Genomic DNA, 71,619 nt, shown 5'->3' with positions numbered 1-71,619 from the left:
GGAGCGACACTGGGATTTTGGAGAGTGTGTTTTTCTGAAATGGTTTTTGGGGGGCACGTCACATTTAGGAAGCCCCTACGGTGCCAGAACAGCAAAAAAGGGAAAAAACCCTAATGGCATACTATTTTGGAAACTACACCCTTCAAGGAATGTAACAAGGGGTACAGTGAGCCTTAACACCACACAGGTGTTTGACGACTTTTTGTTAAAGTTGTATGTGTAAAAAAAAATTTTCACTAAACTGCTGGTTTTCCCCAAAATGTTACATTTTTAGAAGGGGTAATAGGAGAACATGCCTCCCAAAATTTCTAACCCCATCTCTTCTGAGTATGGAAATACCCCATGTTAGGACGTAAAATGCTCTGCGGGCGAACTACAATACACATTTGGCTTTTGGAAAGCAAATTTTTGCTGGCTGCTTTTTGGGGGCATGTCCTATTTAGGAAGCCCCTATGGTGCCAGAACAGAAAAAAAAAAGAAAAATACCCACATGGCATACAATTTTGGAAGCTTCACCCCTCAAGGAACTTAACAAGGGGTACAGTGAGCCTTAACAACCCACAGGTGTTTGACGACTTTTCATTAAATTCAGATGTGTAAATGACATTTTTTTTTACTGAAATGCTGGTTTTTAATTTTTACAAGGACTAATTGGAGAAAATGCACCCAAAAGTTTTAACCCCATTTCTTCTGAGTATGGAAATACCCCATGAGTGGACGTCAAGTGCTCTGCTGGTGCACTACAATGCTCAGAAGAGGAGGAGCGCCATTGGGCTTTTGGAGAGTGAATTTGTTTGGAATGGTAGTCAGGGGCCATGTGCGTTTACAAAGCCCCTCGTGGTGCCAGAACAGTGGACCCCTCCACATGTGACCCCATTTTGGAAACTACACCCCTCATAGAATTTAATAAGGGGTGCCGTGAGCATTTACACCCCACTGGCCTTTGACAGATCTTTAGAACAGTTGGCTGAGCAAATAAAAAAATAAATTTTTCATTTTCACTGAGTACTGTTCCAAAAATCTGTCAGACACCTGTGGGGTGTAAATGCTCACTGCAGTCCCTTAATACACTACGTGAGGGGTGTAGTTTCCAAAATGGGGTCACATGTAGGGGGGTCCATTGTTCTGGCACTATGCAGAACAGCCCAGGTGTGAACCTGAATTATCAGAAAACACAGTAATTATTGGAACCTGTGGTGCACCAAAGCAGGTGGAGGTACATCATCAGGGGTCAAGTCCTGGGAAAAAAAAGTGTGGGAACTCAACCAAGATTTCCAATCAAGGTCTTACTAATGGGAACAGTGTTTGTGCTGTGGAAAAAGTGCTCAGTTCCCACACGTTTCTGCCAGACTTGAGCCCTGTAAATCATCCAGTTGGGCTAAAATAGTGTTCATGACCGGCAGCAGGACATTGTGGAGGTCACTTTGTCACTCTCACTTTTAGTCTAAATCCTTTTGAAGAACTCTCCAATTTTGCTTCTGTGATATCCTACTACTAACAGTGACTCAATCGCTTTACCTGAACGCACCGTTTATAGCCACCCACATATACACATTTTCCATCAGCCCAAGTATTTTCATTTTAGGTATTAACCTTATATATAGCACAGTATCAGATGCTTTTAAAATATCCAGACATATGACATCTAGAGACGGTCTCTTGATCTTGCCTCCCCTGTAAAAGCCGATCAGGTTAGTTTCACAACACTAATCGCTTACAATTACATTATAAAGAGATGGAATAATTCAGTCTTTATACCCACAACAGGAGTTAACAGTCCTATAAACTTAAGCATAACTTTTTGAATTAAAGACTCTGTGGAACAGATCTTCTTATTACAGAATCTTTGAATTTTAGAAATAAGGGTGTGTCTATAATGTTACGTATGTCCTACTTTACGTTGTGGAACTCCTTAATGGTGCTCCATTACAATGACTGATGGAGGTTGGGACACCAAAAACCAACGAAATCTGACAGGTCCCATTCACGGAGCTTCGAACGCTGATGTGAACATAGCCTTAAAGGAGTACTCCGCCCCTAGACATATTATCCCCTATCCAAAGGATAGGGGATAAAATGTCTGATCTCGGCTGCGGCATTCCATTCATCCAGTGCACGGAGTGAACTTCGCTCCATGCCGGATGACTGTCAATGTGGGGCGGAGGCTCGTGACTTCACGGTCATGCCCCGCTTGTGACCTCACAGCCACGCCCCTCAATGCAAGTCACGCCCCCTCCCATAGACTTGCATTGAGGGAGCGTGGCCATGACGTCACCAGCGGGGCATGACAGTGACATCACCAGCCTTCACTGCTGCACCCGATGCTCTAAACAAACGCTGGTGCGCAGCAGGGAGGTTGCGGAGGTCCCCAATTCTGTCTAATTCTGCATTTCTTGCTTAGTTGACAGGTGATATTTTATATAATTAAATTCAAATTTGGTTCATATTTTTATTAAAATGTTATATGCTACAATGAGGTGAATGACAATAAAGTAGCAAAATAAAGACACAAACAACTATAATAAAGTAGATGTTTAGTTGGCGGCAACGGTGCTGGAGATCCAGGAGTTGTAGTTGCAGACCTTGGTGTAGACACCAGGATAGTTCCTGAGGGCACAGCCATATCCCCAGGAGACAACACCCTGGAGCTGTCCATTGCAGACCACGGGTCCACCAGAGTCACCCTGAGGAGACACAGAGAGATTTTGTATTAGATATTGATAATACTACTATTCTATATCCAACTGTGAGACTGAGTATCTACTTCTAAATCCCCTACTGTAGATGCAGCAGTAATTGCCTCACCTATGGGAGAGGTGTCCCCTGTTCTCCTGATAGGTGAGTGCCTCATATTTTTATTTTATTTTATGGATATATCATACAGTATATAATCTGGTCTTTATAAACTATGTATGTTTATTTATTTATTTAGTATATCCTTTCAACAGTCATTATTGTAGATGACCGAATCAATTCAGCAAAAATCAGATTCAGTCTGAATTTTACAATAAAAATGTTAACTTGTCAGAAACCAAACTTTTTCAGATTTGTTTTGTTAGTTCGGTGATGCTGTATGCATCTCAGCTTCAACTCAATATATTCACTAAATTGGGGTTCTTGCACCTGGCTCGGTCACCTAATATTCTGTTCATGAGCAGGGACTCCAGTCTTTGACAGAAGTCCCTGCTCCTGTACATATTTTTCTGAGGTATTCACAGTTTTGTTAATCTTTAATTATTAGTAATGTAAATTCATTGAAAAATTAATAAAATAACGACACTTTAAGAGTTATATAAATAAAAAAATATATACGTTTTGAATGAATATCTTTCCTTAATATAAAAATTAAAATGAAATGAATACGACTAAGAAGAAACATTACCTGGCAGGAATCCTTGCCTCCTTCCAGATATCCAACACAGATCATGTTGCCGGTGATCTCTCCGGGGTAGGCGTTGCTACACTGGGAGGCGGTCAGGATGGGGGCGTTCAGGCACTGCAGGAGGTTGGGCATGCTTGCTGCAAGTAAAAGAATATAAAATATTTGTATTTTATATGTTTACTGATCACTGGGATCTTTGCTTTTTAAACAGATACCAAGTTCCTGTACATTATCACTCTCATACACTACACTATAATAGTGTTGAGCGCGAATATTCAAAATGCAAATTCTTACCGCAAATATTGGCACTTTGTGATTTTGTGACCATTTTGAATATAACGCTATATTTTCGTAACAACGAATGTTAGTTTTTTTTTCTTCACGGTACACATCACAACAATGATATGAACTGTGTATAAAAAAAAGGGATCATCCCTCCCTTCTTCCAGCTTGTGGTCCAAAGCTTGTGTGTAACGCGAATATTTCGTATATGCGAATATGCAAATATTCAGGAATATCGGCACTTCCAGAGGACACTGATCCCTCCTTTATTTTACCTTTAAATAGGATAGGTTAGTTTAGCATATAGGTTCTTATGTTCTAGTTTAGGGTATAGTGTTGAAAGATATAATAGCGCATGCGCACAAAAATTTCATTACGATTTTTGCATGGAAAAAAAAGTAAACGAACATAGCAAATATGTGAATTTCGCGACCATAGGAGGAATATTCGTCCATATATTCACTAAATATTGTGATTTTGAATATGGCTCCTGCCGCTAATCACTACATTATACTATAACTCCATGACAAAACTTTTTGGCTTTCACACAGCTTTTTTTCTGCCATTGTTGGAAACCTGTCACTGCAGTTTTTGAGCTGAAGCCAGTATTTGATACAAAAAGAAAAGGAAATATAAAGGAAGGACTTATACTTCTCGTTCCACTTCTGACTTAGGCTCAAAAACTGCAGGGGCAGTTTTACAAAAAACACCAGAAAAAACACTATGTGGACACCTAGACTTTTCCAGACAATGCTAATACTTGCACAAGTGCAGATCATTCTCCATCTAAGCATTTCATAAGATGGAAAAACATGACAACATTTTAGTTTACATGATGCTTTATCGGAATGTGCTAAAATGTAGCACCTTCCCATCCTGATCATTGTTGGTGTTCTACATGGGGTCTCATCAATGTAACATTTGGCGATGGTTAAAGGTTCTGACAAGGTTTTGATTAGTGAGACAATTAAACAAGAAGCATAACCCTGTTCCCAAATAATACCACTTGTTTTCATTGAGAATCTTTTGGTGGATGACTTACTTCCACTGCTGAGGGTGTTGCCCCATCCGGAGATCAGACAACTGGTTCCGGCAGAAGCGCAGCCAGTGGGCAGACCAACAGCCTTGACGTAGGAGTTGAGGGTGGCAGCAGAGGCCAGCTTGATCAACAGGATGTCATTGTCCAGGGTTCTGGAGTTGTAGCTTCCATGTCTGATGACCTTGGCGGAGTTGATGAACTGTTCGGTGCCTTCACTGGTAGCGATGTTGTGTTCTCCCAGTCTGACCTGAAAGCTCCTAGATGAAAATAGAGAACAGTAAGAAGACTGAAAACTATAGCTCTTAAAGGGGTACTCCACTGCCCCAGCGTTCTGAACATTTAGTTCCAAAATCTGGGTGCGGGTTGCGGGGTCGTGACATCACAGCCACGCCCCTTCAATGTAAGTCCATAGGAGGGGGCGTACACTCCCTCCCATAGACTTGCATTGAGGGGGCGTGGCGTCACAAGGGGGAAGACTCACATTAGCAGTTTTTTTCTTTTTAAATTTATTTTCTTTCTGACAACAGTGCTCTCCACTGACACCTCTGTCTGTCTCAGGAACTGTCAAGAGCAAGAGAGGTTTGCTATTGGGATTTTCTCCTGCTCTGGACAGTGCCTGACATGGACAGAGGTGTCAGCAGAGAGCACTGTGGTCAGCCATTTAAGAGTTTTCTAATACCACAAAGGGCCTTTGAGACCCCTCAGACACACAGGGTGAGATTATATGTTTTCTTCACCATCTTACGGCTTCATTACAGATCATAGAGGCATCAATGGCTCCAACACAATAAAACATGCAACATTGTTCTGTGGTTCCACTTAGTTAATAGGTGACTTCAACTGAAAGGTTTAGTCTTAGGTTGAATAGAAGTAACTTACGCCTTGTAGCAGTGAGCAGCAGAGATCACCCAAAGGTTGTTGATCAGGGATCCACCACAGAAGTGGTAGCCGGAGTTCAGAGACACCACGTAGGGGACGGAGTTCTTGGTGCAGGTGTAACCTCCTACAATCTTATCATCATCCTCAAAAGCAGCTGAGAAGGATATAATGGACCATGTTATATACTCTTACTATTGGTTTCTCATGAATGTTACATTTTAGAGAAATTAAATGGATGATCAAGAAAAAGAACAGAACCTCAAACCTAGTAGAACAGAAAGATGTCGGAGGAACTGGAAGGAAGGACCCACAAGACTCACCAACTGCTCCGAGGAGCACACAGATCAGAAAAAACTTCATGGTGGATCCGAGATGAGTATGGAGTGTGAACGACTGATATTTATACCCAAAAACTTATCAGGAAATCACCCACTGTTACGCCGAGCGCTCCGGGTCCCCGCTCCTCCCCGGAGCGCTCGCTACACTCTCTCCGCTGCAGCGCTCCGGTCAGATCCACTGACCCTTTAAAAAAGGCCTATCCAGCAACATTAAAGATGTTCTGGCCGCACGAGAAATTCCTGCTAATCTACATGAACTTATTCACCTAGCCACTCGCATTGACATGCGTTTTTCCGAAAGGCGTCAGGAGCTCCGCCAAGATATGGACTCTGTTCGCACGAGGTGTTTCTTCTCCTCGGCTCCTCTCTCCTCTGGTCCCCTGCAATCTGTTCCTGTGCCTCCCGCCGTGGAGGCTATGCAGGTCGACCGGTCTCGCCTGACACCTCAAGAGAGGACACGACGCCGCATGGAGAACCTCTGCCTGTACTGTGCTAGTACCGAACACTTCCTGAGGGATTGTCCTATCCGTCCTCCCCGCCTGGAAAGACGTCCGCTGACTCCGCACAAAGGAGAGACAGTCCTTGATGTCTACTCTGCTTCTCCACGTCTTACTGTGCCTGTGCGGATGTCTGCCTCTGCCTTCTCCTTCTCTACCGTGGCCTTCTTGGACTCTGGATCTGCAGGAAATTTTATTTTGGCCTCTCTCGTCAACAGGTTCAACATCCCAGTGACCAGTCTCGCCAGACCCCTTTACATCAATTGTGTAAACAATGAAAGATTGGACTGTACCATACGCTTCCGCACGGAGCCCCTTCTAATGAGCATCGGATCTCATCACGAGAGGATTGAACTTTTGGTCCTCCCCAATTGCACCTCGGAAATTCTCCTTGGACTTCCCTGGCTTCAACTTCATTCCCCAACCCTGGATTGGTCCACTGGGGAGATCAAGAGTTGGGGGCCCTCTTGTTCCAAGGACTGTCTAAGACCGGTTCCCAGTAACCCTTGCCGTGACTCTGTGGTTCCCTCAGTAACCGGTCTCCCTAAGGCCTATATGGACTTCGCGGATGTTTTCTGCAAAAAACAAGCTGAGACTCTACCTCCTCACAGGCCTTATGATTGCCCTATCGACCTCCTCCCGGGTACTACTCCACCCCGGGGCAGAATTTATCCTCTCTCTGCCCCAGAGACTCTTGCCATGTCTGAGTATGTCCAGGAAAATTTAAAAAAGGGCTTTATCCGTAAATCCTCCTCTCCTGCCGGAGCTGGATTTTTCTTTGTGTCCAAAAAAGATGGCTCCCTACGTCCTTGCATTGACTACCGCGGTCTTAATAAAATCACGGTTAAGAACCGCTACCCCCTACCCCTCATCTCTGAACTCTTTGATCGCCTCCAAGGTGCCCACATCTTTACTAAATTGGACTTAAGAGGCGCCTATAACCTCATCCGCATCAGAGAGGGGGATGAGTGGAAAACGGCGTTTAACACCAGAGATGGACACTTTGAGTATCTGGTCATGCCCTTTGGCCTGTGCAACGCCCCTGCTGTCTTCCAAGACTTTGTCAATGAAATTTTTCGTGATCTGTTATACTCCTGTGTTGTTGTATATCTGGACGATATCCTAATTTTTTCTGCCAATCTAGAAGAACACCGCCAGCATGTCCGTATGGTTCTTCAGAGACTTCGTGACAATCAACTCTATGCCAAAATTGAGAAATGTCTGTTTGAATGCCAATCTCTTCCTTTTCTAGGATATTTGGTCTCTGGCCAGGGACTACAAATGGATCCAGACAAACTCTCTGCCGTCTTAGATTGGCCACGCCCCTCCGGACTCCGTGCTATCCAACGCTTTTTGGGGTTCGCCAATTATTACAGGCAATTTATTCCACATTTTTCTACCGTTGTGGCCCCTATCGTGGCTTTAACCAAAAAAAATGCCGATCCCAAGTCGTGGCCTCCTCAAGCGGAAGACGCCTTTAAACGACTCAAGTCTGCCTTTTCTTCGGCTCCCGTGCTCTCCAGACCTGACCCTTCCAAACCCTTCCTATTGGAGGTTGATGCCTCCTCAGTGGGAGCTGGAGCTGTTCTTTTACAAAAAAATTCTTCCGGGCATGCTGTCACTTGTGGTTTTTTTTCTAGGACCTTCTCTCCGGCGGAGAGGAACTACTCCATCGGGGATCGAGAGCTTCTAGCCATTAAATTAGCACTTGAGGAATGGAGGCATCTGCTGGAGGGATCAAGATGTCCAGTTATTATTTACACCGACCACAAGAACCTCTCCTACCTCCAGTCTGCCCAACGGCTGAATCCTCGCCAGGCCCGGTGGTCTCTGTTCTTTGCCCGATTTAATTTTGAGATTCACTTTCGTCCTGCCGATAAGAACATTAGGGCCGATGCTCTCTCTCGTTCCTCGGATGCCTCAGAAGTTGAACTCTCTCCGCAACACATCATTCCACCTGACTGCCTGATCTCCACTTCTCCAGCCTCCATCAGGCAAACTCCTCCAGGAAAGACCTTTGTTTCTCCACGCCAACGCCTCGGAATCCTCAAATGGGGTCACTCCTCCCATCTCGCTGGTCATGGGGGCATCAAGAAATCTGTGCAACTCATCTCCCGCTTCTATTGGTGGCCGACTCTGGAGACGGATGTTGTGGACTTTGTGCGAGCCTGCACTATCTGTGCCCGGGATAAGACTCCTCGCCAGAAGCCCGCTGGTTTTCTTCATCCCCTGCCTGTCCCCGAACAGCCTTGGTCTCTGATTGGTATGGATTTTATTACTGATTTACCCCCTTTCCGTGGCAACACTGTTATTTGGGTGGTCGTTGATCGATTCTCCAAAATGGCACATTTCATCCCTCTTCCTGGTCTTCCTTCAGCGCCTCAGCTGGCTAAACAATTTTTTGTACACATTTTTCGTCTTCACGGGTTGCCTACGCAGATCGTCTCGGATAGAGGCGTCCAATTCGTGTCTAAATTCTGGAGGGCTCTCTGTAAACAACTCAAGATTAAATTAAATTTTTCTTCTGCATATCATCCCCAGTCCAATGGACAAGTAGAAAGAATTAACCAAGTCTTGGGTGATTATTTGCGACATTTTGTTTCCTCCCGCCAGGATGACTGGGCAGATCTCCTTCCATGGGCCGAATTCTCGTATAACTTCAGAGTCTCTGAATCTTCCTCCAAATCCCCATTTTTCGTGGTGTACGGCCGTCACCCTCTTCCCCCCCTCCCTACCCCCTTGCCCTCTGGTCTGCCCGCTGTGGATGAAATTTCTCGTGACCTTTCCATTATATGGAGAGAGACCCAAAATTCTCTCTTACAGGCTTCTTCACGCATGAAGAGGTTCGCGGATAAGAAAAGAAGAGCTCCTCCCGTTTTTTCCCCTGGAGACAAGGTATGGCTCTCCGCTAAATATGTCCGCTTCCGTGTCCCTAGCTACAAGTTGGGACCACGCTATCTTGGTCCTTTCAAAATTTTGTGTCAAATTAATCCTGTCTCTTACAAACTTCTTCTTCCTCCTTCTCTTCGTATCCCTAATGCCTTTCACGTCTCTCTTCTTAAACCACTCATCCTCAACCGTTTTTCTCCCAAATCTATTCCTCCCACTCCTGTTTCCGGCTCCTCGGACATCTTCTCTGTCAAAGAGATCTTAGCCTCTAAAAAGGTCAGAGGGAAAACTTTTTTTTTAGTGGACTGGGAGGGTTGTGGTCCTGAAGAGAGATCCTGGGAACCTGAGGACAACATCCTAGATAAAAGTCTGCTCCTCAGGTTCTCAGGCCCTAAAAAGAGGGGGAGACCCAAGGGGGGGGGTACTGTTACGCCGAGCGCTCCGGGTCCCCGCTCCTCCCCGGAGCGCTCGCTACACTCTCTCCGCTGCAGCGCTCCGGTCAGATCCACTGACCCGGGGCGCTGCGATTCTGCTGCCAGCCGGGATGCGATTCGCGATGCGGGAAGCGCCCGCTCGCGATGCGCACCCCGGCTCCCGTACCTGACTCGCTCTCCCTCGGTCCTGTCCCGGCGCGCGCGGCCCCGCTCCCTAGGGCGCGCGCGCGCCGGGTCTTTGCGATTTAAAGGGCCACTGCGCCGCTGATTGGCGCAGTGATTCCAATTAGTGTCTTCACCTGTGCACTTCCCTATATCACCTCACTTCCCCTGCACTTCCCTGCCGGATCTTGTTGCCATTGTGCCAGTGAAAGCGTTCCTTGTATGTTCCTAGCCTGTGTTCCAGACCTCCTGCCGTTGCCCCTGACTACGATCCTTGCTGCCTGCCCCGACCTTCTGCTACGTCCGACCTTGCTTCTGTCTACTCCCTTGTACCGCGCCTATCTTCAGCAGCCAGAGAGGTTGAGCCGTTGCTAGTGGATACGACCTGGTCACTACCGCCGCAGCAAGACCATCCCGCTTTGCGGCGGGCTCTGGTGAAAACCAGTAGTGACTTAGAACCGATCCACTAGCACGGTCCACGCCAATCCCTCTCTGGCACAGAGGATCCACTACCTGCCAGCCGGCATCGTGACACCCACTACCCCATCATATCACAAGGTAAAGTTAATCAATATCCACATAACCTAAAATATACATGGAAAACTATGGATGAAGGTCACTTTGTTCTGAATGTTATTTTGACCTACTTTTTTGTAGCCTTGAGGGATAACCTATCATCAGTATACAATGTGTTTAGCGTTATTTGGATGTGTTTCTGTAATGGTTACATTTAGTTGTTTTGGTGCATGATCATAGCGTGCTTTGCATGGGAGTGATCACACATGTCTCAAATTCCTCTAAGACCTAAAGTGTGTTTTTTTTTTCCTCTTTTTAATGGAGCATTTGTTGAATTTGTTCATTGAGACCAATTTTCTTTTTTTCCAATAAGAGATATGTGTTACGCCGAGCGCTTCGGGTCCCTGCTCCTCCCCGGAGCGCTCGCGGCGTTCTCCTCTATGCAGCGCCCCGGTCGGACCCGCTGACCGGGAGCGCTGCGCTGAAATTCATGATGGGGATGCGATTCGCATAGCAGGACGCGCCCTCTCGCGAATCGCATCCCAAGCCACTTACCCGTCCCGGTCCCCGGCTATCATGTTCTGGCACATGCGGCTCCGCTCTCTAGGGCGCGCGCGCCAGCTCTTTAAGATTTAAAGGGCCAGTGCACCAGTGATTGGTGCCTGGCCCAATCAGTCTGATTAGCTTCCACCTGCTCCCTGTCCATATAACCTCACTTCCCCTGCACTTCCTGGCCGGATCTTGTTTCCTTAGTGCCTAGAGAAAGCTACTACTCTGTTTACCATTACTGTGTTCCTGACCTCCTGCTATTACTATTGACTACGAACCTTGCCGCCTGCCCCGACCTTCTGCTACGTCTGACCTTGCTTCTGCCTAGTCCTTCTGTTCCACGCCTTCTCAGCAGTCAGCGAGGTTGAGCCGTTGCCGGTGGATATGACCTGGTTGCTACCACCGCAGCAAGACCATCCCGCTTTGTGGCGGGCTCTGGTGAAAACCAGTAGCAACCCTAAAACCGGTCCACCGACACGGTCCACGCCAATCCCTCGCTGACACAGAGGATCCACATCCAGCTAGCCGAATCATAACAGTAGATCCGGCCATGGATTCCGCTGACGTGCCGCTGCCAAGTATCACTGACATATCCACGGTGGTCGCCCAGCAATCCCGACAGATCGCCCAACTAGGTCACCAGCTGTCGCACTTGACCACCATGTTACAGCAACTTCAGTCGCAGCTACAGCAGCTGCAACAGCAGCTACCATCTCCTCCGCCAGCTCCTGCACCTCCTCCGCAGCGAGTGGCCGCTCCTAACCTCCGCTTGTCCCTGCCGGACAAATTTGATGGGGACTCTAGACTCTGCCGTGGTTTCCTGTCACAATGTTCCCTACATTTGGAGATGTTGTCGGACCAATTTCCTACAGAACGGTCGAAGGTGGCTTTCGTGGTTAGTCTCCTGTATGGGAAGGCCCTGTCATGGGCCACACTGCTCTGGGACTGCGATGATCCTGTCACCGCCACTGTACAGTCCTTCTTCTCTGAGGTTCGCAGTGTCTTCGAGGAACCAGCCCGAGCTTCTTCTGCCGAAACTGCCTTGTTAAACCTGGTCCAGGGTAGTTCTTCTGTAGGCGAATACGCCATCCAATTTCGTACCCTCGCCTCTGAATTATCCTGGAACAACGAGGCTCTCTGCGCGACCTTTAAAAAAGGCCTATCCAGTAACATCAAAGATGTGCTGGCCGCACGAGAAATTCCTGCCAACCTGCATGAACTTATCCATTTAGCCACCCACATTGACATGCGTTTTTCTGAAAGATGCCAGGAACTCTGCCAGGAGAAAGACCTTAATCCCTGGGCACCTCTCTCACGGTATCCTTTGCAATCTACCCCTGTGCCTCCCGCCGAGGAGGCTATGCAAGTGGATTGATCTCGCCTGACTCTTGAAGAGAGGTCTCGCCGTAGGGATAAAAATCTATGTCTGTACTGCGCTAGTACCAAACATTTCTTGGTGGATTGCCCTATTTGTCCTCCACGTCTGGAAAACGCACGCACGCACCCAGCTCACGTGGGTGTGGCGTCTCTTGGTACGAAGTCTGCTTCTCCATATCTCACTGTGCCTGTGCGGATTTCTCCTTTTGCCAACTCCTCCTTCTCAGCCGTGGCCGTCTTGGACTCTGGTTCTTCTGGAAATTTTATTCTGGCCTCTTTGCTTGATAGGTACTGCATTCCGGTGACCCGTCTCCTCAAGCTGCTCTACATTTCTTCGGTCAACGGAGTGAAGTTGCACTGCACTGTGCGTTACCGCACAGAGCCCCTGCTTATGAACATTGGACTGCATCACGAGAAAATTGAATTTTTGGTCCTGTCCAACTGCACCTCTGAAGCCCTCCTCGGTCTGCCATGGCTCCAGCATCATTCTCCCACCCTTGACTGGACCACCGGGGAGATCAAGAATTGGGGTCCTGCTTGCCGCAAGAAATGCCTCTCGTCTGCTCCTAGCCCCGTCTATCGGGCCTCAGTGTTTCCTCCTGTGCCTGGTCTCCCCAAGGCCTATCAGGGCTGTGCCGTGCCTCCTCATAGCCCCGTCCTGGTGACACTCTGCCCTGTGACATTCTTCTCCCTCTGCCCCCCCTTCCCATTCCTTCTGAACTGCCTGCCGCTGGTGTAGCTACCCAGGACTTCTTTTTCCAGAAGGAGACTCAAGAGGGGTCCCGTATTTTCTCGTCTCTTTTGAAGGGACAAGGAGACAAAAAGAGGGGGAGACCTAAGGGGGGGTACTGTTACGCCGAGCGCTCCGGGTCCCTGCTCCTCCCTGGAGCGCTTGCGGCGTTCTCCTCTATGCAGCGCCCCGGTCGGACCCGATGACCGGGAGCGCTGCACTGACATTCATGATGGGGATGCGATTCGCATAGCGGGACGCGCCCGCTCGCGAATCGCATCCCAAGCCACTTACCCGTCCCGTTCCCCGGCTATCATGTTCTGGCGTGCGCGGCTCCGCTCTCTAGGGCGCCAGCTCTCTGAGATTTAAAGGGCCAGTGCACCAGTGATTGGTGCCTGGCCCAATCAGTCTGATTAGCTTCCACCTGCTCCCTGTCCATATAACCTCACTTCCCCTGCACTTCCTGGCCGGATCTTGTTTCCTTAGTGCCTAGAGAAAGCTACTACTCTGTTTACCATTACTGTGTTCCTGACCTCCTGCTATTACTATTGACTACGAACCTTGCCGCCTGCCCCGACCTTCTGCTACGTCTGACCTTGCTTCTGCCTAGTCCTTCTGTTCCACGCCTTCTCAGCAATCAACGAGGTTGAGCCGTTGCCGGTGGATACGACCTGGTTGCTACCGCCGCAGCAAGACCATCCCGCTTTGCGGCGGGCTCTGGTGAAAACCAGTAGCAACCCTAGAACCGGTCCACCGACACGGTCCACGCCAATCCCTCGCTGACACAGAGGACCCACATCCAGCTAGCCGAATCATAACAATATGATTGAATCTTCCATGATTTGTTTCAGATTCAATTTGGCGGATCTTACAGATTAGATTAGACAGATTCCTTTCAGATTCAGATCCCAATTTGAATTCAAAAGTACCCCGATTGAAATATGATTGCCCACTCTAAATATTATTAGCAGTGGTCCTCACTCCTGTACAGTACACTGCGCAGGTAGGGGTGAGGCTGGTGAAACAGGTCAGCAGCCTGGTGGTAATACTAGAAGACACAGCACAGCAACCTTAAAGGGGTTCTCCACCCCTAGACATCTTATCCCCTATCAAAAGGATAGGGGATAAGATGTTTGATTGTGGGGGTCCCACCACTGGGGACCCCTGTGATCTCGGCTGCGACACCCCAGACATTGGGAGCAAGCTTTGCTCTGTGCCAGATGACTGTTGATGCAGGGTGGAGGCTCATGACAAGAGATGAGCGAACTTTTGGAAATTTTGATTCGGCTGATTCGCCGAATTTTCCGAAAAAGTTTGTTTTGATCCAATTTTTTTTGCGGTGAATCTATATTAAAAAAGGCTATTTCTAGCCTACAGACAGCCTCAATAGGGGTATAGAACACTTTACTATGTTCTAAAATGCATATGGAGTGTGCTGGCGAAGTTTCCAAAATAGTATGTCATGTGTTGTTTTTTTTTTTGCTGTTTGGCACCATAGGGGCTTCCTAAATGTGACATACCCCCCAAAAACCATTTCAGAAAAACTCACTCTCCAAAATTCCACTGTCGCTCCTTCCCTTCTGAGCCCTCTAGTGCACCCGCCGAACACTTGACTGACACATATGAGGTATTTCCTTACTCGAGAGAAATTGGGTTACACATTTTAGGAAGATTTTTCTCCTTTTACCCCTTGTAAAAATTCAAAAACTGGGTCTACAAGAAAATGCGAGTGTAAAAAATGAAGATTTTGAATTTTCTCCTTCAATTTGCTGCTATTCCTGTAAAACACCTAAAGGGTTAACAAACCTTTTGAATGTCATTTTGAATATTTTGAGGGGTGCAGTTTTTATAATGGGGTCATTGTGGGGTATTTCTGATTTAAAAAAAAGCCCTTCAAACCCACTTCTAAACAGAACTGTTGTGAAAAATTGGAAAATTGCTGCTGAACTTTGAAGCCCTCTGATGTCTTCCAAAAGTAAAACATGTCAACTTTATGATGCAAACATAGAGTAGACATATTGTATATGTGAATCAATATATAATTTATTTGGAATATTCATTTTCCTTATAAGCAGAGAGCTTTAAAGTTAAAAATATTTTTCATCAAATTTTGGAATTTTTCACCAAGAAATGATGCAAGCATCAACAAAATTTTACCACTACCATAAAGTAGAATACGTCACGAAAAAAACAATCTCGGAATCAGAATGAAAGGTAAAAGCATCCCAGAGTTATTAATGCTTAAAGTGAAAGTGGTCAGATGTTCAAAAAATGGCCGGGTCCTACAGTGAAAATTGGCTGGGTCCTTAACCCCTTCAGGACGGAGCCCATTTTGGCCTTAAGGACCGGAGCGTTTTTTGCACATCTGACCACTGTCACTTTAAACATTAATAACTCTGGAATGCTTTTAGTTATCATTCTGATTCCGAGATTGTTTTTTCGTGACATATTCTACCTTAACATAGTGGTAAATTGTTGTCGATACTTGCATCCTTTCTTGGTGAAAAATCCGTAAATTTGATGAAAAATTGGAAAATTTTGCATTTTTCTAACTTTGAAGCTCTCTGCTTGTAAGGAAAATGGATATTACAAATACATTTTTTTTGGTTCACATATACAATATGTCTACTTTATGTTTGCATCATAAAATTGACGTGTTTTTACTTTTGGAAGACACCAGAGGGCTTCAACGATCAGCAGCAGTTTTCCGATTTTTCACAAAATTTTCAAACTCAGTATTTTTCAGGGACCAGTTCAGGTTTGAAGTGGATTTGAAGGGTCTTCATCTTAGAAATACCCCATAAATTACCCCATTATAAAAACTACACCCCCCAAAGTATTCAAAATGACATTCAGTCAGCATTTTAACCCTTTAGGTGTTTCACACGAATAGCAGCAAAGTGAAGGAGAAAATTCACAATCTTCATTTTTTACACTCACATGTTCTTGTAGACCCAATTTTTGAATTTTTACAAGGGGTAAAAGGACAAAATGTTTACTTGTATTTGTAGCCCAATTTCTCTCGAGTAAGGACATACCTCATATGTGTATGTAAAGTGTTCGGCGGGCGCAGTAGAGGGCTCAGAAGGGAAGGAGCGACAAGGGGATTTTGGAGAGTACATTTTTCTGAAATGGTTTTTGGGGGGCATGTTACCTTTAGGAAGCCCTTATGGTGCCAGAACAGCAAAAAAAAAACACATGGCATACCATTTTGGAAACTAGACCCCTCGGGGAATGTAACATGTGATAAAGTGAACCTTAATACCCCACAGGTGTTTCACGACTTTTGCAAATGTAAAAAAAAAAATAATAATTTTACCTAAAATGCTTGTTTTCCCAAAAAATTTTTATTTTTAAAAAGGGTAATAGCAGAAAATACCCCTAAAGATTTGAAGCCCAATTTCTCCCGATTCAGAAAACACCCCATATGGGGGTGAAAAGTGCTCTGCTGGCGCACTACAGGTCTCGGAAGAGAAGGAGTCACATTTGGCTTTTTGAACGCAAATTTTTCTCTGGGGGCATGCCGCATTTAGGAAGCCCCTATGGTGCCAGGAAAGCAAGAAAAAACCCACATGGCATACCATTTTGGAAACTAGACCCCTCGGGGAACGTAACAAGGGGTTAAGTGAACCTTTATACCCCACAGGTGTTTCACGACTTTTGCATATGTAAAAAACATTTTTTTTTTTACCTAAAATGCTTGTTTTCCCAAAAATTTTACATTTTTAAAAAGGGTAAAAGCAGAAAATACCCCCCAAAATTTGTAACACAATTTCTCCCGAGTACGGCGATACCCCATATGTGACCCTTAACTGTTGCCTTGAAATCCGACAGGGCTCCAAAGTGAGAGCGCCATGTGCATTTGAGGCCTAAATTAGGGATTGCATAGGGGTGGACATAGGGCAATTCTACGCCAGTGATTCCCAAACAGGGTGCCTCCAGCTGTTGCAAAACTCCCAGCATGCCTAGACAGTAAACGGCTATCTGGCAATACTGGGAGTTGTTTTGCAACAGCTGGAGGCTCCGTTCTGGAAACAGTGGCGTACCAGACGTTTTTCATTTTTATTGGGGAGGGGAGGGGGGCTGTGTAGGGGTATGTGTATATGTAGTGTTTTTTACTTTTTATTTTATTTTTTGTGGTAGTGTAGTGTAGTGTTTTTAGGGTACAGTCGCACGGGCGGGGGGTTCACAGTAGTTTCTCGCTGGCAATTTGAGCTGCAGCAGAAAGTTTGCGGCAGCTCAAATTTGCAGCCAGATACTTACTGTAATCCTCCGCCCATATGAGTGTACCCTGTACGTTCACATTGGGGGGGACATCCAGCTGTTGCATAACTACAACTCCCAGCATGCCCGTTGGCTGTCGGTGACTGCTGAGAGTTTTAGTTTTGCAACAGCTGTAGGCACACTGGTTATGTATCACTGAGTTTGTGACCTAACTCAGTGTTTCACAACCAGTGTGCCTCCAGCTGTTGCAAAACTACAACTCCCAGCATGTACGGTGCATGGTGTACGGTGACTGCTGAGAGTTGTAGTTTGCAACAGCTGGAGGCACACCGGTCGTGAAACACTGAGTTAGGTAAAAAAAAACTCTGAGTTTCACAACCAGTGTGCCTTCAGCTGTTGCAAAACTACAACTCTCAGCAGTCACCGACAGCCAACGGGCATGCTGGGAGTTGTAGTTATGCAACCAGCAGATGCACCACTACAACTCCCAGCATGCACTTTAGCTGTTTGTGCAAGCTGGGAGTTGTAGTTATACAACAGCTGAAGGTACACTTTTCCATAGAAAGAATGTGCCTCCAGCTGTTGCAAAACCATAAGTCCCAGCATGCCCATAAGGGAATGCTGGGAGTTGTGGTGGTCTGCCTCCTGCTGTTGCATAACTACAGCTCCCAGCATGCCCTTTTTGCATGCTGGGAGCTGTTGCTAAGCAACAGCAGGAGGCTGTCACTCACCTCCAACGATCCAGTCGCTGCAGGTCAGTCCCGCCGCCGCAGCTTCTCCTGGGGCCCCGATCCCAACAGGGGTGCCGGGGATCGGGGTCCCCAGCACCCGGGGTGCACGTCCCGCACCCGCTCACGTCCTCCAGAAGAGGGGCGGAGCGGGTGCGGGAGTGACACCCGCAGCAGGCGCCCTGATTGGTCGGCCGGTAATCCGGCCGACGAATCAGGGCAATCGTGAGGTGGCACCAGTGCCACCTCACCCCTGCAGGCTCTGGCTGTTCGGGGCCGCCTCTGACAGCCAGTAATTCACTGGAGACCCGATTGACCCGGAATCGCCGCAGATCGCTGGACTGAATTGTCCAGCGATCTGCGGCGATCGCCGACATGGGGGGGCATAATGACCCCCCTGGGCGATATGCCGGGATGCCTGCTGAACGATTTCAGCAGGCATCCGGCTCCGGTCCCCAACCGGCTAGCGGTGGGGGCCGGAATTCCCACGGGTGTATGGATACGCCCTCGGTCCTTAAGGACTCGGGATGCAGGGCGTATCCATACGCCCTATGTCCTGAAGAGGTTAAGGGGTTAACAAGGGGTACAGTGAGCCTTAACACCCACAGGTGTTTGACAACTTTTCGTCAAAGTCAGATGTGTAAATGAAAAAAAAATTTCTCACTAAAATGCAGTTTTTTCCCAAAATTTTTAATTTTTACCAGGGTTAATAGGAGAAAATGCCCCTCAAAATTTGAAACCCCATTTCTTCTGAGTATGGAAATACCCCATATGTGGATGTAAATTGCTCTGCTGGTGCCCTATAATGCTCAGAAGAGAAGGAGTGCCATTGAGCTTTTGGAGAGAGAATTTGGTTGGATTAGAAGTCGGGGGCCATGTGCGTTTACTAAGCCCCCATGGTGCCAGAACAGTGGCCCCACTTTTGACCCCATTTTGGAAACTACACCCCTCATAGAATTTAATAAGGCATGCAGTGAGCATTTACACCCCACTGGCCTTTGACAGATCTTTGGAACAGTGGGCTGTGCAAATGAAAAATTAAATTTCCAAAAATCTGTCAGACACCTGTGGGGTGTAAATGCTCACTGCACCCCTTAATACATTACGTGAGTGGTGTAGTTTCCAAAATGGGGTCACATGTGGGGTGGGGGTGGGGGGGTCCATTGTTCTGGCACTATGCAGAGCAACCGAGGTGTGAACATGAATTATCAGAAAACATAGGAGTTGTGGGAACCTGTGGTGCACCAAAGAAGGTGGAGTTATATCATCAGGGGTCAAGTCCTGGGAAAAGAAAGTGTTGAAACTCAACCAAGATTTCCAATTAAGGTCCTGCTAATGGGAACAGTGTTTGTGCTGTGGAAAAAGAGCAGGAACTCTGCCTGGGGCTTCTGTGATCATGATTTCCGGCGACACCCCCTCCACTCATGTCTATGGGAGGGGGCGTGATGGCTAGTACACAGCCGTCATGCCTCCTCCCATAGACATGAATGGAGGGGGTGTGGCACCTGTGTTCACCAGTTATATAGCACTGCACGGAGTTCGCTCTCTGCACCGGATAACTGAGGTGCCGCGGCAGAGATCACGGTGGTCCCCAGCGGCCGGACCCCCCTTTGGATAGGGGGGTAACATGTTGCTGATGTGTCACATCCAAGGAAGTGAGCAGTGCAGCCTTGATGCCAGCCCCAACCACTATTCCTACCTACTAGGACAACCTGCCCTCATGTGAGTGTAAGATTAGTAGGCAAATGGGAGCAGAAGGGGAGGGAGGCAGGGAAGCTCTGTATACCGGCTCCCGCCTTCATTAACAATGGTGTCTATAAAGCCTGACTCTTCAGAACTGGACCATGGATCTGGGTGAGCTATACCTCTTTATAGTCAGGATCACCCGCACTATAATCTTCTTAATTGGGTTTAGTGTGGGTGAACAAGCTGTCAGATTCACTTTAGGATATATTTCATATTTTCCTCATTGTGTGCATGTATCCAAGTCCTTTTCATTGTCAGTTTTACTCAAAATAGTTTTCCATTTAGTAAGTAATCTTGGCATTGATTTCCCTTTCCTGTGCTAATAAAGTTACATGTATCAATTTTGAACCTCATCTGTCATCAAACCTCAAACTTGTCTAGATCCCTTTGTAACAGTGCTCTGTCTATCCATTGGCAAACTTCAGATGGGCCTGTACATAAGCTTTTTTTTTTTTTTTTAGCAGGGGGACCTTGCAGTTGCTGCAGGATCTCAGTCTGCCTTCTCTGTATAATGTGTTAAAAATGTTTCTCTTGGTGACTATGGCCCCAGCTGCCTTGAGATCATTGACAAGATCCTCCCATGTAGTTCTGGGCTGATTGCTCACCGTTCTAATGGAGCCTACGATCAATGGAAATTGACAAATACTTTGGGGGAGATTTATCAAAGGATTTAGACTGGTTTTTCCAGACTAAATTTGTCGCACAGAAAGTCGCAGTCTGAATATGTGGGACTTTTTTGCATAGATCCCGAAGTTTGTGCACAGAATTTATCAAGAGCCGTTGGACTTTTGATAAATTAGGCGCACAATAGACTAGCCTAACCCTCTGTAGTTTGGTTTATATTAATGCGGGACATAGACAGCTTTGACAAATCTCCCCCTTTTTGTTTCTTCCATTTGTGAATAATCGCTCCAACTGTTGTAATCTTCTCACCAAGCTGCTTGACGATGGTCTGTAGCCCATTCCAGCCTTGTGTTGGGCTACAATCTTGTCCCTGACATTCTTGGACAGCACTTTGGTCTAACATCACAAGCTGGAAAAGGAGTGGTCCCTTTAAGAGCGTGTTCCTAATCTCACCTCATCAACTGTATAAGACAACTGAGAGCCAAAAATCTTACTGATTGATAGGGGTTATTTCACAAAATAAAATGAAAATGTATTTATTTATTGAAATACATTTTTCTTGATTTTGTTGTTTTTATTCCTTCTCTCCCACAACTGTCTTATTTCTGAACTTAAAATCCTAATTTTCATAATGTTTTGTGGTAACAGAAGTTCACCCATTCCCATAATTACTTTAGTTTCCCATCTTTGACTCTACTGTCTTTCTTGTACACTAGAGCCCAGTACTGTACACAGTATTCTATGTGAGGTCTCACTAGTGATTTGTACAGTGGTAGAACATATTCCTTATTGTGTGCATCTATGCATTTAAGTACTTTTCATTGCCAGTTTTACCCTAATATTTTCCATTTCGTAAGTAATCTTGCCCTTGATTTCCCTGTGTGAATATCCAGTGTTAAACCTCATCTGTCTCTTTACAGCCCAAGCCTCCAACCTATCTAGTTAATTGTCCTATATTGTGTTATCAACTATACACACTGCACTTTCCACTATTGAGTTATCTAATATACACAGAGAACTGCCCTCTATTGTGTTATCTACTAAAGACAGTGTACTGTCCTCTATTGTGTTATCTACTATACACAGTGCACTATCCTCTATTGTGTTATCTACTATACACAGTGTACTGTCCTCTATTGTGTTATCTATTATACACAGAGCACTGTCCTCTATTATGTTATCTACTATACACAGTGTGCTGTTCTCTATTGTATTAACTGTTATATTCAATGCATTGTCATCGATTATGTTATCTACTATACGCAGTGTACTGTCCTCTATTGTGTTATCTACTATAAACTGTACTGTCCTCTATTGTGTTATCTACTATACACAGTGCACTAGCCTCTATTGTGTTATCTACTATACACAGTGCACTATCCTCTATTGTGTTATCTAATATACATGGTGCACTATCTTCTATTGTGGTATCTACTATACACGGTTTACTATCCCCAATTGTGTTATCTACTTTACACAGTGCACTGTCCTCTATTGTATTATCTGCTATATACAATGCACTGTCCTCTATTGTGTTTACACAGTTTGGTATCATCTGCAAAGAAAGTATATTTTACTTTGCATTCCCCCTACTAGGTCATTGTGGTAAGTATTAAAGAGAACAGGGCCAAAAACTGTGGTACCTCACTAATAAGAGAGACCTCTCCAATATTGCTTCTGTGATATCCTACTACTAACAGTGACTCAATCACTTTACCTGAACGCACCACATATAGACTCCCACATATGCACATTTTCCATCAGCACAATTATTTTCATTTTAGGTATCAACCTTATCTATAGCACAGTATCAGATGCTTTGAAAAAATCCAAACATATGACATCTAGAGACGGTCCCTTGAGTTTACCTCCCCATTAAAGCCGATCAGGTTAGTTTCACAACACTAATCGCTTACAATTACATTATAAAGAGATGGAATAATTCAGACTTTATACCCACAACAGGAGTTAACAGTCCTATAAACTTCAGCATAACTTTTTGAATTAAAGTCCCTGTGGAACAGATCCTCTTATTACAGAATATTTGAATTTTAGAAATAAGGGTGTGTCTATAATGTTACGTATGTTCACATTAACGTTGTGAAACTCCTTAATGGTGCTCCATTACAACGGCTGATGGAGGTTGGGACACCATAAACCAACAAAATCTGACAGGTCCCATTCACGGAGCTTTGAACGCTGATGTGAACATAGCCTTAAAGGAGAACTCCCCCCCTAGACATCTTATCCCCTATCCAAAGGATAGGGGATAAGATGTCTGATCTCGGCTGCGGCACCCCATTCATCTGGTGCACGGAGCGAACTTCGTTCCATGACGGATGACTGGCAATGCGGGGCGGTGGCTCGAGACTTCACGGTCACACCCCACTCGTGCTGTCACGGCCACGCCCCTCAATGCAAGTCATGCCCCATCCCATAGACTTGCATTGAGGGAGCGTGGCCGTGACGTCACGAGTGGGGCGTGACGGTGACATCAATAGCCTTCACCGCTGCACCCGACGCTCTAAACAAACGCCGGTGCACAGTAGGGAGGTTGTGGAGGTCCCCAATTCTGTCTAATTCTGCACTTCTTGCTTAGTTGACAGGTGATATTTTATATAATTAAATTCAAATTTGGTTCACATTTTTATTAAAATGTTATATGCTACAATGAGGTGAAAGACAATAAAGTATCAAAAGAACGAAAGAAACAACTATAATAAAGTAGATTTTTAGTTGGCGGCAACGGTGCTGGAGATCCAGGAGTTGTAGTTGCAGACCTTGGTGTAGACACCAGGATAGTTCCTGAGGGCACAGCCATATCCCCAGGAGACAACACCCTGGAGCTGTCCATTGCAGACCACGGGTCCACCGGAGTCACCCTGAGGAGATACAGAGAGATTTTGTATTAGATATTGATAATATTACTATTCTATATCCAACTGTGGGACTGAATGTCTACTTCTAAATCACCTACTGTAGATGCAACAGTAATTTCCTCGCCTATGGGAGAGGTGTCCCCTGTTCTCCTGATAGGTGAGTGCCTCATATTTTTTTTTTATTTTATGGATATACCATACAGTATATCATCTGGTCTTTATAAACTATGTATGTTTATTTATTTATTTATTTAGTATATCCTTTCAACGGTCATTATTGTAGATGACCGAATCAATTCAGCAAAAATCAGATTCAGTCTGAATTTTACAATAAAAATGTTAACTTATCAGAAACCAAACTTTTTCAGATTTGTTTTGTTAGTTCGGTGATGTTGTATGCATCTCAGCTTGAACTCAATATATTCACTGAATTGGGGTCCTTGCACCTGGCTCGGTCACCTAATATTCTGTCCATGAGCAGGGACTCCAGTCTTTGACAGAAGTCCCTGCTCCTGTACATATTTTTCTGAGGTATTCACAGTTTTGTGAATCTTTAATCATTAGTAATGTAAATTCTTTGAAAAATGAAGAAAATAACGACACTTTAAGAGTTATATAAATAAAAAAAATATATACGTTTTGAATGAATATCTTTCCTTAAAATTAAAATTGAAATGAAATGAATATGACTAAGAAGAAACATTACCTGGCAGGAATCCTTGCCTCCTTCCAGATATCCAACACAGATCATGTTGCCGGTGATCTCTCCGGGGTAGGCGTTGCTACACTGGGAGGCGGTCAGGATGGGGGCGTTCAGGCACTGCAGGAGGTTGGGCATGCTTGCTGCAAGTAAAAGAATATAAAATATTAGAATATTATATGTTTACTGATCACTGGGAACTTTGCTTTTTAAACAGATACCAAGTTCCTGTACATGATCACTCTCATACACTATACTATAATAGTGTTGAGCGCGAATATTCGAAATGCGAATTCTTACCACAAATATTGCTTGAGTTGTCCTGTGGAAGCAGGAGAAAAGATCCTTGTAGTGGCGCTCACTCGGTGGGCGCCACTACACAGAGTGAGCGCCACTACGAGGATCTTTTCTTCTGCTTCCACGGGACAACTCAAGCTATCCAGCACCTGTCAGAGACAACCTCCGACACAGGATTACCTCTGGCAACTCCCGGTCTTCTACCCTGCAATTGGGTGACATACGCTACAAGGTGTTGTACTCTGCGTACAACACCATCAGGTGAGCACCGCTCTATTTGCATTACAGCATCGATTGCCATCAGAGTAATGGCACAGGTTGTGCCCCCCGTCTGTCTCTCCCTCTCCTTATTTCTATTACATGTGCTACCGCAAATATTGGCACTTTGCGATTTTGTGCAAATTTTGAATATAACGCTATATTTTCGTAACAACGAACAACAATAATGTGTACTGTGTATAAAAAAAAGTGATCATCCCTCCCTTCTTCCAGCTTGTAGTCCAAAGCTTGTGTGTAGCGTGAATATTTCGTATATGCGAATATGCAAATATTCAGGAATATCGGTACTTCCAGAGGACACTGATCCCTCCTTTATTTTACCTTTAAATAGGATAGGTTAGTTTAGCAGATAGGTTCTTAGATTCTAGTTTAGGGTATAGTGTTAGATAGTTGAAAGATATAATCGCACATGTGCACAAAAATTTCATTACGATTTTTGCATGGAAAAAAAAGTAAACGAACATAGCGAATATGTGAATTTCGCGACCATAGGACGAATATTCGTCCATATATTTGCTAAATATCGTGATTTGGAATATGGCCCCTGCCGCTAATCACTACACTATACTATAACTCCATGACAAAACTTTTTGGCTAGATTTTCACACAGCTTTTTTGCTGCCATTGTTGCAAACCTGTTACTGCAGTTTTTGAGCTGAAGCCAGTATCTGATACAAAAGGAATAGGAAATATAAAGGAAGGACTTATACTTCTCTTTCCTACTGGATCCACTTGTGACTTTGGCTCAAAAACTGCAGGGGCAGTTTTACGAAAAACACCCGAAAAAACACTTTGTGGACACCTAGACTTTTCCAGACAATGCTAATTCTTGCAGATAATTCTCCATCTAAGCTTTTCATAAGATGGAAAAACATGACAACATTTTAGTTTACATGATGCCTTATTGGAATGTGCTAAAATGTAGCACCTTCCCATCCTGATCATTGTTGGTGTTCTACATGGGTCTCATCAATGTATCATTTGGTGATGGTTAAAGGTTCTGACAAGGTTTTGATTAGTGAGACAATTAATCAAGAAGCATAACCCTGTTCCAAAATAATGCCACTTGTTTTCATTGAGAATCTTTTGGCGGATGACTTACTTCCACTGCTGAGGGTGTTGCCCCATCCGGAGATCAGACAGCTGGTTCCGGCAGAAGCGCAGCCAGTGGGCAGACCAACAGCCTTGACGTAGGAGTTGAGGGTGGCGGCAGAGGCCAGCTTGATCAACAGGATGTCATTGTCCAGGGTTCTGGAGTTGTAGCTTCCATGTCTGATGACCTTTGCGGAGTTGATGAACTGTTCGGTGCCTTCACTGGTAGCGATGTTGTGTTCTCCCAGTCTGACCTGAAAGCTCCTAAATGAAAATAGAGAACAGTAAGAAGACTGAAGACTATAACTCTTAAAGGGGTACTCCACTGTCCAAGCGTTCTGAACATTTAGTTCCGAAATCTGGGTGCGGGTTGCGGGGTCGTGACATCACAGCCATGCCCCTTCAATGTAAGTCCATAGGAGGGGGCATACCCCCCCTCCCATAGACTTGCATTGAGGGGGCAAGGCATCACAAGGGGGAAGACTCACATTAGCACACATTAATTTCAAATATAATATATAATGTCACTAAAAATATATTAGCTTGTCTTCTCATCTGTCTGCACTAAATACGGAGCTGGTATCTTTTGGGTAACAAGCAGCCGAAGAACTTCTTAAGAAAACTTGTCATTTTTCCATGACTATATTTAGCCAAATTGTCCTTTTGTTAGGGTTTTTATAATCAATAGTCATTGCCTCTTCAATTCTTTCAATTCTATGTGGTTCCTTCAACACTGAAGATCACCTCAGCTACTGCACTTTAAAGTCTTCTACTACTGTTCCCTTGGTTGGCGCCTATACTAGAAACAGCAGTCGGTTTTGCTCAGGTCATTTTTTAGTAACGATGGACCTTAAAGTTCAGTATTAAAATGGTATTTGTAAAATCAACTGGTGCCAGAATATTTAACAGATGTATATGACTTCTATTTAAAAACCTTCACTCTTCCAGTATTTATCAGGTGCTGTATGCTCCACAGGTTTTTTTCTTTTTAAATTAATTTTCTTTCTGACCACAATGCTCTCCACTGACACCTCTGTCTATCTCAGGAACTGTCAAGAGCAAGAGAGGTTTGCTATTGGGATTTTCTCCTGCTCTGGACAGTGCCTGACATGGACAGAGGTGTCAGCAGAGAGCACTGTGGTCAGCCATTTAATAGTTTTCTAATACCACAAAGGGCCTTCGAGACACCTCAGACACACAGGGTGAGATTACATGTTTTCTTCACCATCTTACGGCTTCCCTCCAGATCATAGAGGCATCAATGGCTTCAACACAATAAAACATGCAACATTGTTCTGTTGTTCCACTTAGTTAATAGGCGACTTTAACTGAAAGGTTTAGTCTTAGGTTGAATAGAAGTAACTTACGCCTTGTAGCAGTGAGCAGCAGAGATGACCCAAAGGTTGTTGATCAGGGATCCACCACAAAAGTGGTAGCCGGAGTTCAGAGACACCACGTAGGGGACGGAGTTCTTGGTGCAGGTGTAACCTCCTACAATCTTATCATCATCCTCAAAAGCAGCTGAGAAGGATATAATGGACCACGTTATATTCTCTTACTATTGGTTTCTTATGAATATTACATTTTAGAGAAATTAAATGGATGAGCAAGGAAAAGAACAGAACCTCAAACCTAGTAGAACAGAAAGATGTCGGAGGAACTGGAAGGAAGGACCAACAAGACTCACCAACTGCTCCGAGGAGCACACAGATCAGAAGAAACTTCATGGTGGATCCGAGATGAATATGGAGCGTGAATGACTGATATTTATACCCAAAAACTTATCAGGAAATCACCCCCTACCCCCTCATATCACAAGGGAAAGTTAATCAATATCCACATAACCTAAAATATACAAGGTAAACTATGGATGAAGGTCACTTTGTTCTGAATGTTATTTTGACCTACTTTTTTGTAGCCTTGAGGGATAACCTATCATCGGTATACAATGTGTTTAGCATTATTTGGATGTGTTTCTGTAATGGTTACATTTAGTTGTTTTGGTGCATGATCATGGCGTGCTTTGCATGGGAGTGATCACATATGTCTCAAATTCCTCTTAGACATAAAGGGTGTTTTTTTTTTTTTTTCTTTTAAATGGAGCATTTGTTGAATTTGTTCATTGAGACCACTTTTCTTTTTTTCCAATAAGAGATATGTGTTACGCCGAGCGCTCCGGGTCCCTGCTCCTCCCCGGAGCGCTCGCGGCGTTCTCCTCTATGCAGCGCCCCGGTCAGACCCGCTGACTGGGAGCGCTGCACTGACATTCATGATGGGGATGCGATTCGCATTGCGAGACGCACCCGCTCGCGAATCGCATCCCAAGCCACTTACCCGTCCCGGTCCCCGGCTATCATGTTCTGGCGCTCGCTAGGGTGCGCGCGCGCCAGCTCTCTAAGATTTAAAGGGCCAGTGCACCAGTGATTGGCGCCTGGCCCAATCAGTCTGATTAGCTTCCACCTGCTCCCTGTCCATATAATCTCACTTCCCCTGCACTTCCTGGCCCGATTTTGTTGCCTAGTGCCTAGAGAAAGCTACTATTGTGTTTACCATTACTGTGTTCCTGACCTCCTGCTATTACTATTGACTATGAACCTTGCCGCCTGCCCCGACCTTCTGCTACGTCTGACCTTGCTTCTGCCTAGTCCTTCTGTTCCACGCCTTCTCAGCAGTCAGCGAGGTTGAGCCGTTGCCGGTGGGTACGACCTGGTTGCTACTGCCGCAGCAAGACCATCCCGCTTTGCGGCGGGCTCTGGTTAAAACCAGTAGCAACCCTAAAACCGGTCCACCGACACGGTCCACGCCAATCCCTCGCTGACACAGAGGATCCACATCCAGCTAGCCGAATCATAACAGTAGATCCGGCCATGGATCCCGCCGACGTTCCGCTGCCAAGTATCGCTGACATATCCACGGTGGTCGCCCAGCAATCCCGACAGATCGCCCAACTAGGTCACCAGCTGTCGCACTTGACCACCATGTTACAGCAACTTCAGTCGCAGCTACAGCAGCTGCAACAGCAGCTACATCTCCTCCGCCAGCTCCAGCAACTCCTCCGCAGCGAATGGCCGCTCCTAACCTCCGCTTGTCCCTGCCGGACAAATTTGATGGGGACTCTAGACTCTGCCGTGGTTTCCTGTCACAATGTTCCCTACATTTGGAGATGTTGTCGGGCCAATTTCCTACAGAACGGTCGAAGGTGGCTTTCGTGGTTAGTCTCCTGTCTGGGAAGGCCCTGTCATGGCCCACACTGCTCTGGGACTGCGATGATCCTGTCACCGCCACTGTACAGTCCTTCTTCTCTGAGGTTCGCAGTGTCTTCGAGGAACCAGCCCGAGCTTCTTCTGCCGAAACTGCCTTGTTAAACCTGGTCCAGGGTAGTTCTTCTGTAGGAAAATACGCCATCCAATTTCGTACCCTCGCCTCTGAATTATCCTGGAACAAGGAGGCTCTCTGCGCAACCTTTAAAAAAGGCCTATCCAGTAACATCAAAGATGTGCTGGCCGCACGAGAAATTCCTGCCAACCTGCATGAACTTAACCATTTGGCCACCCGCATTGACATGCGTTTTTCTGAAAGACACCAGGAACTCCGCCAGGAAAAAGACCTTAATCCCTGGGCACCTCTCGCATGGTATCCTTTGCTATCTACCCCTGTGCCTTCCGCCGAGGAGGCTATGCAAGTGGATCGGTCTCGTCTGACTCTTGAAGAGAGGTCTCGCCGTAGGGATAAAAATCTATTTCTGTACTGCGCTAGTACCGAACATTTCTTGGTGGATTGCCCTATTCGTCCTCCACGTCTGGAAAACGCACGCACCCAGCTCACGTGGGTGTGGCGTCTCTTGGTACGAAGTCTGCTTCTCCATGTCTCACTGTGCCCGTGCGTATTTCTCCTTCTGCCAACTCCTCCTTCTCAGCCGTGGCCGTCTTGGACTCTGGTTCTTCTGGAAATTTTATTCTGGCCTCTTTGCTTGATAGGTACTGCATCCCGGTGACCCGTCTCCTCAAGCCGCTCTACATTTCTTCGGTCAACGGAGTGAAGTTGCACTGCACTGTGCGTTACCGCACAGAGCCCCTGCTTATGAACATTGGACTGCATCACGAGAAAATTTAATTTTTGGTCCTGCCCAACTGCACCTCTGAAGTCCTTCTCGGTCTGCCATGGCTCCAGCATCATTCTCCCACCCTTGACTGGACCACCGGGGAGATCAAGAATTGGGGTCCTGCTTGCCGCAAGAAATGCCTCTCGTCTGCTCCCAGCCCCGTCTGTCGGGCCTCAGTGTTTCCTCCTGTGCCTGGTCTCCCCAAGGCCTATCAGGACTGTGCCGTGCCTCCTCATAGCCCCCGTCCTGGTGACACTCTGCCCTGTGACATGCTTCTCCCTCTGCCCCCCCTTCCCATTCCTTCTGAACTGCCTGCCGCTGGTGTAGCTACCCAGGACTTCTTTTTCCAGAAGGAGACTCAAGAGGCGTCCCCTATTTTCTCGTCTCTTTTGAAGGGACAAGGAGGCAAAAAGAGGGGGAGACCTAAGGGGTGGGGGTACAGTTACGCCGAGCGCTCCTGGTCCCTGCTCCTCCCCGGAGCGCTTGCGGCGTTCTCCTCTATGCAGCGCCCCGGTCGGACCCGCTGACCGGGAGCGCTGCACTGACATTCATGATGGGGATGCGATTCGCATAGCGGGACGCGCCCGCTCCCGAATCGCATCCCAAGCCACTTACCCGTTCCGGTCCCCGGCTATCATGTTCTGGCGTGCGCGGCTCCGCTCTCTAGGGCGCGCGCGCGCCAGCTCTCTGATATTTAAAGGGCCAGTGCACCAGTGATTGGTGCCTGGCCCAATCAGTCTGATTAGCTTCCACCTGCTCCCTGTCCATATAACCTCACTTCCCCTGCACTTCCTGGCCGGAACTTGTTGCCTTAGTGCCTAGAGAAAGCTACTACTGTGTTTACCATTACTGTGTTCCTGACCTCCTGCTATTACTATTGACTACGAACCTTGCCGCCTGCCCCGACCTTCTGCTACGTCTGACCTTGCTTCTGCCTAGTCCTTCTGTTCCACACCTTCTCAGCAGTCAGCGAAGTTGAGCCGTTGCCGGTGGATACGACCTGGTTGCTACCGCCGCGGCAAGACCATCCCGCTTTGCGGCGGGCTCTGGTGAAAACCAGTAGCAACCCTACAACCGGTCCACTGACACGGTCCACGCCAATCCCTCGCTGACACAGAGGATCCACATCCAGCTAGCCGAATTATAACAATATGATTGAATCTTCCATGATTTGTTTCAGATTCAATTTGGCGGATCTTACAGATTAGATTAGTCGGATTCCTTTCAGATTCAGATCCCAATTTGAATTCAGAAGTACCCCGATTGAAATATGATTGCCCACTCTAAATATTACGGGCAGTGGTCCTCACTCCTGTACAGTACACTGCGCAGGTAGGGGTGAAACAGGTCAGCAGCCTGGTGGTAATACCAGAAGACACAGCACAGCAACCTTAAAGGGGTTCTCCACCCCTAGACATCTTATCCCCTATCAAAAGGATAGGGGATAAGATGTTTGATTGTGGGGGTCCCACAACTGGGGACCCCTGTGATCTCGGCTGCAACACCCCAGACATTGGGAGCGAGCTTTGCTCTGTGCCAGATGACTGCTGATGCAGGGTGGAGGCTCATGACTAGAGATGAGCGAACTTTTGGAAATTTTGATTTGGCTGATTCGCAGAATTTTCCGAAAAAGTTTGTTTTGATCCAATTTTTTTTGCGGTGAATCTATATTAAAAAAGGCTATTTCTAGCCTACAGACAGCCTCAATAGGGGTATAGAACACTTTGCTATGTTCTAAAACTCATATGGAGTGTGCTGGGGTAGTTTCCAAAATAGTATGTCATGTGTTTTTTTTTTTTTTTTTTTTGCTGTTTGGCACCATAGGGGCTTCCTAAATGTGACATGCCCCCCAAAAACCATTTCAGAAAAACTCACTCTCCAAAATTCCACTGTCGCTCCTTCCCTTCTGAGCCCTTTGGTGAACCCGCCAAACACTTGACTGACACATATGAGGTATTTCCTTACTCGAGAGAAATTGGGTTACACATTTTAGGAAGATTTTTCTCCTTTTACCCCTTGTAAAAATTCAAAAACTGGGTCTACAAGAAAATGCGAAAGTAAAAAATGAAGATTTTGAATTTTCTCCTTCAATTTGCTGCTATTCCTGTGAAACACCTAAAGGGTTAACAAACCTTTCGAATGTCATTTTGAATACTTTGAGGGGTGCAGTTTTTATAATGGGGTCATTTGTGGGGTATTTATAATAAAAAAAAGCCCTTCAAACCCACTTCTAAACAGAACTGGTCCCTGAAAAATTTCGATTTTGAAAATGTTGTGAAAAATTGGAAAATTGCTGCTGAACTTTGAAGCCCTCTGATGTCTTCCAAAAGTAAAACATGTCAACTTTATGATGCAAACATAAAGTGGACATATTCTATATGTGAATCAATATATAATTTATTTGGAATATTCATTTTCCTTATAAGCAGAGAGCTTTAAAGTAAAAAAAAATGCAAAATTTTCAAATTTTTCATCAAATTTTGGAATTTTTCACCAAGAAATGATGCAAGCATCAACAAAATTTTACCACTAACATAAAGTAGAATACGTCACGAAAAAACAGTCTCGGAATCAGAATGAAAGGTAAAAGCATCCCAGAGTTATTAATGCTTATAGGGTACCTCTCATCAAAAAAACTTTTAATATATTATAGATTAACTCCTTAACGACGCAGGACGTATATTTACGTCCTGCGCCGGCTCCCGCGATATGAAGCGGGATCGCGCTGCGATCCTGCATTATATCGCGTCGGTCCCGGCGCTCATCAATGGCCGGGACCCGCGGCTAATACCACACATCGCCGATCGCGGCGATGTGCGGTATTAACCCTTTAGAAGCGGCGGTCAAAGCTGACCGCCGCTTCTAATGTGAAACTGAAAGTGACGCGACTGCTCAGTCGGACTGTTCGGGACCGCCGCAGTGAAATTGCGCGTCCCGAACAGCTGACCGGACACCGGGAGGGCCCTTACCTGCCTCCTCGGTGTCCGATCGACGAATGACTGCTCCGTGCCTGAGATCCAGGCCGGAGCAGTCAAGCGCCGATAATGCTGATCTCAGGCGTGTTAATACACGCCAGTGATCAGCATAGGAGATCAGTGTGTGCAGTGTTATAGGTCCCTATGGGACCTTTAACACTGCAAAAAAATTGTTTAAAAAAAGTAAGGTAAGGTAATTTAACCCCTTCCCTAATAAAAGTTTGAATCACCCCCTTTTCCCATAAAAAAAATAAAACAGTGTAAAAAAAATAAAAATAAACATATGTGGTATCGCCGCGTGCGTAAATGTCCAAACTATAAAAATATATCATTAAATAAACCGCACGGTCAATGGCGTACGCGCAAAAAAGCGTATTTTGGTCACTTTTTATACCATTAAAAAATGAATAAAAAGTGATCAAAAAGTCCCATCAAAACAAAAATCATACCGATAAAAACTTCAGATCACTGCGCAAAAAAAGTGCCCTCATACCACCCTGTATGTGGAAAAATAAAAAAGTTATAGGGGTCAGAAGATGACATTTTTAAACGTATAAATTTTCCTGCATGTAGTTATGATTTTTTCCAGAAGTGCGACAAAATCAAGCCTATATAAGTAGGGTACCATTTTAACCGTATGGACCAACAGAATAATGATAAGGTGTAATTTTTACCGAAATATGCACTGCGTAGAAATGAAACCCCCCTAAAAATACAAAATGGCGTTTTTTTTTCGATTTAGTCGCACAATGATTTTTTTTTCCGTTTCGCCGTGCATTTTTGGGTAAAATGACTAATTTCACTGCAAAGTAGAATTGGCAACGCAAAAAATAAGCCATAATATGGATTTTTAGGTGGAAAATTGAAAGGGTTATGATTTTTAAAAGGTAAGAAGGAAAAAACGAAAGTGCAAAAACGGAAAAACCCTGAGTCCTTAAGGTTTTTATGTATGCAGAATAACATTACAATTGCATGTTATTAAAAAATATGCTTCTTTGTATTTAATTTTCCACTTTGAAGAAATGACCACTAGGGGTCTCCCTAACAGTCCACGCAGCAAGCATTTCAGACTCATGCTGGAGTCCTAAACACTACGAGCTGCCAGCCTGCTTTATTCACAAAGGAGAACACTCAGAGCTGCCAGCCTGCTTTGTTCACAGCCTGTTTGGCTATGAACAAAGCAGGCTGGCAGCTCTGAGTGTTTAGGACTTCAGCATGAGTCAGAAATGCTTGCTGACAGGACTGATCGGGAAACATGCAATAGAAAGAAGCATATTTTTCATTGACATGCTATCGAAAAGTTATTCAACATTCATTAATCTAAAATATATCAAAAGTTTATTTGATGAGAGGTACCCTTTAAAGTGAAAGTGGTCAGATGTTCAAAAAATGGCCGGGTCATACAGTGAAAATTGGCTGGGTCCTTAAGGGGTTAACAAGGGGTACAGTGAGCCTTAACACTCACAGGTGTTTGACAACTTTTCATTAAAGTCAGATGTGTAAATGAAATTATTTTTTTTCACTAAAATGCAGTTTTTTTTCCAAATGTTACATTTTTACCAGGGGTAATAGGAGAAAATGCCCCTCAAAATTTGAAAAACCCCATTTCTTCTGAGTATGGAAATACCCCATATGTGGATGTAAATTGCTCTGCTGGTGCACTATAATGCTCAGAAGAGAAGGAGTGCCATTGAGCTTTTGGAGAGAGAATTTGGTTGGATTAGAAGTCGGGGGCCATGTGCGTTTACAAAGCCCCCATGGTGCCAGAACAGTGGCCCCACATGTGACCCCATTTTGGAAATTACACCCCTCATATAATTTAATAAGGCATGCAGTGAGCATTTATACCCCACTGGCCTTTGACAGATCTTTGGAACAGTGGGCTGTGTAAATGAAAAATTACATTTCCAAAAATCTGTCAGACACCTGTGGGGTGTAAATGTTTACTGCACCCCTTAATACATTACGTGAGTGGTGTAGTTTCCAAAATGGGGTCACATGTGGGGGGGGGGGGGGTGGGGGTCCATTGTTCTGGCACTATGCAGAACAGCCCAGGTGTGAACATGAATTATCAGAAAACACCGGAGTTGTGGAAACCTGTGGTGCACCAATGCAGGTGGAAGTATATCATCAGGGGTCAAGTCCTGGGAAAAGAAAGTGTCGGAACTCAACCAAGATTTCCAATTAAGGTCCACTGGGAACAGTGTTTGTGCTGTGGAAAAAGAGCAGGAACTCTGCCTGGGGCTTCTGTGATCATGATTTCAGGCCACACCCCCTCCCCTCATGTCTATGGGAGGGGGCGTGATGGCTAGTACACAGCCGTCATGCCTCCTCCCATAGACATGAATGGAGGGGGTGTGGCAGCTGTGTTCACCAGTCATATAGCACTGTGCGGAGTTCGCTCTCTGCACCGGATGACTGAGGTGCCGTGGCAGAGATCGTGGTGGTCCCCAGTGGCCGGACCCCCACGATCAGACATGTTATCCTCTATCCTTTGGATAGGGGGGTAACATGTCTAGCAGTGGAGTACCCCTCTAGCAGATTTGCCTCATATTTTGGCTTGTTTGTCAAGCAGAAGCTGATGTGTCACATCCAAGGTAGTGAGCAGTGCAGCCTTGATGCCAGCCCCAACCACTATCCCTACCTACTAGGACAACCTGCCCTCATGTGAGTGTAAGATGAGTAGGCAAATGGGAGCAGAAGGGGAGGGAGGCAGGGAAGCTCTGTATACCGGCTCCCTCCTTAACAATGGTGTCTATAAAGCCTGACTCTTCAGAACTGGACCATGGATCTGGGTGAGCTATACCTCTTTATAGTCAGGATCGCCCGCACTATAATCTTCTTAATAGGGTTTAGTGTGGGTGAACAAGCTGTCAGATTCACTTTAGGATATATTTCATATTTTCCTCATTGTGTGCATATATCCAAGTCCTTTTCATTGTCAGTTTTACTCAAAATAGTTTTCCATTTAGTAAGTAATCTTGGCATTGATTTCCCTTTCCTGTGCTAATAACCTTACATGTATCAATGTTGAACCTCATCTGTCATCAAACCTCAAACTTGTCTAGATCCCTTTGTAACAGTGCTCTGTCTATCCATTGGCAAACTTCAGATGGGCCTGTACATAAGCTTTTTTTTTTTTTTTTTTTTTTTTTAGAAGGTTTTTTTTTAGCAGGGGGACCTTGCAGTTGCTGCAGGATCTTAGTCTGCCTTCACTGGATAATGTGTTAAAAATGTTTCTCTTGGTGACTATGGCCCCAGCTGCCTTGAGATCATTGACAAGATCCTCCCGTGTAGTTCTGGGCTGATTGCTCACCGTTCTAATGGAGCCTCTGATCAATGGATATTGACAAATACTTTGGGGGAGATTTATCAAAGGATTTAGAATGGTTTTTCCAGACTAAATTTGTCGCACAGAAAGTCGCAGTCTAAATATGTAGGACTTTTTTGCATAGATCCCGAAGTTTGTGCACAGAATTTATCAAGAGCCGTGGGACTTTTGATAAATTAGGCGCACAATAGACCAGCCTAACCCTCTGTAGTTTGGTTTATATTAATGCGGGACATAGACAGCTTTGATAAATCTCCCACTTTTTGTTTCTTCCATTTGTGAATAATCGCTCCAACTGTTGTAATCTTCTCACCAAGCTGCTTGATGATGGTCTGTAGCCCATTCCAGCCTTGTGTTGGGCTACAATCTTGTCCCTGACATTCTTGGACAGCACTTTGGTCTAACATCACAAGGAGTGGTCCCTTTAAGAGCGTGTTCCTAATCTCAGCTCATCAACTGTATAAGACACCTGAGAGCCAAAAATTGATAAGGGTTATTTCACAAAATAAAATGAAAATGTATTTATTTATTGAAATACATTTTTCTGGATTTTGTTGTTTTTATTCCTTCTCTCCCACAGCCGTCTTATTTCTGAACTTAAAATCCTAATTTTCATAATATTTTGTGGTAACAGAAGTTCAGCCATTCCCATAATTACTTTAGTTTCCCATCTTTGACTCTACTGTCTTTCTTATACACCAGGGCCCAGTACTGTACACAGTATTCTATGTGAGGTCTCACTAGTGATTTGTACAGTGGTAGAACATATTCCTTATTGTGTGCATCTATGCATTTAAGTACTTTTCATTGCCAGTTTTACCCTAATATTTTCCATTTAGTAAGTAATCTTGGCCTTGATTTCCCTGTGTGAATATCCAGTGTTAAACCTCATCTGTCTCTCTACATCCCAAGCCTCCAACCTAGTTAATTGTCCTCTATTGTGATATCAACTATACATACTGCTCTGTCCACTATTGAGTTAACTAATATACACAGAGAACTGTCCTCTATTGTGTTATCTACTAAACACAGTGTACTGTCCTCTATTGTGTTATCTACTATACACAGTGCACTATCCTCTATTGTGTTATCTACTATACACAGTGTACTGTCCTCTATTGTGCTATCTATTATACACAGTGCACTGTCCTCTATTTTGTTATCTACTATACAGAGTTTGCTGTCCTCTATTGGTATTAACTACTATATACAATGCATTGTCATCTATTATGTTATCTACTATATGCAGTGTACGGTCCTCTATTGTGTTATCTACTATAAACTGTACTGTCCTCTATTGTGTTATCTACTATACACAGTGCACTATCCTCTATTGTGTTATCTACTATACACAGTGCACTATCCTCTATTGTGTTATCTACTATACATGGTGCACTATCCTCTATTGTGTTATCTACTATACACGGTGCACTATCCTCAATTGTGCAATCTACAATACACAGTGCACTATCCTTTATTGTGTTATCTACTATACATAGTGCACTATCCTCTATTGTGTTATCTACTATACATGGTGCACTATCCTCTATTGTGTTATCTACTATACACGGTGCACTATCCTCAATTGTGTTATCTACTATACACAGTGCACTATCCTCTATTGTGTTATCTACTATACACAGTGCACTATCCTCTATTGTGTTATCTACTATACATGGTGCACTATCCTCTATTGTGTTATCTACTATACACGGTGCACTATCCTCAATTGTGTTATCTACTTTACACAGTGCACTGTCCTCTATTGTATTATCTGCTATATACAATGCACTGTCCTCTATTGTGTTTACACAGTTTGGTATCATCTGCAAAGAAAGTATATTTTACTTTGCATTCCCCCTACTAGGTCATTGTGGTAAGTATTAGAGAGAACAGGGCCAAAAACTGTGGTACCTCACTAATAAGAGAGACCTCTCCAATATTGCTTCTGTGATACCCTACTACTTACAGTGTCTCAATCACTTTACCTGAACGCACTATATATAGCCTCCCACATATACACATTTTCCATCAGCCCAAGTATTTTCATTTTAGGTATTAACCTTATCTATAGCACAGTATCAGATGCTTTGAAAAAATCCAGACATATGACATCTAGAGACGGTCCCTTGAGTTTACCTCCCCATTAAAGCCGATCAGGTTAGTTTCACAACACTAATCGCTTACAATTACATTATAAAGAGATGGAATAATTCAGACTTTATACCCACAACAGGAGTTAACAGTCCTATAAACTTCAGCATAACTTTTTGAATTAAAGACCCTGTGGAACAGATCCTCTTATTACAGAATCTTAGAATTTTAGAAATAAGGGTGTGTCTATAATGTTACGTATGTTCACATTAACGTTGTGGGACTCCTCAATGGTGCATCTTTTACAATGACTGATGGAGGTTGGGACACCAAAAACCAACGAAATCTGACAGGTCGTATTCACGGAGCTTTGAACGCTGATGTGAACATAGCCTTAAAGGAGAACTCCGCCCCTAGACATCTTATCCCCTATCCAAAGGATAGGGGATAAGATGTCTGACCACGGCTGCGGCGCCCCATTCATTCATCAACTTCGCTCCATGCCGGATGACTGGTAATGCGGGGCGGAGGCTCGTGACTTCACGGTCACACCCCGCTCGTGCTGTCACAGCCACGCCCCTCAATGCAAGTCATGCCCCCTACCATAGACTTGCATTGAGGGAGCGTGGCCGTGACGTCACGAGTGGGGCATGATGGTGACATCAAGAGCCTTCACCGCTGCACCCGATGCTCTAAACGAACGCCGGTGCGCAGCAGGGAGGTTGTGGAGGTCCCCAATTCTGTCTAATTCTGCACTTCTTGCTTACTTGACAGGTGATATTTTATATAATTAAATTCACATTTGGTTCACATTTTTATTAAAATGTTATATGCTACAATGAGGTGAATGACAATAAAGTAGCAAAAGAAAGAAATAACTTTAATAAAGTAGATGTTTAGTTGGCGGCAACGGTGCTGGAGATCCAGGAGTTGTAGTTGCAGACCTTGGTGTAGACACCAGGATAGTTCCTGAGTGCACAGCCATATCCCCAGGAGACAACACCCTGGAGCTGTCCATTGCAGACCACGGGTCCACCGGAGTCACCCTGAGGAGATACAGAGAGATTTTGTATTAGATATTGATAAAACAACTATTCTATATCTAACTGTGAGACTGAATGTCTACTTCTAAATCACCTACTGTAGATGCAGCAGTAATTGCCTCACCTATGGGAGAGGTGTCCCCTGTTCTCCTGATAGGTGAGTGCTTCATATTTTTATTTTCTTTTATGGATATGCCATACAGTATACAATCTGGCCTTTATAAACTATGTATGTTTATTTATTTATTTATTTATTTATGTATTTATTTATTTATTTATTTAGTATATCCTTTCAACGGTCATTATTGTAGATGACCGAATCAATTCAGCAAAAATCAGATTCAGTCTGAATTTTACAATAAAAATGTTATCTTGTTAGAAGCCAAACTTTTTCAGATTTGTTTTGTTAGTTCGGTGCGGCTGTATGCATCTCAGCTTCCACTCAATATATTCGCTAAATTGGAATCCTTGCACCTGGCTTGGTTACCTAATAATCTGCACATGAGCAGGGACTCTAGTCTTTGACAGAAGTCCCTGCTCCTGTACATATTTTTCTGAGGTATTCACAGTTTTGTGAATCTTTAATCATTAGTAATGTAAATTCATTGAAAAATGAATAAAATAAGAACACTTTATGAGTTATATAAATAAAAAAATATATACGTTTTGAATGAATATCTTTCCTTAAAATTAAAATTGAAATGAAATGAATACGACTAAGAAGAAACATTACCTGGCAGGAATCCTTGCCTCCTTCCAGATATCCAACACAGATCATGTTGCCGGTGATCTCTCCGGGGTAGGCGTTGCTACACTGGGAGGCGGTCAGGATGGGGGCGTTCAGGCACTGCAGGAGGTTGGGCATGCTTGCTGCAAGTAAAAGAATATAAAATATTAGTAAATTATATGTTTACTGATCACTGGGATCTTTGCTTTTTAAACAGATATCAAGTTCCTGACTCTCATACACTTCACTATAATAGTGTTGAGCGCGAATATTCGAAATGCGAATTCTTACCGCAAATATTGACACTTTGCGATTTTGTGAAAATTTTGAATATAACGCTATATTTTCGTAACAACGAATATTCGTTTTTTTTTCTTCATGGTACACATCACAACAATGATATGAACTGTGTATAAAAAAAAAAATAAAAAAAAGTGATCATCCCTCCCTGCTTCCAGCTTGTGGTCCAAACAAGGCTCCAATATTATTTACTGTGTGAGTCGGTGTGGAGCGCGAATATTTCGTATATGCGAATATGCAAATATTCAGCAATATCGGCACTTCCAGAGGACACTGATCACTCCTGTATTTTAGCTTTAGATAGGGTAGGTTAGTTTAGCAGATAGGTTCTTAGGTTCTAGTTTAGGGTATAGTGTTAGATAGTTGAAAAATATAATCGCGCATGCGCACAAAAATTTCATTACGATATTTGACATGGAAAAAAAAGTAAACGAACATAGCGAATATGTGAATTTTGCGACCATAGGACGAATATTCATCCACATATTCGCTAAATATCATGATTTTGAATATGGCCCCTGTCGCTCATCACTCCATTATACTATAACTCCATGACAAAACTTTTTGGCTAGATTTTCACACAGCTTTTTTTCTGCCATTGTTGGAAACCTGTCACTGCAGTTTTTGAGCTGAAGCCAGTATTTGATACAAAAGGAATAGGAAATATAAAGGAAGGACTTATACTTCTCCTTCCTACTGGATCCACTTGTGACTTTGGCTCAAAAACTGCAGGGGCAGTTTTACAAAAACACCAGAAAAAACACTATGTGGACACCTAGACTTTTCCAGACAATGCTAATACTTGCACAAGTGCAGATCATTCTCCTTCTAAGCTTTTCATAAGATGGAAAAACATGACAACATTTTAGTTTACATGATGCCTTATTGGAATGTGCTAAAATGTAGCACCTTCCCATCCTGATCATTGTTGGTGTTCTACATGGGGTCTCATCAATGTAACATTTGGCGATGGTTAAAGGTTCTGTGTAACCAAAATACCTCCTAAAGGGTCTACGGGCACTTAAATCAGAGACAAAAAACCTTGGGGATGCAACTCCCCTCAGGGTAAACCCTGAATAAAGACCCTCTCTAGTCTAAAACTTAACTTTTAATAGTTCAAATAATAATCTGTATTAACGTGCTCAAAATTGCCCACTAGGTGGCAGTGTGAGATTAAAATTACAATCCCGTGTTCATTTATTTTAGTTTTATGGCATATTTATGCTTGGATGTATCTGACCAGGGGGCTCTGTATGCAGTACTCTGCTTCAATGCCGTCTACTGACTTAGCATCTCAGAGCTCCGTGGTCCATCCATGTATTGCTGCCGGGATTGAGCTAAAATCTGTTCTCCTCTATATCAACGTTTCGCCGGTAGGACCCGGCTTTTTCAAGAGTCTGAGGTTAAAGGTTCTGACAAGATTTTGATTAGTGAGAGAATTAAACAAGAAGCATAACCCAGTTCCAAAATAATACCACTTGTTTTCATTGAGAATCTTTTGGTGGATGACTTACTTCCACTGCTGAGGGTGTTGCCCCATCCGGAGATCAGACAGCTGGTTCCGGCAGAAGCGCAGCCAGTGGGAAGACCAACAGCCTTGACGTAGGAGTTGAGGGTGGCGGCAGAGGCCAGCTTGATCAACAGGATGTCATTGTCCAGGGTTCTGGAGTTGTAGCTTCCATGTCTGATGACCTTGGCGGAGTTGATGAACTGCTCGGTGCCTTCACTGGTAGCGATGTTGTGTTCTCCCAGTCTGACCTGAAAGCTCCTAGATGAAAATATGGAACAGTGAGAAGACTGAAGACTATAGCTCTTAAAGGGGTACTTCACTGCCCCAGCGTTCTGAACATTTAGTTCCGAAATCTGGGTGCGGATTGCGGGGTCGTGACATCACGGCCACACCCCTTCAATGTAAGTCTATGGGAGGGGGCGTACACCCCTCCCATAGACTTGCATTGAGGGGGCATGGCGTCACAAGGGGGAAGACTCACATTTGGACACATTAATTTCTACTATAATATATAATGTCACTAAAAATATATTAGCATGTCTTCTCATCTGTCTGCACTACATACAGAGCTGGTATATTTCAGGTAACAAGCAACCGAAGAACTCCTTAAGAAAACTTGTAATTTTTCCATGACTATCTTTAGCAAAATTGTCCTTTTGTTTGGGTTTTTATAATCAATAGTCATTGCCTCTTCAATTCTTTCAATTCAATTCTATGTGGTTCCTTCAACACTGAAGATCACCTCAGCTACTGCACATTAAAGTCTTCTACTACTGTTCCCTTGGTTAGCGCCTATACTAGAAACAGCAGTCGGTTTACCTCAGGTCATTTTTTAGTAACAATGGACCTTAAAGTTCAGTATTATAATGGTACTTGTAAATCAACTGGTGCCAGAATATTTAACAGATGTAAATGACTTCTATTTAAAAATATTCACCCTTCCAGTACTTATCAGCTGCTGTATGCTCCACAGGAAGTTTTTTTCTTTTTAAATGTATTTTCTTTCTGACCACAGTGCTCTCCACTGACACCTCTGTCTGTCTCAGGAACTGTCAAGAGCAAGAGAGGTTTGCTATTGGGATTTTCTCCTGCTCTGGACAGTGCCTGACATGGACAGAGGTGTCAGCAGAGAGCACTGTGGTCAGCCATTTAATGCTTTTCTAATACCACAAAGGGCCTTCGAGACACCTCAGACACACAGGGTGAGATTACATGTTTTCTTCACCATCTTACGGCTTCCCTACAGATCATAGAGGCATCAATGGCTCCAACACAATAAAACATGCAACATTGTTCTGTGGTTCCACTTAGTTAATAGGCGACTTCAACTGAAAGGTTTAGTCTTAGGTTGAATAGAAGTAACTTACGCCTTGTAGCAGTGAGCAGCAGAGATGACCCAAAGGTTGTTGATCAGGGATCCACCACAGAAGTGGTAGCCAGAGTTCAGAGACACCACGTAGGGGACGGAGTTCTTGGTGCAGGTGTAACCTCCTACAATCTTATCATCATCCTCAAAAGCAGCTGAGAAGGATATAATGGACCACGTTATATACTGTTACTATTGGTTTCTCATGAATATTACATATAGAGAAATTAAATGGATGATCAAGGAAAAGAACAGAACCTCAAACCTAGTAGAACAGAAAGATGTCAGAGGAACTGGAAGGAAGGACCCACAAGACTCACCAACTGCTCCGAGGAGCACACAGATCAGAAGAAACTTCATGGTGGATCCGAGATGAGTATGGAGTGTGAACGACTGATATTTATACCCAAAAACTTATCAGGAAATCACCCCCTACCCCCTCATATCACAAGGGAAAGTTAATCAATATCCACATAACCTAAAATATACATGGTAAACTATGGATGAAGGTCACTTTGTTCTGAATGTTATTTTGACCTTTTTTGTAGCCTTGAGGGATAACCTATCATCGGTATACAATGTGTTTAGTGTCATTTGGATGTGTTTCTGTAATGGTTACATTTAGTTGTTTTGGTGCATGATCATGGCGTGCTTTGCATGGGAGTGATCACATCTGTCTCAAATTCCTCTTAGACCTAAAGGGTGTTTTTTTTTTTTTTGTTTTTTTTAATGGAGCATTTGTTGAATTCGTTCATTGAGAGGAATTTTCTTTTTCTCCAATAAGAGATATGATTGAATCTTCCATGATTTGTTTCAGATTTAATTTGGCAGATTTTACAGATTAGATTAATCAGATTCCTTTCAGATTCAGATCCCAATTTGAATTCAGAAGTACCCCGATTGAAATATGATTGCCCACTCTAAATATTACGGACAGTGGTCCTCACTCCTGTACAGTACACTGCGCAGGTAGGGATGAGGCTGGTGCAACAGGTCAGCAGCCTGGTGATAATAGCAGAAGACACAGCACAGCAATCTTAAAGGGGTTCTCCGCCCCTAGACATCTTATTCCCTATCAAAAGGATAGGGGATAAGATGTTTGATTGTGGGGGTTCCACCGCTGGGGACCCCTGTGATCTCGGCTACGACTCCCCAGACATTGGGAGCGAGCTTTGCTCTGTGCCAGATGACTGGTGATGCAGGGTGGAGGCTCATGACTAGAGATGAGTGAACTTTTGAAAAATGTAATTCGGCTGATTCGCCGAATTTTCCGAAAAAAATAGTTTTGATCCAAATTTTTTCGCGCTGAATCTATATTAAAAAAGGCTATTTCTAGCCTACAGACAGCCTCAATAGGAGTATAGAACACTTTGCTATGTTCTAAAACTCATATGGAGTGTGCTGGGGTAGTTTCCAAAATAATATGTCATGTGGTTTTTTTTTTGCTGTTTGGCACCATAGGGGCTTCCTAAATGCGACATGCCCCCCAAAAACAATTTCAGAAAAACTCACTCTCCAAAATCCCACTGTCGCTCCTTCCCTTCTGAGCCCTCTAGTGCACCCGCCGAACACTTGACATACACATATGAGGTATTTCCTTACTCAAGAGAAATTGGGATACACATTTTAGGAAGATTTTTCTCCTTTTACCCCTTGTAAAAATTCAAAAACTGGGTCTACAAGAACATGCGAGTGTAAAAAATGAAGATTTTGAATTTTCTCCTTCAATTTGCTGCTATTCCAGTGAAACACCTAAAGGGTTAACAAACCTTTTGGATGTCATTTTGAATACTTTGAGGGGTGCCGTTTTTATAATGGGGTCATTTGTGGGGTATTTCTAATAAAAAGGCCCTTCAAACCCACTTCTATACAGAACTGGTCCCTGAAAAATTTCGATTTTGAAAATGTTGTGAAAAATTGGAAAATTGCTGCTGAACTTTGAAGCCCTATTCCAAAAGTAAAAACATGGCAAATTTATGATGCAATCATAAAGTAGACATATTGTATATGTGAATCAATATATAATTTATTTGGAATATTCATTTACCTTATAAGCAGAGAGCTTTAAAGTTAAAAAAAATGCAAAATTTTCAATTTTTTCATCAAATTTTGGAATTTTTCACCAAGAAATTATGCAAGTATCAACAAAATTTTACCACTAACATAAAGTAGAATATGTCACGAAAAAACTATCTCGGAATCAGAATGAAAGATAAAAGCATCCCAGAGTTATTAATGCTTAAAGTGAAAGTGGTCAGATGTTCAAAAAATGGCCGGGTCCTACAGTGAAAATTGGCTGGGTCCTTAAGGGGTTAACAAGGGGTACAGTGAGCCTTAACACCCACAGGTCTTTGACAACTTTTCGTTAAAGTCAGATGTGTAAATGAAATTTTTTTTTTACTAACATGCTGTTTTTTCTCTAAATTTTAAATTTTTACCAGGGGTAATAGGAGAAAATGCCCCTCAAAATTTGAAACCCCTGAGTGGTGTAGTTTCCAAAATGGGGTCACATGTGGGGGGGTGGGGAGTCCATTTTTCTGGCACTATGCAGAACAGCCCAGGTTTGAACATGAATTATCAGAAAACGCAGGATTTGTTGGAACCTGTGGTGCACCAAAGCAGGTGGAGGTATATCATCAGGGGTCAAGTCCTGGGAAAAGAAAGTGTGGGAACTCAACCAAGATTTCCAATTAAGGTCCACTGGGAACAGTGTTTGTCCTGTGGAAAAAGAGCAGGAACCCAGTTCCCACACATTTCTGCCGGACTTGAGCCCTGTATATCATCCAGTTGGGCTAAAATAGTGTTCATGACCGGCAGCAGGACATTGTGGAGGTCACTTTGTCACTCTCACTTTTGGTATAAATCCTGTACAACAGGCTTGAATTTGTCTACCAAAGGCATCAATGAGAAGTGCTGGTATTTGGCCGATATATACTGGTTCTCCCGGTGAGACCGGAACTGAGTATAAAAAAAAATCTCCAAGTGTGGTAGGGGAACAGTTTTTTTGACTGAATGAATTAAGGTCTACTATTCAACTCAAATAGATTTTGCCTGTATGTTATGTGATAACTTGAAAACCCCTTAAATGAGTAATTCATCCAAAGGATAGGGGATAACATTTCTGATAGCGGGGGGTCCAGCCACAGGGACTACCTACAATCTCTGGGCCGATGCTGCGGTGTTACGGTCACGAAAGCCTGGGGCTTCTGTGATCATGATTTCAGGCCACACACCCCCACTCATGTCTATGGGAGGGGGCATGATGGTTAGTACACAGCAATCATGCCTCCTCCCATAGGCATGAATGGAGGGGGTGTGGCAGCTGTGTTCACCAGTCATATAGCACTGCGCAGAGTTCGTTCTCTGCACCGGATGACTGAGGTGCCGCGACAGAGATCGCGGTGGTCCCCAGCGGCCGGACCCCCACGATCAGACATGTTATCCTCTATCCTTTGGATAGGGGATAACATGTCTAGCAGTGGAGTACCCCTTTAGCAGATTTGCCTCATATTTTGGCTTGTTTGTCAAGCAGAAGGGGATGTGTCACATCCAAGGTAATGAGCAGATGCTAGCCCCAACCTACTAGGACAACCTGCCCTCACATGAGTGTAAGGTGAGTAGGCATATGGGAGCAGAAGGGGAGGGAGACAGGGAAGCTATGTTTACCAGCTCCCACCTTCATTAACAATGGTGTCTGTATAAAGCCTGACTCTTCATAGTCAGGATCACCCGCACTATAATCTTCTTAATTGGGTTAAGTGTGGGTGAACAAGCTGTCAGAGTCACTTTAGGATGATTTTTATATTTTCCTCATTGTGTGTGTGGTAGCCCTTGGGGGGTGTATGGTAGTGGTGGTATGGTATAGGTATATAAGGGGTTAATGTTAACCCTAGAGTTTGTGACGCCAGGCTGAGGGCTGGTATGCTGAATCAATGTTATCGCCGCCCTAGGTGGATAAAATAACTGAAGGTCCACAAAGAGATAGATTTTGCACAACTTTTACTGAAGTGCTTGCAATATCCACGGCACAGTAACAGTCTCGTACAAATAGTCCTTAGGTTGCTTAGTGACTGACAGTTGTTGCGGACCTTGAGCTAGACATACAGTCTCTGAATTTAGGGAGAGATTTGCAGATACGTCCGGATTTAGGGGAGTTATTAGGTCCGGTGATGCTGCAGAGTGTCTGGGAATTGATACACTCTATAATTAGATTGTTCAGCCGTTGCCGCAAGGCTCAGGCCTAACTCACTGCGTTAGTTGCTGTACAGGTCTTTTCACGTCAGGAGTACAGGAGCAAGAGAGCAAGAAGATGGCCGCCGCTCCCTTATATGGGCAGGGGGCGGGGCGAATCTGATTGGTCCGAACATCTGCCATTCACCATTACATGATGTAATGGGATTGCTTACGTCACAGGGCCTCAAAAGGTCCTTAAGCTTAATACCATAGAGTTCACCTAGTCACATGACCAGCAGGTCCTGCAACGCTATGGAAACAAGTAATTAACCATTTATTTACATATATTATTCTATCTACATTAACCTTTGCATAAAATACTAATTTATACACTAGAATAGAGGCGACTAGGGGTAGACTGGATGACAGGGATCCCTAAGTCCTAGGGACTCTGGCTACGGGGACCCATACATAAATAGGTACCGTATAGAATGCAGTACTGGGACACGACATGTGCATGTATCCAAGTCCTTTTCTTTGTCAGTTTTACTCAAAATATTTTTTTCATTTAGTAAGTAATCTTGGCATTGATTTCCCTTTCCTGTGCTAATAACCTTAGCGAGTAGGCTTGTACTTTTTGATCAAAAATGTATACTAACAACCTGTTAGTTTTTGATATTATGCTGAGAAGCAATCAGATCATTATACAAGATTGTAGATGTGCACCATGTCTGTTTTCTACCCGAATTCACACTGTGTTTTCTATCCCCTCCTTTTTTTTGTTTGAACATGGGTCTGCTCTCTTCCCCACCCCCTCAGCCCAACCCTATATAAGTAGTAGTTAGCTACACAAGGGCCATTTCTTTCCTAGCAGCCTCCCAGTCTGACTGGGAGAGCATGGTAAGTGAGCTATTACACCTTGTTCACACTGGTGTGGTGCTGTGCGGCATCCGTTGCTGCCGTGGCGCCGTGTCTGTGGGGGGGTGCGTCTCATAGACTGGTTTGAGTTGAATTGGGGCCGCTCTGCCAGTGGGTGGTTCCCCCCCCCTGGGCACTGGTTTGAGCGGCATTGGGGCCGCTCTGCCAGTGGGTCGTTCCTCCCCGTGGGCACTGGTTTGAGTGGCATTGGGGCCGCTCTGCCAGTGGGTCGTTCCCCCCGTCGGCGCTAGTGTCGCGGCGGTGGTGGTCGCCGCCCAGTGCTACGCCATTTTATGCTAGGGACGTTAGGGACCCACTCTAAATAGGTGGCCTTGACGTGGCGAGTGGGCTTTATACTTTTTGATCAAAAATGTATACGAACAACCTGTTAGTTTTTGATATTGTGCTGAGAAGCAATCAGATCATTATACAAGATTGTAGATGTGCACCATGTCTGTTTTCTACCCGAATTCACACTGTGTTTTCTATCCCCTCCTTTTTTTTGTTTGAACATGTGTCTGCACTCTTCCCTACCCCCTCAGCCCAACCCTATATAAGTAGTAGTTATCTACACAAGGGCCATTTCTTTCCTAGCAGCCTCCCAGTCTGACTGGGAGAGCTTGGTAAGTGAGCTATTACACCTTGTTCACACTGGTGTGGTGCTGTGCGGCGTCCGTTGCTGCCGTGGCGCCATGTCTGCGGAGGGGTGCGACTCATAGACTGGTTTGAGTTGCATTGGGGCCGCTCTGCCAGTGGGTGGTTCCCCCCCCCCCCCCGTGGGCACTGGTGTCGCCCAGTGCTGCGCCATTTTATGCTAGGGACGTTAGGGACCCATTCTAATAGGTGTCCTTGATGTGGCGAGTAGGCTTGCACTTTTTGATCAAAAATGTATACTAACAACCTGTTAGTTTTTGATATTATGCTGAGAAGCAATCAGATCATTATACAAGATTGTAGATTTGCGACCATGCCTGTTTTCTACCCGAATTCACAAGCTTACATAGATGTTGAGCCTCATCTGTCATCAAGATCCTCCCGTGTATTTCTGGGCTGATTGCTCACCGTTCTAATGGAGCCTACGATCAATGGAAATTGACAAATACTTTGGGGGAGATTTATCAAAAGATTTAGACTGGTTTTTCCCAACTAAATTTGTTGCACACAAAGTTGCAGTTTAAATATGTGGGACTTTATTGCGACTTTTGCTTTAGAGGATTTTTAGAACATGATGCATTCTAGTCTATTTAGACGAAAAAATGCATTGGTGCTGAATTTATCAAAAGCGACTTTTCAGCGACAAGTCACATCGGCTGAAAGTACGCCGAAATGTCAGACCATGTTGGAGCAGGATTAAATACAGTCTAAAGCATAGATCCCGAAGTCTGTGCACAGAATTTATCAAGAGCCGTGCTACTTTTGATAAATTAGGTGCACAATAGACCAGCCTAACCCTCTGTAGTTTGGTTTATATTAATGCGAGACATAAACAGCTTTGATAAATCTTCCCCTTTGTGTTTTCTTCCATTTGTGAATAATCGCTCCAACTGTTATAAGCTTCTCACCAAGCTGCTTGATGATGGTCTGTAGCCCATTCCAGCCTTGTGTTGGGCTACAATCTTGTCCCTGACATTCTTGGACAGCACTTTGGTCTAACATCACAAGCTGGGAAAAGGAGTGGTCCCTTTAAGAGCATGTTCCTAATCTCAGCTCATCAACTGTATAAGACACATGAGAGCCAAAAATCTTACTGATTGATAGGGGTTATTTCACTAAATAAAATGAAAATGAATTTATTTATTTAAATACATTTTTCTGGATTTTGTTGTTTTTATTCCTTCACTCCCACAGCCGTCTTATTTCTGAACTTAAAATCCTAATTTTCACAATGTTTTCACACGAAGTTCACCCATTCCAATAATTACTTTAGTTTCCCATCTTTGACTCTACTGTCTTTCTTGTACACCAGGGCCCAGTTCTGTACACAGTATTCTATGTGAGGTCTCACTAGTGATTTGTACAGTGGTAGAACATATTCCTTATTGTGTGCATCTATGCATTTAAGTACTTTTCATTGCCAGTTTTACCCTAATATTTTCCATTTAGTAAGTAATCTTGGCCTTGATTTCCTGTGTGAATATCCAGTGTTTAACCTCATATGTCTCTTTACAGCCCAAGCCTCCAACCTATCTAGTTAATTGTCCTCTATTGTGTCATCAACTATACATACTGCTGTGTCCACTGTTAAGTTATCTAATATACACAGAGAACTGTCCTCTATTGTGTTATCTACTAAACACAGTGTACTGTCCTCTACTGTGTTATCTACTATACACAGTGCACTATCCTCTATTGTGTTATCTACTATACACAGTGTACTGTCCTCTATTGTGTTATCTATTATACACAGTGCACTGTCCTCTATTTTGTTATCTACTATACACAGTGTGCTGTCCTCTATTGTATTAACTGCTATATACAATGCATTGTCATCTATTATGTTATCTACTATATGCAGTGTACGGTCCTTTATTGTGTTATCTACTATAAACTGTACTGTCCTCTATTGTGTTATCTACTATACACAGTGCACTTTCCTCTATTGTGTTATCTACTATACACAGTGCACTATCCTCTATTGTGTTATCTACTATACACGGTGCACTATCCTCAATTGTGTTATCTACTATACACAGTGCACTATCCTCTATTGTGTTATCTACTATACATGGTGCACTATCCTCTATTGTGTTATCTACTATACACGGTGCACTATCCTCAATTGTGTTATCTACTTTACACAGTGCACTGTCCTCTATTGTATTATCTGCTATATACAATGCACTGTCCTCTATTGTGTTTAAACAGTTTGGTATCATCTGCAAAGAAAGTATATTTTACTTTGCATTCCCCCTACTAGGTCATTGTGGTAAGTATTAAAGAGAACAGGGCCAAAAACTGTGGTATCTCACTAATAAGAGAGACCTCTCCAATATTGCTTCTGTGATACCCTACTACTAACAGTGACTAAAACACTTTACCTGAACGCACCATATATAGCCACCCACATATACACATTTTCCATCAGCCCAAGTATTTTCATTTTAGGTATTAACCTTATTGTTACGCCGAGCGCTCCGGGTCCCCGCTCCTCCCCGGAGCGCTCGCTACACTCTCTCCGCTGCAGCGCTCCGGTCAGATCCACTGACCCGGGGCGCTGCGATTCTGCTTCCAGCCGGGATGCGATTCGCGATGCGGGTAGCGCCCGCTCGCGATGCGCACCCCGGCTCCCGTACCTGACTCGCTCTCCCTCGGTCCTGTCCCGGCGCGCGCGGCCCCGCTCCCTAGGGCGCGCGCGCGCCGGGTCTTTGCGATTTAAAGGGCCACTGCGCCGCTGATTGGCGCAGTGATTCCAATTAGTGTCTTCACCTGTGCACTTCCCTATATCACCTCACTTCCCCTGCACTTCCCTGCCGGATCTTGTTGCCATTGTGCCAGTGAAAGCGTTCCTTGTATGTTCCTAGCCTGTGTTCCAGACCTCCTGCCGTTGCCCCTGACTACGATCCTTGCTGCCTGCCCCGACCTTCTGCTACGTCCGACCTTGCTTCTGTCTACTCCCTTGTACCGCGCCTATCTTCAGCAGCCAGAGAGGTTGAGCCGTTGCTAGTGGATACGACCTGGTCACTACCGCCGCAGCAAGACCATCCCGCTTTGCGGCGGGCTCTGGTGAAAACCAGTAGTGACTTAGAACCGATCCACTAGCACGGTCCACGCCAATCCCTCTCTGGCACAGAGGATCCACTACCCGCCAGCCGGCATCGTGACAGTAGATCCGGCCATGGATCCCGCTGAAGTTCCTCTGCCAGTTGTCGCTGACCTCACCACGGTGGTCGCCCAGCAGTCACAACAGATAGCGCAACAAGGCCAACAGCTGTCTCAACTGACCGTTATGCTACAACAGTTACTACCACAGCTTCAGCAGTCATCTCCTCCGCCAGCTCCTGCACCTCCTCCGCAGCGAGTGGCCGCTCCTGGGCTACGCCTATCCTTGCCGGATAAATTTGATGGGGACTCTAAGTTTTGCCGTGGCTTTCTTTCCCAATGTTCCCTGCATCTGGAGATGATGTCGGACCTGTTTCCCACTGAAAGGTCTAAGGTGGCTTTCGTAGTCAGCCTTCTGTCCGGAAAAGCCCTGTCATGGGCCACACCGCTCTGGGACCGCAATGACCCCGTCACTGCCTCTGTACACTCCTTCTTCTCGGAAATCCGAAGTGTCTTTGAGGAACCTGCCCGAGCCTCTTCTGCTGAGACTGCCCTGTTGAACCTGGTCCAGGGTAATTCTTCCGTTGGCGAGTATGCCGTACAATTCCGTACTCTTGCTTCAGAATTGTCCTGGAATAATGAGGCCCTCTGCGCGACCTTTAAAAAAGGCCTATCCAGCAACATTAAAGATGTTCTGGCCGCACGAGAAATTCCTGCTAATCTACATGAACTTATTCACCTAGCCACTCGCATTGACATGCGTTTTTCCGAAAGGCGTCAGGAGCTCCGCCAAGATATGGACTCTGTTCGCACGAGGCGTTTCTTCTCCTCGGCTCCTCTCTCCTCTGGTCCCCTGCAATCTGTTCCTGTGCCTCCCGCCGTGGAGGCTATGCAGGTCGACCGGTCTCGCCTGACACCTCAAGAGAGGACACGACGCCGCATGGAGAACCTCTGCCTGTACTGTGCTAGTACCGAACACTTCCTGAGGGATTGTCCTATCCGTCCTCCCCGCCTGGAAAGACGTACGCTGACTCCGCACAAAGGTGAGACAGTCCTTGATGTCTACTCTGCTTCTCCACGTCTTACTGTGCCTGTGCGGATGTCTGCCTCTGCCTTCTCCTTCTCTACCGTGGCCTTCTTGGACTCTGGATCTGCAGGAAATTTTATTTTGGCCTCTCTCGTCAACAGGTTCAACATCCCAGTGACCAGTCTCGCCAGACCCCTTTACATCAATTGTGTAAACAATGAAAGATTGGACTGTACCATACGCTTCCGCACGGAGCCCCTTCTAATGAGCATCGGATCTCATCACGAGAGGATTGAACTTTTGGTCCTCCCCAATTGCACCTCGGAAATTCTCCTTGGACTTCCCTGGCTTCAACTTCATTCCCCAACCCTGGATTGGTCCACTGGGGAGATCAAGAGTTGGGGGCCCTCTTGTTCCAAGGACTGTCTAAGACCGGTTCCCAGTAACCCTTGCCGTGACTCTGTGGTTCCCTCAGTAACCGGTCTCCCTAAGGCCTATATGGACTTCGCGGATGTTTTCTGCAAAAAACAAGCTGAGACTCTACCTCCTCACAGGCCTTATGATTGCCCTATCGACCTCCTCCCGGGTACTACTCCACCCCGGGGCAGAATTTATCCTCTCTCTGCCCCAGAGACTCTTGCCATGTCTGAGTATGTCCAGGAAAATTTAAAAAAGGGCTTTATCCGTAAATCCTCCTCTCCTGCCGGAGCTGGATTTTTCTTTGTGTCCAAAAAAGATGGCTCCCTACGTCCTTGCATTGACTACCGCGGTCTTAATAAAATCACGGTTAAGAACCGCTACCCCCTACCCCTCATCTCTGAACTCTTTGATCGCCTCCAAGATGCCCACATCTTTACTAAATTGGACTTAAGAGGCGCCTATAACCTCATCCGCATCAGAGAGGGGGATGAGTGGAAAACGGCGTTTAACACCAGAGATGGACACTTTGAGTATCTGGTCATGCCCTTTGGCCTGTGCAACGCCCCTGCTGTCTTCCAAGACTTTGTCAATGAAATTTTTCGTGATCTGCTATACTCCTGTGTTGTTGTATATCTGGACGATATCCTAATTTTTTCTGCCAATCTAGAAGAACACCGCCAGCATGTCCGTATGGTTCTTCAGAGACTTCGTGACAATCAACTCTATGCCAAAATTGAGAAATGCCTGTTTGAATGCCAATCTCTTCCTTTTCTAGGATATTTGGTCTCTGGCCAGGGACTACAAATGGATCCAGACAAACTCTCTGCCGTCTTAGATTGGCCACGCCCCTCCGGACTCCGTGCTATCCAACGCTTTTTGGGGTTCGCCAATTATTACAGGCAATTTATTCCACATTTTTCTACCGTTGTGGCTCCTATCGTGGCTTTAACCAAAAAAAATGCCGATCCCAAGTCGTGGCCTCCTCAAGCGGAAGACGCCTTTAAACGACTCAAGTCTGCCTTTTCTTCGGCTCCCGTGCTCTCCAGACCTGACCCTTCCAAACCCTTCCTATTGGAGGTTGATGCCTCCTCAGTGGGAGCTGGTGTCACGATGCCGGCTGGCAGGTAGTGGACCCTCTGTGCCAGAGAGGGATTGGCGTGGACCGCGCTAGTGGACCGGTTCTAAGCCACTACTGGTTTTCACCAGAGCCCGCCGCAAAGCGGGATGGTCTTGCTGCGGCGGTAGTGACCAGGTCGTATCCACTAGCAACGGCTCACCTCTCTGGCTGCTGAAGATAGGCGCGGTACAAGGGAGTAGGCAGAAGCAAGGTCGGACGTAGCAGAAGGTCGGGGCAGGCAGCAAGGATCGTAGTCAGGGGCAACGGCAGAAGGTCTGGAAACACTGGCAAGGGACACACAAGGAACGCTTTCACTGGCACTAAGGCAACAAGATCCGGCAAGGGAGTGCAAGGGAAGTGAGGTAATATAGGGAGTGCACAGGTGATAACTCTAATTGGAACCACTGCGCCAATCAGCGGCGCAGTGGCCCTTTAAATCGCAGAGACCCGGCGCGCGCGCGCCCTAGGGAGCGGGGCCGCGCGCGCCGGGACAGAACAGACGGGGAGCGAGTCAGGTAGGAGAGCCGGGGTGCGCATCGCGAGCGGGCGCCACCCGCATCGCGAATCGCATCCCGGCTAGCAGCAGGATCGCAGCGCCCCGGGTCAGAGGACGTGACCGGGGCGCTGCAGCGGAGGAGGTGAAGCGAGCGCTCCGGGGAGGAGCGGGAACCCGGAGCGCTCGGCGTAACAGTACCCCCCCCCTTGGGTCTCCCCCTCTTCTTGGAGCCTGAGAACCTGAGGAGCAGACTTTTGTCAAGGATGTTGTCCTCAGGTTCCCAGGATCTCTCTTCAGGACCACAACCCTCCCAGTCTACTAAAAAAAAATTTTTTCCTCTGACCTTTTTGGCAGCCAAAATCTCCTTGACCGAGAAGACGTCCGAGGAGCCGGAAACAGGAGTGGGAGGAACAGATTTGGGAGAAAAACGGTTGAGGATGAGTGGTTTGAGAAGAGAGACGTGAAAGGCATTAGGGATACGAAGAGAAGGAGGAAGAAGAAGTTTATAAGAGACAGGATTAATTTGACACAGAATTTTGAAAGGACCAAGATAGCGTGGTCCCAACTTGTAGCTAGGGACACGGAAGCGGACATATTTAGCGGAGAGCCATACCTTGTCTCCAGGGGAAAAAACGGGGGGAGCTCTTCTTTTCTTATCCGCGAACCTCTTCATGCGTGAAGAAGCCTGTAAGAGAGAATTTTGGGTCTCTCTCCATATAATGGAAAGGTCACGAGAAATTTCATCCACAGCGGGCAGACCAGAGGGCAAGGGGGTAGGGAGGGGGGGAAGAGGGTGACGGCCGTACACCACGAAAAATGGGGATTTGGAGGAAGATTCAGAGACCCTGAAGTTATACGAGAATTCGGCCCATGGAAGGAGATCTGCCCAGTCATCCTGGCGGGAGGAAACAAAATGTCGCAAATAATCACCCAGGATCTGGTTAATTCTTTCTACTTGTCCATTGGACTGGGGATGATATGCAGAGGAAAAATTTAATTTAATCTTGAGTTGTTTACAGAGAGCTCTCCAGAATTTAGACACGAATTGGACCCCTCTATCCGAGACAATCTGCGTAGGCAACCCGTGAAGACGAAAAATGTGTACAAAAAATTGTTTAGCCAACTGAGGCGCAGAAGGAAGACCAGGAAGAGGAATGAAATGTGCCATTTTGGAGAATCGATCAACGACCACCCAAATAACGGTGTTGCCACGGGAAGGGGGTAAATCAGTAATAAAATCCATACCAATCAGAGACCAAGGCTGTTCGGGGACAGGCAGAGGATGAAGAAAACCAGCGGGCTTCTGGCGAGGAGTCTTATCCCGGGCACAGATAGTGCAGGCTCGCACAAAGTCCCCAACATCCGTCTCCAGAGTTGGCCACCAATAGAAGCGGGAGATGAGTTGCACAGATTTCTTGATGCCCGCATGACCTGCGAGATGGGAGGAGTGACCCCATTTGAGGATTCCGAGGCGTTGGCGTGGAGAAACAAAGGTCTTTCCTGGAGGAGTCTGTCTGATGGAGGCAGGAGAAGTGGAGATCAGGCAGTCAGGTGGAATGATGTGTTGCGGAGGGAGATCAACTTCTGAGGCATCCGAGGAACGAGAGAGAGCATCGGCTCTAATGTTCTTATCGGCAGGACGAAAGTGGATCTCAAAATTAAATCGGGCAAAGAACAGAGACCACCGGGCCTGGCGAGGATTCAGCCGTTGGGCCGACTGGAGGTAGGAGAGGTTCTTGTGGTCGGTGTAGATAATAACAGGAAATCTTGATCCCTCCAGCAGATGCCTCCATTCCTCAAGTGCTAATTTAATGGCTAGAAGTTCTCGATCCCCGATGGAGTAGTTCCTCTCCGCTGGAGAGAAGGTCCTAGAGAAAAAACCACAAGTGACAGCATGCCCGGAAGGATTTTTTTGTAGAAGAACAGCTCCAGCTCCTACTGAGGAGGCATCAACCTCCAATAGGAAGGGTTTGGAAGGGTCAGGTCTGGAGAGCACGGGAGCCGAAGAAAAGGCAGACTTGAGTTGTTTAAAGGAGTCTTCTGCTTGAGGAGGCCAGGACTTGGGATCAGCATTTTTCTTGGTTAAAGCCACGATAGGAGCCACAATGGTAGAAAAATGTGGAATAAATTGCCTGTAATAATTGGCGAACCCCAAAAAGCGTTGGATAGCACGGAGTCCGGAGGGGCGAGGCCAATTTAAGACGGCAGAGAGTTTGTCTGGATCCATCTGTAGTCCCTGGCCAGAGACCAAATATCCTAGAAAAGGAAGAGATTGGCATTCAAACAGACATTTCTCAATTTTGGCATAGAGTTGGTTGTCACGAAGTCTCTGAAGAACCATACGGACATGCCGGCGGTGTTCCTCTAGATTGGCAGAAAAAATTAGGATATCGTCCAGATATACCACAACACAGGAGTATAATAGATCACGAAAAATTTCATTGACAAAGTCTTGGAAGACGGCAGGGGCATTGCACAGTCCAAAGGGCATGACCAGATACTCAAAGTGTCCATCTCTGGTGTTAAATGCCGTTTTCCACTCGTCCCCCTCTCTGATGCGGATGAGGTTATAGGCGCCTCTTAAGTCCAATTTAGTGAAGATGTGGGCACCTTGGAGGCGATCAAAGAGTTCAGAGATGAGGGGTAAGGGGTAGCGGTTCTTAACCGTGATTTTATTAAGACCGCGGTAGTCAATGCAAGGACGTAGGGAGCCATCTTTTTTGGAGACAAAGAAAAATCCGGCTCCGGCAGGAGAGGAGGATTTACGGATAAAGCCCCTTTTTAGATTCTCCTGGACGTATTCGGACATGGCAAGAGTCTCTGGGGCAGAGAGAGGATAAATTCTGCCCCGGGGTGGAGTAGTACCCGGGAGGAGGTCGATAGGGCAATCATAAGGCCTGTGAGGAGGTAGAGTCTCAGCTTGTTTTTTGCAGAAAACATCCGCGAAGTCCATATAGGCCTTGGGGAGACCGGTTACTGGAGGAACCACAGAGTTACGGCAAGGGTTACTGGGAACCGATTTTAGACAGTTCTTGGAACAAGAGGACCCCCAACTCTTGATCTCCCCAGTGGACCAATCCAGGGTTGGGGAATGAAGTTGAAGCCAGGGAAGTCCAAGGAGAATCTCCGAGGTGCAATTGGGGAGGACCAAAAGTTCAATCCTCTCATGATGAGATCCGATGCTCATAAGAAGGGGCTCCGTGCGGAAACGTATGGTACAGTCCAATCTTTCATTATTTACACAATTGATGTAGAGGGGTCTGGCGAGACTGGTCACTGGGATGTTGAACCTGTTGACGAGAGAGGCCAAAATAAAATTTCCTGCAGAACCAGAGTCCAAGAAGGCCACTGTAGAGAAGGAGAAGGCAGAAGCAGACATCCGCACAGGCACAGTAAGACGTGGAGAAGCAGAGTAGACATCAAGGACTGTCTCGCCTTTGTGCGGAGTCCGCGTACGTCTTTCCAGGCGGGGAGGACGGATAGGACAATCCCTCAGGAAGTGTTCGGTACTAGCACAGTACAGGCAGAGGTTCTCCATACGGCGTCGTGTCCTCTCTTGAGGTGTCAGGCGAGACCGGTCGACCTGCATAGCCTCCACGGCGGGAGGCACAGGAACAGATTGCAGGGGACCAGAGGAGAGAGGAGCCGAGGAGACGAAACGCCTCGTGCGAACAGAGTCCATATCTTGGCGGAGTTCCTGACGCCTTTCAGAAAAACGCATGTCAATGCGAGTGGCTAGGTGAATAAGTTCATGTAGATTAGCAGGAATTTCTCGTGCGGCCAGAACATCTTTAATGTTGCTGGATAGGCCTTTTTTGAAGGTCGCGCAGAGGGCCTCATTATTCCAGGACAATTCTGAAGCAAGTGTACGGAATTGTACGGCATACTCGCCAACGGAAGAATTACCCTGGACCAGGTTCAACAGGGCAGTCTCAGCAGAAGAGGCTCGGGCAGGTTCCTCAAAGACACTTCGGATTTCCGAGAAGAAGGAGTGTACTGAGGCAGTGACGGGGTCATTGCGGTCCCAGAGCGGTGTGGCCCATGACAGGGCTTTTCCGGACAGAAGACTGACTACGAACGCCACCTTAGACCTTTCAGTGGGAAACAGGTCCGACATCATCTCCAGATGCAGGGAACATTGGGAAAGGAAGCCACGGCAAAACTTAGAGTCCCCATCAAACTTATCCGGCAAGGATAAGCGTATCCCAGGAGCGGCCACTCGCTGCGGAGGAGGTGCAGGAGCTGGCGGAGGAGATGACTGCTGAAGCTGTGGTAGCAACTGTTGTAGCATAACGGTCAGTAGAGACAGCTGTTGGCCTTGTTGCGCAATCTGTTGTGACTGCTGGGCGACCACCGTGGTGAGGTCAGCGACAACTGGCAGAGGAACTTCAGCGGGATCCATGGCCGGATCTACTGTCACGATGCCGGCTGGCAGGTAGTGGACCCTCTGTGCCAGAGAGGGATTGGCGTGGACCGCGCTAGTGGACCGGTTCTAAGCCACTACTGGTTTTCACCAGAGCCCGCCGCAAAGCGGGATGGTCTTGCTGCGGCGGTAGTGACCAGGTCGTATCCACTAGCAACGGCTCACCTCTCTGGCTGCTGAAGATAGGCGCGGTACAAGGGAGTAGGCAGAAGCAAGGTCGGACGTAGCAGAAGGTCGGGGCAGGCAGCAAGGATCGTAGTCAGGGGCAACGGCAGAAGGTCTGGAAACACTGGCAAGGGACACACAAGGAACGCTTTCACTGGCACTAAGGCAACAAGATCCGGCAAGGGAGTGCAAGGGAAGTGAGGTAATATAGGGAGTGCACAGGTGATAACTCTAATTGGAACCACTGCGCCAATCAGCGGCGCAGTGGCCCTTTAAATCGCAGAGACCCGGCGCGCGCGCGCCCTAGGGAGCGGGGCCGCGCGCGCCGGGACAGAACAGACGGGGAGCGAGTCAGGTAGGAGAGCCGGGGTGCGCATCGCGAGCGGGCGCCACCCGCATCGCGAATCGCATCCCGGCTAGCAGCAGGATCGCAGCGCCCCGGGTCAGAGGACGTGACCGGGGCGCTGCAGCGGAGGAGGTGAAGCGAGCGCTCCGGGGAGGAGCGGGAACCCGGAGCGCTCGGCGTAACAGCTGGAGCTGTTCTTTTACAAAAAAATTCTTCCGGGCATGCTGTCACTTGTGGTTTTTTTTCTAGGACCTTCTCTCCGGCGGAGAGGAACTACTCCATCGGGGATCGAGAGCTTCTAGCCATTAAATTAGCACTTGAGGAATGGAGGCATCTGCTGGAGGGATCAAGATTTCCAGTTATTATTTACACCGACCACAAGAACCTCTCCTACCTCCAGTCTGCCCAACGGCTGAATCCTCGCCAGGCCCGGTGGTCTCTGTTCTTTGCCCGATTTAATTTTGAGATTCACTTTCGTCCTGCCAATAAGAACATTAGGGCCGATGCTCTCTCTCGTTCCTCGGATGCCTCAGAAGTTGAACTCTCTCCGCAACACATCATTCCACCTGACTGCCTGATCTCCACTTCTCCAGCCTCCATCAGGCAAACTCCTCCAGGAAAGACCTTTGTTTCTCCACGCCAACGCCTCGGAATCCTCAAATGGGGTCACTCCTCCCATCTCGCTGGTCATGTGTGCATCAAGAAATCTGTGCAACTCATCTCCCGCTTCTATTGGTGGCCGACTCTGGAGACGGATGTTGTGGACTTTGTGCGAGCCTGCACTATCTGTGCCCGGGATAAGACTCCTCGCCAGAAGCCCGCTGGTTTTCTTCATCCCCTGCCTGTCCCCGAACAGCCTTGGTCTCTGATTGGTATGGATTTTATTACTGATTTACCCCCTTCCCGTGGCAACACTGTTATTTGGGTGGTCGTTGATCGATTCTCCAAAATGGCACATTTCATCCCTCTTCCTGGTCTTCCTTCAGCGCCTCAGTTGGCTAAACAATTTTTTGTACACATTTTTCGTCTTCACGGATTGCCTACGCAGATCGTCTCGGATAGAGGCGTCCAATTCGTGTCTAAATTCTGGAGGGCTCTCTGTAAACAACTCAAGATTAAATTAAATTTTTCTTCTGCATATCATCCCCAGTCCAATGGACAAGTAGAAAGAATTAACCAAGTCTTGGGTGATTATTTGCGACATTTTGTTTCCTCCCGCCAGGATGACTGGGCAGATCTCCTTCCATGGGCCGAATTCTCGTATAACTTCAGAGTCTCTGAATCTTCCTCCAAATCCCCATTTTTCGTGGTGTACGGCCGTCACCCTCTTCCCCCCCTCCCTACCCCCTTGCCCTCTGGTCTGCCCGCTGTGGATGAAATTTCTCGTGACCTTTCCATTATATGGAGAGAGACCCAAAATTCTCTCCTACAGGCTTCATCACGCATGAAGAGGTTCGCGGATAAGAAAAGAAGAGCTCCTCCCGTTTTTTCCCCTGGAGACAAGGTATGGCTCTCCGCTAAATATGTCCGCTTCCGTGTCCCTAGCTACAAGTTGGGACCACGCTATCTTGGCCCTTTCAAAATTTTGTGTCAAATTAATCCTGTCTCTTACAAACTTCTTCTTCCTCCTTCTCTTCGTATCCCTAATGCCTTTCACGTCTCTCTTCTTAAACCACTCATCCTCAACAGTTTTTCTCCCAAATCTGTTCCTCCCACTCCTGTTTCCGGCTCCTCGGACATCTTCTCTGTCAAAGAGATCTTAGCCTCTAAAAAGGTCAGAGGGAAAACTTTTTTTCTAGTGGACTGGGAGGGTTGTGGTCCTGAAGAGAGATCCTGGGAACCTGAGGACAACATCCTAGATAAAAGTCTGCTCCTCAGGTTCTCAGGCCCTAAAAAGAGGGGGAGACCCAAGGGGGGGGGTACTGTTACGCCGAGCGCTCCGGGTCCCCGCTCCTCCCCGGAGCGCTCGCTACACTCTCTCCGCTGCAGCGCTCCGGTCAGATCCACTGACCCGGGGCGCTGCGATTCTGCTTCCAGCCGGGATGCGATTCGCGATGCGGGTAGCGCCCGCTCGCGATGCGCACCCCGGCTCCCGTACCTGACTCGCTCTCCCTCGGTCCTGTCCCGGCGCGCGCGGCCCCGCTCCCTAGGGCGCGCGCGCGCCGGGTCTTTGCGATTTAAAGGGCCACTGCGCCGCTGATTGGCGCAGTGATTCCAATTAGTGTCTTCACCTGTGCACTTCCCTATATCACCTCACTTCCCCTGCACTTCCCTGCCGGATCTTGTTGCCATTGTGCCAGTGAAAGCGTTCCTTGTATGTTCCTAGCCTGTGTTCCAGACCTCCTGCCGTTGCCCCTGACTACGATCCTTGCTGCCTGCCCCGACCTTCTGCTACGTCCGACCTTGCTTCTGTCTACTCCCTTGTACCGCGCCTATCTTCAGCAGCCAGAGAGGTTGAGCCGTTGCTAGTGGATACGACCTGGTCACTACCGCCGCAGCAAGACCATCCCGCTTTGCGGCGGGCTCTGGTGAAAACCAGTAGTGACTTAGAACCGATCCACTAGCACGGTCCACGCCAATCCCTCTCTGGCACAGAGGATCCACTACCCGCCAGCCGGCATCGTGACAGTAGATCCGGCCATGGATCCCGCTGAAGTTCCTCTGCCAGTTGTCGCTGACCTCACCACGGTGGTCGCCCAGCAGTCACAACAGATAGCGCAACAAGGCCAACAGCTGTCTCAACTGACCGTTATGCTACAACAGTTACTACCACAGCTTCAGCAGTCATCTCCTCCGCCAGCTCCTGCACCTCCTCCGCAGCGAGTGGCCGCTCCTGGGCTACGCCTATCCTTGCCGGATAAATTTGATGGGGACTCTAAGTTTTGCCGTGGCTTTCTTTCCCAATGTTCCCTGCATCTGGAGATGATGTCGGACCTGTTTCCCACTGAAAGGTCTAAGGTGGCTTTCGTAGTCAGCCTTCTGTCCGGAAAAGCCCTGTCATGGGCCACACCGCTCTGGGACCGCAATGACCCCGTCACTGCCTCTGTACACTCCTTCTTCTCGGAAATCCGAAGTGTCTTTGAGGAACCTGCCCGAGCCTCTTCTGCTGAGACTGCCCTGTTGAACCTGGTCCAGGGTAATTCTTCCGTTGGCGAGTATGCCGTACAATTCCGTACTCTTGCTTCAGAATTGTCCTGGAATAATGAGGCCCTCTGCGCGACCTTTAAAAAAGGCCTATCCAGCAACATTAAAGATGTTCTGGCCGCACGAGAAATTCCTGCTAATCTACATGAACTTATTCACCTAGCCACTCGCATTGACATGCGTTTTTCCGAAAGGCGTCAGGAGCTCCGCCAAGATATGGACTCTGTTCGCACGAGGCGTTTCTTCTCCTCGGCTCCTCTCTCCTCTGGTCCCCTGCAATCTGTTCCTGTGCCTCCCGCCGTGGAGGCTATGCAGGTCGACCGGTCTCGCCTGACACCTCAAGAGAGGACACGACGCCGCATGGAGAACCTCTGCCTGTACTGTGCTAGTACCGAACACTTCCTGAGGGATTGTCCTATCCGTCCTCCCCGCCTGGAAAGACGTACGCTGACTCCGCACAAAGGTGAGACAGTCCTTGATGTCTACTCTGCTTCTCCACGTCTTACTGTGCCTGTGCGGATGTCTGCCTCTGCCTTCTCCTTCTCTACCGTGGCCTTCTTGGACTCTGGATCTGCAGGAAATTTTATTTTGGCCTCTCTCGTCAACAGGTTCAACATCCCAGTGACCAGTCTCGCCAGACCCCTTTACATCAATTGTGTAAACAATGAAAGATTGGACTGTACCATACGCTTCCGCACGGAGCCCCTTCTAATGAGCATCGGATCTCATCACGAGAGGATTGAACTTTTGGTCCTCCCCAATTGCACCTCGGAAATTCTCCTTGGACTTCCCTGGCTTCAACTTCATTCCCCAACCCTGGATTGGTCCACTGGGGAGATCAAGAGTTGGGGGCCCTCTTGTTCCAAGGACTGTCTAAGACCGGTTCCCAGTAACCCTTGCCGTGACTCTGTGGTTCCCTCAGTAACCGGTCTCCCTAAGGCCTATATGGACTTCGCGGATGTTTTCTGCAAAAAACAAGCTGAGACTCTACCTCCTCACAGGCCTTATGATTGCCCTATCGACCTCCTCCCGGGTACTACTCCACCCCGGGGCAGAATTTATCCTCTCTCTGCCCCAGAGACTCTTGCCATGTCTGAGTATGTCCAGGAAAATTTAAAAAAGGGCTTTATCCGTAAATCCTCCTCTCCTGCCGGAGCTGGATTTTTCTTTGTGTCCAAAAAAGATGGCTCCCTACGTCCTTGCATTGACTACCGCGGTCTTAATAAAATCACGGTTAAGAACCGCTACCCCCTACCCCTCATCTCTGAACTCTTTGATCGCCTCCAAGATGCCCACATCTTTACTAAATTGGACTTAAGAGGCGCCTATAACCTCATCCGCATCAGAGAGGGGGATGAGTGGAAAACGGCGTTTAACACCAGAGATGGACACTTTGAGTATCTGGTCATGCCCTTTGGCCTGTGCAACGCCCCTGCTGTCTTCCAAGACTTTGTCAATGAAATTTTTCGTGATCTGCTATACTCCTGTGTTGTTGTATATCTGGACGATATCCTAATTTTTTCTGCCAATCTAGAAGAACACCGCCAGCATGTCCGTATGGTTCTTCAGAGACTTCGTGACAATCAACTCTATGCCAAAATTGAGAAATGCCTGTTTGAATGCCAATCTCTTCCTTTTCTAGGATATTTGGTCTCTGGCCAGGGACTACAAATGGATCCAGACAAACTCTCTGCCGTCTTAGATTGGCCACGCCCCTCCGGACTCCGTGCTATCCAACGCTTTTTGGGGTTCGCCAATTATTACAGGCAATTTATTCCACATTTTTCTACCGTTGTGGCTCCTATCGTGGCTTTAACCAAAAAAAATGCCGATCCCAAGTCGTGGCCTCCTCAAGCGGAAGACGCCTTTAAACGACTCAAGTCTGCCTTTTCTTCGGCTCCCGTGCTCTCCAGACCTGACCCTTCCAAACCCTTCCTATTGGAGGTTGATGCCTCCTCAGTGGGAGCTGGAGCTGTTCTTTTACAAAAAAATTCTTCCGGGCATGCTGTCACTTGTGGTTTTTTTTCTAGGACCTTCTCTCCGGCGGAGAGGAACTACTCCATCGGGGATCGAGAGCTTCTAGCCATTAAATTAGCACTTGAGGAATGGAGGCATCTGCTGGAGGGATCAAGATTTCCAGTTATTATTTACACCGACCACAAGAACCTCTCCTACCTCCAGTCTGCCCAACGGCTGAATCCTCGCCAGGCCCGGTGGTCTCTGTTCTTTGCCCGATTTAATTTTGAGATTCACTTTCGTCCTGCCAATAAGAACATTAGGGCCGATGCTCTCTCTCGTTCCTCGGATGCCTCAGAAGTTGAACTCTCTCCGCAACACATCATTCCACCTGACTGCCTGATCTCCACTTCTCCAGCCTCCATCAGGCAAACTCCTCCAGGAAAGACCTTTGTTTCTCCACGCCAACGCCTCGGAATCCTCAAATGGGGTCACTCCTCCCATCTCGCTGGTCATGTGTGCATCAAGAAATCTGTGCAACTCATCTCCCGCTTCTATTGGTGGCCGACTCTGGAGACGGATGTTGTGGACTTTGTGCGAGCCTGCACTATCTGTGCCCGGGATAAGACTCCTCGCCAGAAGCCCGCTGGTTTTCTTCATCCCCTGCCTGTCCCCGAACAGCCTTGGTCTCTGATTGGTATGGATTTTATTACTGATTTACCCCCTTCCCGTGGCAACACTGTTATTTGGGTGGTCGTTGATCGATTCTCCAAAATGGCACATTTCATCCCTCTTCCTGGTCTTCCTTCAGCGCCTCAGTTGGCTAAACAATTTTTTGTACACATTTTTCGTCTTCACGGATTGCCTACGCAGATCGTCTCGGATAGAGGCGTCCAATTCGTGTCTAAATTCTGGAGGGCTCTCTGTAAACAACTCAAGATTAAATTAAATTTTTCTTCTGCATATCATCCCCAGTCCAATGGACAAGTAGAAAGAATTAACCAAGTCTTGGGTGATTATTTGCGACATTTTGTTTCCTCCCGCCAGGATGACTGGGCAGATCTCCTTCCATGGGCCGAATTCTCGTATAACTTCAGAGTCTCTGAATCTTCCTCCAAATCCCCATTTTTCGTGGTGTACGGCCGTCACCCTCTTCCCCCCCTCCCTACCCCCTTGCCCTCTGGTCTGCCCGCTGTGGATGAAATTTCTCGTGACCTTTCCATTATATGGAGAGAGACCCAAAATTCTCTCCTACAGGCTTCATCACGCATGAAGAGGTTCGCGGATAAGAAAAGAAGAGCTCCTCCCGTTTTTTCCCCTGGAGACAAGGTATGGCTCTCCGCTAAATATGTCCGCTTCCGTGTCCCTAGCTACAAGTTGGGACCACGCTATCTTGGCCCTTTCAAAATTTTGTGTCAAATTAATCCTGTCTCTTACAAACTTCTTCTTCCTCCTTCTCTTCGTATCCCTAATGCCTTTCACGTCTCTCTTCTTAAACCACTCATCCTCAACCGTTTTTCTCCCAAATCTGTTCCTCCCACTCCTGTTTCCGGCTCCTCGGACATCTTCTCTGTCAAAGAGATCTTAGCCTCTAAAAAGGTCAGAGGGAAAACTTTTTTTCTAGTGGACTGGGAGGGTTGTGGTCCTGAAGAGAGATCCTGGGAACCTGAGGACAACATCCTAGATAAAAGTCTGCTCCTCAGGTTCTCAGGCCCTAAAAAGAGGGGGAGACCCAAGGGGGGGGGTACTGTTACGCCGAGCGCTCCGGGTCCCCGCTCCTCCCCGGAGCGCTCGCTACACTCTCTCCGCTGCAGCGCTCCGGTCAGATCCACTGACCCGGGGCGCTGCGATTCTGCTTCCAGCCGGGATGCGATTCGCGATGCGGGTAGCGCCCGCTCGCGATGCGCACCCCGGCTCCCGTACCTGACTCGCTCTCCCTCGGTCCTGTCCCGGCGCGCGCGGCCCCGCTCCCTAGGGCGCGCGCGCGCCGGGTCTTTGCGATTTAAAGGGCCACTGCGCCGCTGATTGGCGCAGTGATTCCAATTAGTGTCTTCACCTGTGCACTTCCCTATATCACCTCACTTCCCCTGCACTTCCCTGCCGGATCTTGTTGCCATTGTGCCAGTGAAAGCGTTCCTTGTATGTTCCTAGCCTGTGTTCCAGACCTCCTGCCGTTGCCCCTGACTACGATCCTTGCTGCCTGCCCCGACCTTCTGCTACGTCCGACCTTGCTTCTGTCTACTCCCTTGTACCGCGCCTATCTTTAGCAGCCAGAGAGGTTGAGCCGTTGCTAGTGGATACGACCTGGTCACTACCGCCGCAGCAAGACCATCCCGCTTTGCGGCGGGCTCTGGTGAAAACCAGTAGTGACTTAGAACCGATCCACTAGCACGGTCCACGCCAATCCCTCTCTGGCACAGAGGATCCACTACCCGCCAGCCGGCATCGTGACACTTATCTATAGCACAGTATCAGATGCTTTGAAAAAATCCAGACATATGACATCTAGAGACGGTCCCTTGAGTTTACCTCCCCATTAAAGCCGATCAGGTTAGTTTCACAACACTAATCGCTTACAATTACATTATAAAGAGATGGAATAATTCAGACTTTATACCCACAACAGGAGTTAACAGTCCTATAAACTTCAGCATAACTTTTTGAATTAAAGTCTCTGTGGAACAGATCCTCTTATTACAGAATCTTTGAATTTTAGAAATAAGGGTCTGTCTATAATGTTACATATGTTCACATTAACGTTGTGGAACTCCTCAATGGTGCTCCATTACAACGGCTGATGGAGGTTGGGACACCAAAAACCAACAAAATCTGACAGGTCCCATTCCCCATTCCCGGAGCTTCGAACGCTGATGTGAACATAGCCATGAAGGAGAACTCCGCCCCTAGACATCTTATCCCCTATCCAAAGGATAGGGGATAAGATGTCTGATTTCGACTGCGGCACCCCATTCATCCGTTGCACGGAGCGAACTTCGCTCCATGCCGGATGACTGGCAATGCGGGGCGGAGGCTCGTGACTTCACGGTCACACTCCGCTCGTGCTGTCACAGCCACGCCCCTCAATGCAAGTCATGCCCCCTCCCATAGACTTGCATTGAGGGAGCGTGGCCGTGACGTCACGAGTGGGGCGTGATGGTAACATCAAGAGCCTTCACCGTTGCACCCGATGCTCTAAACGAACGCTGGTGCGCAGCAGGGAGGTTGCAGAGGTCCCCAATTCTAATTCTGCACTTCTTGCTTACTTGACAGGTGATATTTTATATAATTAAATTCAAATTTGGTTCACATTTTTATTAAAATGTTATATGCTACAACGAGGTGAATGACAATAAAGTAGCAAAAGAAAGACACAAACAACTATAATAAAGTAGATGTTTAGTTGGCGGCAACGGTGCTGGAGATCCAGGAATTGTAGTTGCAGACCTTGGTGTAGACACCAGGATAGTTCCTGAGGGCACAGCCATATCCCCAGGAGACAACACCCTGGAGCTGTCCATTGCAGACCACGGGTCCACCGGAGTCACCCTGAGGAGATACAGAGAGATTTTGTATTAGATATTGATAATACTACTATTCTATATCCGACTGTGAGACTGAATGTCTACTTCTAAATCACCTACTGTAGATGCAGCACTAATTGCCTCACCTATGGGAGAGGTGTCCCCTGTTCTCCTGATAGGTGAGTGTCTCATATTTATTTTTTTATTTATGGATATACCATACAGTATATCATCTGGTCTTTATAAACTATGTATGTTTATTTATTTATTTATTTACCATATCCTTTCAATGGTCATTATTGTAGATGACCGAATCAATTCAGCAAAAATCAGATTCAGTCTGAATTTGACAATAAAAATGTTAACTTGTTAGAAACCAAACTTTTTCAGAATTTTTTTTTTTGTTGGTTCGGTGCGGCTGTATGCATCTCAGCTTCCACTCAATATATTTGCTAAATTGGGGTCCGTGCACCTGGCCTGGTCACCTAATAATCTGTACATGAGCAGGGACTCTAGTCTTTGACAGAAGTCCCTGCTCCTGTACATATTTTTCTGAGGTATTCGCAGTTTTGCGCATCTTTAATCATTACTAATCTAAATTCATTCAAAAATGAATAAAGTCAAAACACTTTAAGAGTAACTTAAAAAAATAATAATAATATAAGTTTTGAATGAATCTGGTAAGAAGTTTATATCTTAAAATTGTAAATGAAATGAATACGACTAAGAAGAAACATTACCTGGCAGGAATCCTTGCCTCCTTCCAGATATCCAACACAGATCATGTTGCCGGTGATCTCTCCGGGGTAGGCGTTGCTACACTGGGAGGCGGTCAGGATGGGGGCGTTCAGGCACTGCAGGAGGTTGGGCATGCTTGCTGCAAGTAAACGAATATAAAATATTAGTGTATTATATGTTTACTGATCACTAGGATATTTGCTTTTTAAACAGATACCAAGTTCCTGTACATGATCACTCTCATACACTACACTATAATAGTGTTGAGCGCGAATATTCGAAATGCTAATTTTTACCATTAATAATGTTAGTTAGTTGAAAGATATAATTGCACATGCGCACAAAAATTTCATTACGATTTTTGCATGGAAAAAAAAAAAGAGAACGAACATAGCGAATATGTGAATTTTGCGACCATAGGACAAATATTCGTCCATATATTCGCTAAATATCGCAAATTCGAATATGGCCCCTGCCGCTAATCACTATACTATAACTCCCTGCCAAAACTTTTTGGTTAGATTTTCACACAGGTTTTTTTTTGCCAATTTTGGAAACCTGTCGCTGCAGTTCTTGATCCGAAACCAGTATCTGATACATAAGGAATCCACTTCTGACTTTGGCTCAAAAACTGCAGGGGCAGTTTTACAAAAAACAGCAGAAAAAACACTATGGGCAAGATATATCAAAACCTGTGCAGAGGAAAAGTTGCCCAGTTGCCCATAGCAACCAATCAGATCGCTTCTTTCATTTTTAACAAAGACTCTGCAAAAGGAAAGAAGCGATCTGATTGGTTGCTATGGGCAACTGGGCAACTTTTCCTTTGCACAGGTTTTGATGTGGACACCTAGCCTTTTCCAGACAATGCTAATTCTTGCACAAGTGCAGATAATTCTCCATCTAAGCTTTTCATAAGATGGAAAAACATGACAACATTTTAGTTTACATGATGCCTTATTGGAATGTGGTAAAATGTAGCACCTTCCCATCCTGATCATTGTTGGTGTTCTACATGGGGTCTCATCAATGTAACATTTGGTGATGGTTAAAGGTTCTGACGAGGTTTTGATTAGTGAGAGAATTAAACAAGAAGCATAACCCTGTTCCAAAATAATACCACTTGTTTTTATTGAGAATCTTTTGACGGATGACTTACTTCCACTGCTGAGGGTGTTGCCCCATCCGGAGATCAGACAGCTGGTTCCGGCAGAAGCGCAGCCAGTGGGCAGACCAACAGCCTTGACGTAGGAGTTGAGGGTGGCGGCAGAGGCCAGCTTGATCAACAGGATGTCATTGTCCAGGGTTCTGGAGTTGTAGCTTCCATGTCTGATGACCTTGGCGGAGTTGATAAACTGCTCGGTGCCTTCACTGGTAGCGATGTTGTGTTCTCCCAGTCTGACCTGAAAGCTCCTAAAAGAAAACATGGAACAATAAGAAGACTGAAGACTATAGCTCTTAAAGGGGTACTCCACTGCCCCAGTGTTCTGAACATTTAGTTCCGAAATCTGGGTGCGGGTTGCGGAGTCGTGACATGACGGCCACACCCCTTCAATGTAAGTCTATGGGAGGGGGTACGCCATAGATTTGCATTGAGGGGGCGTGGCAAGGGGGAAGACTCACATTTGGACACATTAATTTCTACTATAATATATAATGTCACTAAAAATATATTAGCTTGTCTTCTCATCTATCTGCACTAAATACAGAGCTGGTATCTTTCGCGTAACAAAAAACTTGTCATTTTTCCATGACTATATTTAGCAAAAGTGTCCTTTTGTTTGGGTTTTTATAATCAATAGTCATTGCCTCTTCAATTCTTTCAATTCAATTCTATGTGGTTCCGTCAACACTGAAGATCACCTCAGCTACTGCACATTAAAGTCTTCTACTACTGTTCCCTTGGTTGGCGCCTATACTAGAAACAGCTGTCGGTTTACCTCAGGTCATTTTTGAGTAACGATGGACCTTAAAGTTCAGTATTAAAATGGTACTCTAGTGAAAAACTATTTTTGTAAAATCAACTGGTGCCAGAATATTTAACAGATGTAAATTACTTCTATTTAAAAATCCTCACCCTTCCAGTACTTATCAGCTGCTGTATGCTCCACAGGAAGTTTTTTTCTTTTTAAATTTCTTTTCTTTCTGACCACAGTGCTCTCTACTGGTGATGAGCGGCATATGCCATATTCGAATTCACGATTTTTCGCGAATATGAGGACGAATATTCGTCCCATATCCGAGAAATGAGAATATTTGTTATATTCGTGAAATTTTTTTGAATTGCGAAATTTCGCTATTGCGAATGCGAAATTAATAGCGAAATTT

The 71,619-nt window shown here is 45.9% G+C and overlaps 4 protein-coding genes across 4 annotated transcripts in view; all 4 read right to left on the bottom strand.

The window, feature by feature from the left end:
- Window positions 1–2,457: 2,457 nt before the first annotated feature.
- LOC130283098 (trypsin-like) lies at window positions 2,458–5,942 on the bottom strand. The gene is made up of 5 exons (XM_056532284.1): window positions 5,903–5,942; window positions 5,583–5,769; window positions 4,707–4,960; window positions 3,383–3,519; window positions 2,458–2,684 (listed from the first exon to the last, which is right to left on the bottom strand). Exons 1-5 carry the CDS (start codon window positions 5,940–5,942, stop codon window positions 2,535–2,537), a joined length of 768 nt encoding a protein of 255 aa, XP_056388259.1. The 3' UTR covers window positions 2,458–2,534.
- Window positions 5,943–23,128: 17,186 nt separating this feature from the next.
- LOC130282405 (trypsin-like) lies at window positions 23,129–27,376 on the bottom strand. The gene is made up of 5 exons (XM_056530627.1): window positions 27,331–27,376; window positions 27,011–27,164; window positions 25,650–25,907; window positions 23,982–24,114; window positions 23,129–23,278 (listed from the first exon to the last, which is right to left on the bottom strand). The coding sequence occupies exons 1-5, from the start codon at window positions 27,368–27,370 to the stop codon at window positions 23,129–23,131; spliced, it is 735 nt and encodes a 244-aa protein (XP_056386602.1). The 5' UTR covers window positions 27,371–27,376.
- Window positions 27,377–38,959: 11,583 nt separating this feature from the next.
- Window positions 38,960–47,285, bottom strand: LOC130282404 (trypsin-like; the record flags this gene model as incomplete). Its single annotated transcript, XM_056530626.1, has 5 exons — window positions 38,960–39,191; window positions 39,922–40,058; window positions 41,730–41,983; window positions 43,093–43,246; window positions 47,180–47,285. Coding segments are annotated over 5 exons (801 nt in total), but the record flags the coding sequence as incomplete, so codon positions are not given.
- Window positions 47,286–68,338: 21,053 nt separating this feature from the next.
- The window catches only part of LOC130282403 (trypsin-like), a 4,399-nt gene continuing 1,118 nt past the window's right edge, over window positions 68,339–71,619 (bottom strand). The window contains exons 3-5 of the mRNA XM_056530624.1: window positions 70,447–70,704; window positions 69,297–69,429; window positions 68,339–68,581 (exon numbers count right to left, since the gene is read on the bottom strand). Of these exons, the coding sequence (XP_056386599.1) occupies window positions 68,432–68,581; window positions 69,297–69,429; window positions 70,447–70,704 (541 nt within the window). The 3' untranslated portion in view covers window positions 68,339–68,431. The remainder of the gene's footprint in view (window positions 68,582–69,296; window positions 69,430–70,446; window positions 70,705–71,619) is intronic.

This window comes from Hyla sarda, chromosome 7 (genome assembly GCF_029499605.1).
Source record: "Hyla sarda isolate aHylSar1 chromosome 7, aHylSar1.hap1, whole genome shotgun sequence".
In the NCBI taxonomy this organism is placed as follows: domain Eukaryota; kingdom Metazoa; phylum Chordata; class Amphibia; order Anura; family Hylidae; genus Hyla; species Hyla sarda.
Note: the sequence above shows the minus strand (reverse complement) of the source record. Positions and strands in the feature narration are given on the sequence as shown.

Bases quoted from the DNA above. Each gene is read 5' to 3' on its own strand.
- LOC130283098 (XM_056532284.1), bottom strand. From the start codon at position 5,942: ATGAAGTTTTTTCTGATCTGTGTGCTCCTCGGAGCAGTTG. The intron at 5,770-5,902 runs GTGAGTCTTGTG...ACCAATAGTAAG, and splicing joins TGTGCTCCTCGGAGCAGTTG to AGTATATAACATGGTCCATT. The intron at 2,685-3,382 runs GTAATGTTTCTT...GTGTCTCCTCAG, and splicing joins GAGGCAAGGATTCCTGCCAG to GGTGACTCTGGTGGACCCGT.
- LOC130282405 (XM_056530627.1), bottom strand. From the start codon at position 27,370: ATGAAGTTTCTTCTGATCTGTGTGCTCCTCGGAGCAGTTG. The intron at 27,165-27,330 runs GTGAGTCTTGTT...TATCCTTCTCAG, and splicing joins TGTGCTCCTCGGAGCAGTTG to CTGCTTTTGAGGATGATGAT. The intron at 25,908-27,010 runs GTAAGTTACTTC...ATTTTCATTTAG, and splicing joins GCTGCTCACTGCTACAAGGC to GAGCTTTCAGGTCAGACTGG.